Source organism: Netta rufina (assembly GCF_964035555.1).
Source record: "Netta rufina genome assembly, chromosome: 18".
Taxonomy (NCBI): Eukaryota; Metazoa; Chordata; class Aves; order Anseriformes; family Anatidae; genus Netta; species Netta rufina.
In genome coordinates, this window is record NC_140142.1 from 13,932,736 (window position 1) to 14,003,633 (window position 70,898).

General features: G+C 50.0%; 3 protein-coding genes and 1 pseudogene across 4 annotated transcripts in view; 3 read left to right on the top strand and 1 right to left on the bottom strand.

The window, feature by feature from the left end:
* Positions 1–4,846: 4,846 nt before the first annotated feature.
* LOC311216557 (olfactory receptor 14J1-like) lies at positions 4,847–5,800 on the bottom strand (annotated as a pseudogene). Its single transcript has one exon. The product of its transcript is annotated as an olfactory receptor 14J1-like (transcript).
* A 9,191-nt stretch (positions 5,801–14,991) lies between these two features.
* Positions 14,992–15,906, top strand: LOC311216558 (olfactory receptor 14J1-like; the record flags this gene model as incomplete). The annotated part of the gene is made up of 1 exon (XM_084298082.1): positions 14,992–15,906. The coding sequence occupies one exon, from the start codon at positions 14,992–14,994 to the stop codon at positions 15,904–15,906; it is 915 nt and encodes a 304-aa protein (XP_084154208.1).
* Positions 15,907–24,031: 8,125 nt separating this feature from the next.
* Positions 24,032–29,359, top strand: LOC311216559 (olfactory receptor 14C36-like; the record flags this gene model as incomplete). Its single annotated transcript, XM_084298083.1, has 2 exons — positions 24,032–24,069; positions 28,396–29,359. The coding sequence occupies 2 exons, from the start codon at positions 24,032–24,034 to the stop codon at positions 29,357–29,359; spliced, it is 1,002 nt and encodes a 333-aa protein (XP_084154209.1).
* A 40,694-nt stretch (positions 29,360–70,053) lies between these two features.
* Positions 70,054–70,898, top strand: part of LOC311216560 (olfactory receptor 14I1-like) — a gene marked incomplete at both ends in the record, with an annotated part of 936 nt that continues 91 nt past the window's right edge. The window contains one exon of the mRNA XM_084298084.1: positions 70,054–70,898. This exon is cut by the window's right edge and continues 91 nt beyond it. Within this exon, the coding sequence (XP_084154210.1) occupies positions 70,054–70,898 (845 nt within the window).

Consider the following 70,898-nt stretch of genomic DNA (forward strand, 5'->3'; position numbering starts at 1 on the left):
TTCTTTTTGCCTTCTGCATGTATAGCACAGGAAGCATGGCTTTGCCCCCCTACTCTATTGACTGATCAGGTCTTTTCACATTACTCAATTTAGCTTTCTGTGGCTAGAAGGGGACGATTTCCCCAAAGAGTCTAAGCTCATGGGTACAGCTACGGCCACTTGAAGATATATTTTCTTTACTCTTCTTCCTGAGTTTTCCACAGAAGACCCATGAGAGACCATGGATGTCAAGGTATCTACTAAGATTTAAGCTGAATTTCTCAGATTCCAACGGTTATTTCAATTATATTATTTTAAATTTTATTTTATTTTATTTTATTTTATTTTATTTTATTTTATTTTATTTTATTTTATTTTATTTTATTTTATTATTTATTTTGTTCCCAAAGAACACCTGACTTCTATTATAAAGGGTTTAATGTGCTGGGCTGGGCTGCAGTTACGGGGACAAAGACCACTGCTGGCAGTGGAGCTGTCAGACCTCCAAACTCTGCTTTTCCTCCTGATGGAGGTCTCCAAAGAAGTCACCCAGGATGAACAGCAATAGGAGAATGATGCTCAAAACTGAAATGCAGCAAAATTCATACTTTGAAACAAGAAGGTTTTGATTAGGTGCTTTTTGAAATCTTCTTCCTTAACTACATTATGCAAGCTCTGCAATTAGCTGAACAAGTCTTGAAGTCTTTAAGAAAACTGTGGTAGAGATGTTAGGAGTTTCTTCATTTTAATGAGGTCCATGGTGTATTTTGGTGCTGAGTCTATGAAGCTCAGGTACTGAGAGGAGAGTGATGTAACCGCTTGAGCAAGTCAAGTCAGGAGGCACAAAAGTTGAAGTTACTTGGAGTATTAATGGGCCCCACTGAGGGCTGTTACTAACAAAGCCTCCCCAGGGCCTTGCTAGGACAGATAATTGGAGGCCATGATTACAGACAGGCAAAGCGCTATGCTGAGAAAAGTCTTGGTTGGTTTTAGTGAAGCAGAAGATTCAAGGCCTGCCACCAGCTACTGGAGGGGAGATCTTGTACCCCATGTCTAGCTCAGGGCTCTTCCTGGCGATCTGTGGGATGTTCTGGGCAGTGTGATGCCATGAGAAGAACACTAGAAAGACACCTCCCAGCCTCTGCAAGGGTTGCAAGGAAGGAAGGAGGCCCCACTGCAATGACTACATCTCGTCACCTCATAAGCTCTAGACAAGGGGAGAAAAACTTCAGGGCTGTTGGGGCTTTCCATTCTCGCCAGCACCCTCTGCCTTCTCCTGTGCAAGCTTTCCTATGCTGTCCCACACTTTGCCCTATTTTCTTGAAGTCTGCAGAAACCCATGTCTGTTCATCACCTTGCTCTCATCCCAGCATTTCTTCGTCATCGAGGCCAACCTTCCACATTGCATTTTGTGGCAGCTTATTCTCTCCTCTTCTTTGCTAATATCAAAGGAAGCTCCATCAGGGTGGAAACCACTCCTGAAGTAGGCATCCCAACCCATCAGTCTCCTTGCGGCCTGGCACCCAACCAGACACAAGTCACCTCAGCAGCATCTCCCAAGCCATGGGCCTGCTGCTGGCCTTGCAGCTTCTTGGCTAGACACAGCCAAGCCTTGTGCCTCCTGCTGTGCAGTCGTGGACTCAAGCAGAAGGGACATGACAACCCATATGGGGGCCTTCTTTCTGTCTGGGTCCTCCTGGGTCTGGAGGCAGACGGGATCCCCCAGTCAGCATGCCAAGCAGGTGCCTTCTTCTGGCCTTTCAGGGCCACTGGCAGATGTCAGCCCAAAAGTCCAGATCCCAGGGAGAAGTCAAGGGTGACATGCCAACTACAGACAGAAGTGACCTCGCAGTCCCTTTCTGTGACACGTTCCTGCTGCTGCCCTATCCACTGCGGAGGCAGAAGTGACCTCACAGTCCCTGCCACAGTCACATTCCTCCTGCTGGGGCAGGAGATCCTGAGGTAGAGCTGACCTCCCTCTAGTCTCCTAGGGACTAGATTTGACCTTTCTGGGTTAGAGATCAAGCAAAGTTTTAGATGGAGCGTTTGGTGTTCTCCTTGTGGTGTCAGGTCTCTGGTTAAGGTATGGGCACACATGATGCTTAAGGGTTTTGTTTACATCTGTCAAGAAGTCTAGGATGAAATAGAGCAATTTAATGTTAGTGTTAGGAGCAATGATTTGGGTGAGCAAGAGAGTAAATGTAAGGGAAAGGGGCTATGGGCTGAGTTTTTCTTCGGGTGATACTTTGATTTCTGCATTACAATAGTGGAGTCCTGTCAGGGTGTTTGTGTAATGTTTAGGTTGAGGGATTATTGTTACTGTTGAAAATAGTTTATAGGCCCTACAAGACTGTTTGAAGTCAGTGTTACAGCAGCCTCAACATTACATGAACCCTCTTACCTCTGCAAAGGTAAGCTTCTGAGCTCCTCCTCCCTTCTCTTCCCTCCCCCAAATCTCACATCTGTCCTGGCCAGATTACTCGTGCCTCCCCATATCAGTCATCTAACTGGGATCAGCTTTCTGATGGCTTTCATTATATCAAAGTACCTGTCTCACCTCTGCTGGCTACTCTATTCCGTAGTATTAGACCGCTCTATACTCTACACTCTGTTGGCCATTCTAGTCTGTTACTATGAAAGCCTCGCATGGGAACTGTTACGGCAGATAACGGGAGGCCCTGATTACAGACAGGCAAAGGCACTGTGCTGAGAAAAGTCTCAGGAGATCCTGAGGCAGAGCTGAGCTCATCAGAGCATTCCCACCCATCTCCTCCTTGTCGCCCACAAGCTGATCAGATCCATGGCCCCTCACATCCATCTTTGAATGACATGTGACTTCAGAGAAGTGTCACAATTTCTTGCCCCAAGGGGCAAAGCGACCAAAGTTAAGGGTTAGAAGAGGGTCTGAAGGTGAGGAGGTTAATGCAGGCTTTGTCTGGTTTATGTTTACTTTTGGGATTAGGGACTAGGGCTCACCTTTCTGAGTTAGAGTTTAATCAGAGGTTTTGTGGGCAGGTTTGCGGTTCTGCTTGGGGTGTCAGGTCTGTGGTTAGGGGATGGGTAGTTTTTGTGTTTCAGGGTTTTGTTTAGGTCGGCCTAGATATCTAGGGTTAAATAAAGCAATTACAAGCTAGTATTAAGGGCAGGGATCAAGGTAAGCAACAGAGTAAAGGTAAGGGCAAGAGGCTATGGGCTGAGTTTTGGCTTCAGTGCATACTTTGCAGTCAGGCCTAAGAGTAGTAGATTCCTGTCAGGGTGTGGGGTAGCATTTATATTTATGAATTAAGGTTACTGGTTGAAAGAGGGGAAGGGCCTAATATGACTCTTTTAAGTCAGTATTACAGCTGCATCAGCATAACCTGAAGCCTCTTACCTCTACAAAATCCCAAATTTCTGCTGGTCAAGCCCCTATTCCCTCCCACATCTCTCCTGTCCATGCTTCTCCTGACCTCCTCATATCAGTCATCTCACTGGGATCAGCTTTCTGATGGCTTTCATGATCTCAGAGTTAAGGTTTAGGTGAGGGTTTAACACGAGGAGGTTAATGCACAAGAACAGGGGCTTTGGGTTAGAGATTAAACAAATGCTTAGTGGAAGGGTTTGGTGTTCTGCTTGGGGTGTCAGGTCTGTGGTTAGGCTATGGGCAAACTTTGCGCTTTAGGGTTTTCTTTACACTGTTAAGAAGTTATCTAGGATTAAATAGAGCATTTTAATACTATTGTAAAGGGAAGGGATCAGGTTGAGCAAGACAGCAAGTGTAAAGGTAAGGGGCTCAGTTTTGACTTCAAGGGATTCTCTGAGGTCAGGCACTAGAGTAGTGAATTCCGGTCAGGGTGTGGAGTAGCATTTAGGCTTGGGGATTAAGGTTACTAGTTAAACTAGGGGAAGGGCTTTACATGACTGTTTAAAGCAGTGTTACAGCAGAATGAACATTATGTGAACCCTCTTACCTCTTCAAAATTGTTAATTTCTTCTTGTAAAGCCCTTGTTCCTTCCCCAAATCTCACATCTCACATCCTGACCAGGCTTCTCATGAACTGCCCATATCAGTTGTCTTCTAAGGAGCAGCTATCTGATGATTCATGATCTCACAGTTCATGACCTCTGTCTCAGCTCTGTTGGCTCCTCCATTCCTGAGACAGAAGTGGTGTTGTAGTCATGAGGGCAAAGGGCACAAAGGTCCATAGGAGCACCCTGTGCAATGTGCCCAACAGCTCTTCACCACCACAAAAGTGAGCTTCCTGCTTACATGTATTGGTTCTGGAATGGCTTCTGCAGATCCAGGGTAATGTTTCTCAAGCCTCAGGTGCCCCGCCAGGCATCTTGGAGGCAGGGGCCACCTCCGTGTAGAAAACTGAAATCTGCCCTGAAGGATGACTTCAGGCAAAAGCTGAAATCTCTGACAGGACAACCAGAGGAGCTCCTCTGCAGAGCTAGGGGTCGGTGGTGCCCAGGGCTGTGCTGGGCAGGCTGGGAAGCAAACCCACCTTATGGTGCTTAGCAATATGGTTTTGTGTGTGACATGATTAGAAGGACAGTCATTGGATGGGATGAACTTGGAGGTCTTTTTCTATGATTCTATCAAGGCAGCAGATAGGTCAGAGCCCAGTGGGCAGTGAAGGGAATGCCTGAGGGCCACCGGGGCTGCTCCTCCCAGTGGCAGCTGGGTTCTTGGCCCTGAGCTGGGACTGCTCTCCCGGCTCCAGAGGTGATGGGAAGAAAGGAAAGTTGAGATCAGTAAAGTTCTCATGGCTTCTTCATTCCCTATTTGTACACTGGAAGCCTAGTTCTATAAGTAGTTTAGATGATACTGTAAGTAAGTAAATGAATTAACAGGAAGAAGGCCAAAAATAATATGAAATCAAAATCAAAGATACTGAAGACATTCTTGATACTTAAGAGGCACGTAGAGAAAGAGTTTACTCACTGCACCCCTGAGCTCCTTGTTTCTCATGCTGTAAATGAGAGGATTCAGTGCTAGAGGCACCACTGAGTACAGAAATGACACCACGAGGTCCAGGGATGGGGAAGAGACGGACGGAGGCTTTAGGTAGGCAACTGTTGCAGTGATGACAAACAGGGAGACCACGGCCAAGTGAGGAAGGCACGTGGAAAAGACTTTGTGCCGGCCCTGCTCAGAGGGCATCCTCAGCACAGCCCTGAAGACCTGCACGTAGGACACCACAATGTAAATAAAACAACCAAAGCCTAAAGAAACACTAAACACAAGTGCCCCAAGTTCCCTGAGGTACGCATCTGAGCAGGAGAGCTTGAGGATCTGGGGGATTTCACAGAACAACTGGTCCACAACATTGCCTTGGCAGAGGGGCAGGGAAAATGTGTTGGATGTGTGCAGGACACCATTGAGAAAGCCACTGCCCCAGGCAGCTGCTTCCATGGTGGCACAAGCTCTGCTGCCCAGGAGGCTCCCGTAGTGCAGGGGCTTGCAGATGGCAATGTAGCGGTCGTAGGCCATGACAGTGAGGATAGAAAACTCCACACCCGCCAGGAAGGCAAAGAGAAAGACCTGTGCAACACAGCCTTGATAGGAGATGGCCCTGGTGTCCCAGAGGGCATTGGCCATGCCTTTGGGCAGAGTGGTGGAGATGCAGCCTAGGCTGAGGAGGGCGAGGTTGAGGAGGAAGAAGTACATGGGAGTGTGCAGGCGGTGGTCTCAGGCTATGGAGGTGAGGATGAGGCCATTGCCCAGGAGGGCAGCCAGGTAGATGCCCAGGAAGAGCGCAAAGTGCAGGAGCTGCAGCTCCCGCTTGTCTGCAAATGCCAGCAGGAGGAACTCGCTCACAGAGCTGCTGTTCAGCATTTTCTGACATTGAACACAGTTGTCTGCTGAAGAGGAGAATGCAGAGCAAAGTTAGAACAGACTTCAATAAGGAAAACCTATTCCATGTCTTAGAACACTCCCCATACGGTCGTCTCTCATTGCAGGAGATCCTGTATGAATCTCATTGCTTCCATTCTGAGCTCTCTGTGCAATGCTCTGGAATTCTCAGTCTCCTGTACAATCCTGACAACACATTACCGTCAAACTTGCCTCCCCTGCAATGCAGGAATGGGAAAACACACAACCAAATAAAGTCTTCTCCTTCAGATAAACTAAGCCTCAATCTTCCTCTGGAAATGACACCTTATAAATGCCATTCCCTACAACATATTCAACTTCTCCCTGGAGAAACAGATTGAACCATCCTGACAGATGCTATCAGGCATCGGATGTGCCAGCTGTAGAAGACCCCTCTAGCAACCCCACCTGCATTGCCCTGCTGCCAGAGACTCACGGTGTCAAGAGCCTGCAGATGTGTCCTGCCACACGCTGCCCTCTGTTGTTGTGCTCCTCACTGCCTCCAGGCTCTCTCTCCTCCCTCTCCTCTCCCTGTGCCAGCTGTGGTCAGAGCCCCCAGCCCTGCTGCGCTGTGCAGAGGAGCTGCTCCTGGGCACAGCTGTCTCTCTGCAGTGCTGCCCTCTTGCCAGGAGCTCCCCTTGGGCCCAGGAGCCCAGCCCAGCTCAGCAGCACAGCACCTGACCATGGCATCGCTTGCTCTGTGCCCTTGGGCTCCCTCGAGGTGTCCCCAAAGCCTCAGGGCTCCCGAAGGCAGTAGGGTCTCTGCTGGGGTGTGGTGTCTGAAGCATACTAAATTCATCACTGTCTGCCCTTCTCTGAACACAGGGGAGATGACTTTTACAAGGGTGATTTGTGTTCTTGGACTGTGGTTGTCAAACATGTTGTCCTTTAACCTGTTGGGCACTGAAACACCTCTGAGCTGTTAGCTCACACCCATTGTTCAGAAGCTTATTTGTTGAAATATAGATGGTTTAAAAGGACAAAAAATGAAGATATAAGAATACCAGTAACGATATTAATAATAATGCATTTTATTATTATTATATATATTATATATATTAAAGTAAGTGATGCACAGAGCAATTGCTCATCACACACTGACCAATGCCCAATCAGTTTCCCCAAGCAATGTTCCCTGCTAAACCTGGATAGCCTGCAATTTCTCCTGTGTGCGGGTGCCATGACCTTTCTTTGTTTGAGGACAATACAAGCTTTCAGAAGGATTTGGAACATTTGCTTCCCTTTCTCAAATTCTTCTGCTGCTGTGTTGCCCCGTGGGATGATGACATCAGTATGTTGGAGGTGTTCAGGAGCTTCCCTGTGTTCCAGGGCAGTTTGGATCAGCCCATGGCAAAAGTAGGGCTGTGTTTTCAGCCCTGGGGCACGGGATTCCAGGTGGAAATCAAGCAATCACACAAGCAAAGTGTGGCCTTCGTACTGCCACCAAAGGGATGGAGAAAAATGCATTAGCAATATTAATTGTGGCATAGCACTTGGCTGCCTTTGACTCCAGTTCGTACTGAATGAAGTTCTAACATGGCCAGCACAGCAACACTCAGCGGTGGTGGGACTTCATTCAAGCCACAGAAGTGCACCGTTATCTTCCACTCACCATGAGAATTTTGCACTGCCAATATGGGACTATTAAAGGGTGAGCAAGTGTTGCTGATAACTCCGTGGCTCTCCAGTCAATGAACCAGCTCATGGATGGAAATCAGGGAGTCTCTGTTAGTGCAATATTGCCTCAGGTGCACTGTTGTGCACATTCTCCTCAAGAAACTGGCTGCTCTTGACTTGGACTGGCGCACGCTTCGTTGGGTTAGAAACTGGCTGGATAGCCAGGCCCAAAGAGTCGTGGTAAATGGAGTCAACTCCAGTTGGAGGCCAGTCACTAGTGGCATTCCCCAGGGCTCGGTGCTGGGGCCGGTCCTCTTTAATATCTTCATCGATGATCTGGATGAGGGCATTGAGTGCACCCTCAGTAAATTTGCAGATGATACCAAGCTATGCGCATGTGTCGATCTGCTCGAGGGTAGGAAAGCTCTGTAGGAGGATCTGGATAGGCTGCACCGATGGGCTGAGGTCAACTGCATGAAGTTCAACAAGGCCAAGTGCCGGGTCCTGCACTTGGGGCGCAATAACCCCAAGCAGAGCTACAGGCTGGGAGAGGAATGGTTGGAGAGCTGCCAGGCAGAGAAGGACCTGGGAGTGATGGTGGATAGTCGGCTGAATATGAGCCAGCAGTGTGCTCAGGTGGCCAAGAAGGCCAACGGCATCCTGGCTTGTATCAGAAACAGTGTGACCAGCAGGGCTAGGGAGGTGATCGTCCCCCTGTACTCGGCTCTGGTGAGGCCACACCTCGAGTACTGTGTTAAGTTTTGGGCCCCTCGCTACAAGAAGGACATTGAGGTGCTCCAGCAAGTTCAGAGAAAACATGAAGCTGGTGAGGGATCTGGAGTCCTACAAGGAGCGGCTGAGGGATCTGGGATTGTTCAGCCTGGAGAAGAGGAGGCTCAGGGGTGACCTTATTGCTCTCTACAGATACCTTAAAGGAGGTTGTAGCGAGGTGGGGGTTGGTCTGTTCTCCCACGTGCCTGGTGACAGGACGAAGGGGAATGGGCTAAAGTTGCACCAGGGGAGTTTTAGGTTAGATATTAGGAAGAACTTCTTTACCGAAAGGGTTGTTAGGCATTGGAACAGGCTGCCCAGGGAAGTGGTTGAGTCACCATCCCTGGAAGTCTTTAAAAGACGTTTAGATGTAGAGCTTAGGGATATGGTTTAGTGGGGACTGTTAGTGTTAGGTCAGAGGTTGGACTCGATGATCTTGAGGTCTCTTCCAACCTAGAAATTCTGTGATTCTGTTGTGGTAGCGATTGGCACCTGCTGCTCATTGGCCATCAGCACCTCCACAGCAGAAGGGTCCTGTGAAAGAGTGGGCAAGGTAGACAACTGCTTGATGTCCTCTGTCTCCAAGGCAGCTATGCCATAAGCCCACCAATACTCTTGTGGACCTTTGAAGTACCTGCTCCTGATTTAGTCTATACCAAGGTTACACAGAGCCTCCAGGCCAGTGCCAATGGGTTGCACTGGGACTGGCCTCCCGCTCTACTATGCGCTGGTGTAGCCTCACCTCGAGTACTGGGTGCAGTTCTGGGCACCACAGTACAAGAAGGACATTAAACTGTTGGAGAGTGTCCAGAGGAAGACGACGAAGATGGTGAAGGGCCTAGAGGGGAAGACGTGTGAGGAGTAGCTGAGGGCAGTTGGCCTGTTCAGCCTGGAGAAGAGGAGGCTGAGGGGGGACCTCATCGCTGTCTACAACTTCCTCGCGAGAGGAAGTGGAGAGGCAGGTGACCTATTCTTTGTAAACACCATTGATAGGACCCGTGGGAATGGTATTAAGCTGAGGCAGGGGAAATTTAGCCTAGACATCAGGAAGAGGTTCTTCACCGAGAGGATGGTTGCACACCAGAACAGGCTCCCCAGGGGTGTAGTCACTGCACCAAGCCTGTCTGAATTTAAAAAGCGATCAGACTGTGCACTTAGTCACATGGTCTAAACTTTTGGGCAGACCTGTGCAGTGCCAGGAGTTGGACTTGATTATCATTATGGGTCCTTCCAACTCGGGATATTCTATGATTCTATAATTTCCCACTGTTCCCAGTTAGACTCACTTCAGCCTCCAATGCAGTTAAGTCTTGGGTTTGATGTGCCAGGCCAATAATCCTCAAAGTCCAATACACCTGATTGTCCTCTCCCTCCCCCAGGGTGGAGGCTGGGCCCCTCTAGTATTCTCTAGTATTCTTTACTCTGTTTGGAGGATTGCCCACTAGAAATTGGAGCAGCAATTTTCTCAGAAGAACCACTTTTTGACAATGTTTTCCCTTATGCTTCATGTATCCTTGCCTCTATGATGGAGGTCAATTTTTGCATCCCATTTTCTCATGCTCTCTCCATGGTCACACAGTCAAAGCACACGATGGAACCTCGTATGTACCCACTATGTCACCTTTCTTGAGTAGAGGCATGCTTACATCTGATAGGTGAGCTATTGGTTTGTGCAGGTGGGGAGGAAGCTATATCCTCTTGGAGCTGTTGGACCTCTTGGGAAAGATTCTTTCTGGACGAGACACAGGCTCATAGGGAAGAAGAGAGACTTTCTTCATACTGCCATAGTTGGCTAGCCAATTCATCCACCATGGGTTCCTCTTGGTCTTTCCTGGTCATTACTGCCAATGGGTTGGCATATGCTGATGATGTGCTCTGTACAAACTCCTGCCCCATGGGTCATGTGCACTTGACTTCATCATCTTACACTGGGAAAGGGATCGCTTGGTTTCTGATGTTTATATAATCTCTTTCTCTTTGTCCTCCTGCTTCCAAGATGGCCCAACTTTGGAGAAACTTGCCTCATCTTCTTCTTCCTTCTTTCTTGTCTGGGTAAGAGTTTCTTTCCTCTCTAAAGAAAAACTGACTTTCACACCCACTGTTTTCTCTTGCATGTAGAGGCAACCACTACTGGCACAGGCTGGTTCTCCAGCCCAGCCATGGAACCCAGTGCAGGTGCTGGAGAGGCTGCAGGGCCCATCACAGGAGTTGTTCTGGCTGCAGGGACTTTTGAATGAGTTGGAGTGGCTGCAGGGCCTATAGTGGGTTTGGGTGGCTATAGGGCCTGTCACATGTGTCAGTTTAACTTTGGGCCCACCTCAGGAGCTGAAGTGCCTGCAGGGCCTTTTGCTGGGTTTGGAGTGGCTTTGGACAGGCTATATACCTGTCCTGGAGGAGAAGGGGGAGGTGCAGGAGAAAGGGAGAGGGAAGAAGTGGTGAAAAGCATCCCACACTGTCCATCCCAGCTCCACTCACCATCACCACCCACCCTGCATAGATTTACTCTCGAGGAGACAAGGCAAAGAGTATAAAAGAGTGTAATTCTAAATAATTTCTAAGAGCTGAAGAGATGGTTCCTGAGTTATGGAGGCGGCAATAATTATATTCCATCAGAATTCAGTGTTATCCAATACAGCAAGGCAGTAACCTTAAACCAGCCCCCAGAATTAATGAACTGTATGACATGGAAGACAGACAGTCAGTAATGTACTATGCAACACAATTCTGAAAAGAAGCACAAGAGACCCCAGATCAAAAAGATCAACATTGTGATCAGCGACTGTTAAACTGATCTAATGTTTATAACAAATTACTTTTAAAAAGCTGTGGTGAGATCTGGCATCTCAACCTGTGTGCTCCACGCTAGGCACCAAGAAGACTTGCTGTGGTTTGACCCTGCAGGCAGCTCAGCACTATGAAGCTATTCATCCAATGGGATGGAGAAGAGAACTGGGATGAAAAGAAATGTAAAAGTTCATGGGTTGAGGTAAAGACAGTTTCATAGGACACAAAACGAAGACATTATTATTGTTCTTCTAAATGTTAATGTTAATGTTATAGACACTAATAGATTAATAATAACATTATTGTGTGCATATCAAAAGACAGGAAAGGTGGTGGTGATTAACTGGAAAGAGTCAGGCCAGAGCACGGCAGACATGCTATGGAATGAGGGGTGGATATTGTCCTAGTTTTGGCTGCAATAGAGTATATTCTTCTTGCTAATAGCTGGTACAGTGCTGTGTTTCATATTTACAGAGTCACAAAATAGTTTGGGTATAAAAGGACCTTACGGATCACATAATTCCAACTCAGCTGCCATGGGCAGAGACACCTTCCACTAGATGAGCTTGCTCAAAGCCCCATCCAACCTGGCCTTGAATACTTCCAGAGATGGGGCACTTACAACTTCTTTGCGCAGCCTGTTCCTCACCACCCTCTGAGTAAAGAACTTCTTTCTAATACCTAACCTCAATCTACACTATTTCAGTTTAAAACATTACCCCTAGTCCTATCGCTACACTCTTTGATGATGAGTCCCTCCCCAGCTTTCCTGTAGTCCCCTTTAGGTACTGGAAGGCCACTGTAAGCTCTCCCCGGAGACTTCTCTTCTCCGGGCTGAACAATCCCAACTCCCTCAGCCCGTTTTCATAGGAGAGGTGCTCCAGCCCATCACTCATGCTCATGGCTCTCCTTTGGACTCGTTCTAATAGTTCCATGTCCTTCTTACACAAGGAGCCGCAGAGCTGGACTTGAGGTTTGACCTCACCAGGTCTGAGTTACCAGGGGACAATCATATCTCTTATCCTGCAGACCACAGTATCTCTGATACGAGCCAGGATGCTGTTGGCTTTCTTGGCCACCTGAGCACACTGCTGGTTCATATTCGGCCAACTATCTACCACTATCCCCAGGGCCCTTATCCCCAGGCAGCTGTCCAACTTCTCTTCTCCCTGCATGAGTGAGATTGTTGTTCCCCAAGTGCAGGACCCAGCGCATAGCCTTGTTGAACTTCATAGAGTTGGCCTCAGCCCATGGGTTCAGCCTATCCAGATCCCTCTGCAGAACCCTTGAGTAGATCAAGTCTCACTTCTAAGTTGGTCTTGTCTACAAACTCACTGAGGGTGCACTCGATCCCCTCATCCAGATCATTGATGAAGATATTGAAGAGAACTGGAGCCAGTACTGAGCTCTGGAGGACACCACTAGTGACTGGTCTCCAGCTGCATTTAGCTCCATTCACCACAATTCTTTGGACCCGGCCATTCAGCCAGTTTTTAACGCAATGAAGCGTGCATCCATCCCAGCGCTGTGCAGTTGGTTTCTGCCAAGGAGAATGCTGTGGGAAATGGCTTCAGAAACCTTATTGAAGTCTAGGTTGATGGCATCCACAGCCATTCTGTCATCCAGTGAGCAAATCACCTTCTCATAGACTGAGATCTGATTTGTCAAGCAGGGTCTGCTTTGGTAAACTCATGCTGACTGGGCCTCATCACCTGGTTGTCCTGCTGTGTGATGGTACTCAAGATAACCTGCTCCATGAACCTCCCTCGCTCAGAGGTCAGACAGACAGGCCTGTAGTTCGCCAAATCATCACAATCAGGGTGAGCCATCTGCCTGCAGACATTAACAGCTGACAGAATGGAGCATCTATCCAGGGGAACCTTGAGAAACTACAGGATTTTCCCTATACAAATATCTTGACATTTACAAGGAGAAGAGCCCAGTCCTGCACCGGAGGAAGAGGAACCCCACACATCAGGACTGGGACGCTGCTGAGTGAGAAGTTTCCAGGAGGAGGAGGGCCTGGGCACCCCGAGGGATGCCATACGAGCCGTGGTGCTTGCTCACCAGAAAGCAGGCCAGCTTCTTACAGAGCTGCCTTACGAGGAGCATGGCCACCAAGAAGATCTGAGTTATCAGACTCAGTTCCAATACGGTGTGACACCACCTGCACAGGGGTGTCCCAGTGAGTAGCTCCTTATTTAGGAGAGGTGCAGGACAGTACCCAGAGAGGTTCTGCCAAGGTGGGGTTCAGGGCCTAAAGCACCTGCTTTGTGCAGACGTTCTGAGAGATCTGGGTTTATCTGGCCCAGTGGCATAGAGCATCCAAGCAGAGCAAAAGGAGCTTGAGACTGCCTGAAGGGTGGTTTTGGAGCTGCTGTAGCTTTCCTGTCTAGGAGAAAATGGAAAGAGACAGAAATAATGCCACAATGTTGACTTCAGGATGTTGAGACTGGACATGAAGAGAAAGAAATCCCCAGCTCCTACTGCCCCAGGAAGAGCCCCGAGCACTGTGTGAAGGGAAAGGATCTCCTGTGCCAGGGGCTGGAGGTCAAGGCCTGGCCCTTGTGCTTGGTGAAACACATCCAGTTTTCCTACACATCAGTGTCACCTTCACATTGCCTTTGTCTCCTTGTCATCACTGCCTCCAGGGTTCTGCTCTAACAAGCTCCAAGGGAGTCTTTGTCAGTACTGGCCCTCAGGGGGACACTGCAGGAAACTTGCCTCTGACTTGGACTTCTGGAGAGATGTCTTCAATTGTCTCTGAGGCTTGTGGGCTCATCATGAAAGCCCCCAGAGGGATGACTGCAGTGCCCTGGGCTGGGCTTGTGCTGCTGGGCTGGTCCATGCTCCTGGGACAGAGAAAACACATTTCAAAAACTCCTATGATGCAGAGAGACAGCTGTGCCCAGGAGCAGCTCCTCTGCACAGCGCAGCAGGGCTGGGGGCTCTGACCACAGGTGGCACAGGGAGCGGAGAGGAGGAGAGAGGGCTTGGAGGCAGTTGGGAGTGGAAGGATGCTGAGAGCTGTCTGCTGGTCCTGGAATGGTCTCCTGCTGGGTCTTCTTTCTGGGAGGGCAGTGGGCAATGCAGTAGGCTTTGAGAGTCCTGCTGGATTGCACTGTGAGGTGAGGAAATGTGGCAGAAGCTCTTTAGAGTGTCATAACCTAGCTACCCCTGGTCAACCAAGAGTGTGGTGGCTGAGCGTCCTCCAGACACTGCAGGGGATGCAGACTGGATATTGGGATACCCCAGCTTGCAAATATCCAGCTCTGTCTGAGGGGTGTCCTCCCCAGCTGCAGGCTGCTCTCCAGCAGGATGCAGCTCTGTCGTGGCATCCTTGTGTTATCCAAGTGCCTGAAGGAAGAGACAGGTCCGTGCTAAGGCCATGTTGGTGCTGCTGGATGGCTGTCTGGGGGCAGCTAGAGTGAGGCCTCCGCACCCCTGGCTAGGAGGAAAAAGCTAAGATCCTGATCAGTCCCCTACAGACAAGGTGAGGATTCTGTCCAGCTGCACTTGGACTGGGGCTTCTCTGCTTTCAGCTGTCTCCAGTTTCTTCTCAGGGAAACACCTGAGTGGGATGGTCCTGCAGCTCACAAAAGGGTAGCACAGGACAGCTGAGAAGATGACTGATAGGCAGAGCTGCTCTGCTCAGTCTTTCCCAAGGGACAGTCCCTTTGCTTCCTCACATCCACAGGATTTCACCAGGAGTGTGGAAGTAATGTCAGGGAGTTCCACAAGCCAATACCTCAACTAGGATAGGGCAACAAGGATAAAATAAAGTGAGGAAAATACTTGCAGCTCTCCTCTGCAATCAGCTCAGTTGTTTGCAACGATACTGCAAATCTTACCGAGCTGACATTTATCTGACTTTCAGTTAGCCAGCCTTCAGTTTTATTGCCTCCTTTCCTCAGAGAACACTTTTCTAACATTTTTCTGCCTTCTCCTCTTCAACAGACAAGCAAGTACAAAAGCAGCAAATGCCCAACAGCAGCTCTGTGACTGAGTTCCTCCTGCAGGCATTCGCAGACACACGCGAGCTGCAGCTCCTGCACTTCGCGCTCTTCCTGGGCATCTACCTGGCTGCCCTCCTGGGCAACGGCCTCATCCTCACCACTGTAGCTTGCGACCACCGCCTGCACACCCCCATGTACTCCTTCCTCCTCAACCTCACCCTCCTCGACCTGGTCTGCATCACCACGACTCTGCCCAAAGCCATGGCCAACTCCACCTGGGACAACAAGACCATCTCCTGTCAAAGGTGTGCTGCACAAGTCCTCTTTTATATATTCTTCTTTGGTTCAGAGTTTTCAATTCTTACCATCATGGCCTATGACCGCTACGTTGCCATCTGCAAGCCCCTGCACTACGGGAGCCTCCTGGGCAGCAGAGCTTGTGCCACCATGGCAGCAGCTGTCTGGGGCAGTGGCTTTCTCAATGCTGTCCTGAACATGGCCAACACATTTTCCCTGCCCCTTTGCCATGGCAATGCTGTGGACCAATTCTTCTGTGAAGTCCCTCACATCCTCAAGCTCTCCTGCTCAGATGCGTACCTCAGAGAATTTAAGCTACTTGTTTTCAGTTTTTCTTTGGGCTTTGGTTGTTTTGTTTTCATTGTTATTTCCTATGTGCAGGTCTTCAGGGCTGTGCTGAGGATGCCCTCTGAGCAGGGCCGGCACAAAGCCTTTTCCATGTGCCTCCCTCACCTGGCCGTGGTCTCTGTGTTTGTCAGCACTGTCCTGTTTGCCTACCTGAAGCCCAACTCAATCTCTTCCCCATCCCTTGACCTGGTGGTGTCAGTTCTGTACTCAGTGGTGCCTCCAGCAGTGAACCCCGTCATCTACAGCATGAGGAACCAGGAGCTCAAGCATGCAGTGAGGAAACTGATGACCTGATATCTTTTTTTTTTAAAAAAAAAAAAAAAAAAAGCCAAAGCCCATTGTCTTCTACATATGACTCATAAAGCATTGCAGGAACAAGGTTTTCTTTTTAATAGTTTTTCATACTCTGGAGAGTGTCATCACAAGCTCAGAGCTGTGGGGTGTATGGGGAGGAGGCTCAGCAATGACTGACCAGGCCATTGCTCATTGCTCACTTGCTCTTCGGGGGATAGGATTTCCCAGAAGAGCAGGGCCTGCTGTATGTGCATGGGAGACATGGAAAGAGAAACCCAATGCTGGTGACAGCAGGCACATCATATGCATGTGGAGAGATGAACACGAAGGAGCACAAAGGCCATCAGCTATTCCTAGAAGTCTCATGAAGGCCAGCTGGACAGATAGCGTCACAAGGCCAAGTAACATCCCCTGTGAAGCCACCTGAAGGCAGCTCTGGGATGTGCTTCCTTGAACCGAGGTCCCTGTGCCCATTCCTCACGTCCTGGGGTATCTCAGGGGAGGGCAGAGCAGGGCGAGGCACCACGTGGCTGAGGTGCCTCCCAGCCTCTGGCAGTGGCTGCAGGAGCCACAGGGACACTGCAGGCACTGCAGTGCACTGCCTGTGGATGTGCAAGGCAGGGACCTGTGTCTCTCAACAGCCCCATGTGTATGAGGAGCATGGGTGGCCAGCTCAGACATAGGCACCTCACAGAGCCCTGACGCTGCCCTGTTTGACTCCAGAAACAACCCCTGTTGTCCCTGTGAGATTTCTGTCATTCCTCTTGCACAGATTCAATGCACATGCTTCTCTCCTCCATGTCACACTACCATGACTTTCTGGACTGGGCTGTCAGAGGTTTGGCTCAGAGATTTCTGGGGACTTGGAAAAGGCAGGCATCAAAAGTATCTTAAGGAATGACAATAAATAAACAAATATATAAATAAAACGGCGAGGAGAATTGTAGCTGTCACCTCTGCTCCTGGTGACATGACGGGGAAAGTCCTGCCATAGCCATCTTCAGGTATGTGGCAGAAAAAAAAAAAAAATTGCTGAAGCAGTAAGGAAGGGGAAAGAAGGCAGTGTGGTGAACCTGGACTTTATCAAGGCCTTTGCCATGGTCTTCTGCAGTCTTCCTTTAGCCAGACTGCTGATATTTGGACTAAAGAAAGGGATGATGATGTGAGGGGGAGGGTTGCTGGACATTAGTGGTACAAAGTCCTCCTGCCAGCCAGATACCAGCAGCATCCCTCAGTCATGGGCACTTGGGTCAACACCATTGACCTTCTTTGTTATCTCCCTTTATGATGACACGGAGCACATTTTCAGCTCAATTGTGGCTGATGCCAAGCTAGGAGGAGTCCTTGAGCAACTTCCCCTCGCGCAGAGCACAACACTATGTGGGCTGCTGCAGGGCAAGTTAACTCCATCCCTGTCAGACCCAGTACAAGCAGACACTCGGTTGCCATGCCAACTGTGAGATCCCCTCTGCCTACACAGCCAGTAGGACCCTTACAGGAAGAAGGCCTGGCTATAGGTCGTCATGTTCCTTCTTGGCGGTAAGGAACCGGACAGGCTTGAGAGGTTGCTTGCGGGAACCTCATGAGACTCCCACCTGCTCTCATGAGACACCACCTGCAGTACTGCGTTCAGCTCTGGGGCTCCCAATACAAGAATGACTTGAAGCTATTATAGTGACTCCAGACAAGGACCGCAAGGGTGATGAAGGGGCTGGAGTACCTCTCCTATTTAAACAGGCTGAGGGAGTTGGTGTTGTTCAGCCTGGAGAAGGCTCTGAGGAGACCTTAGAGCATCCATCCAGTACTTAAAGTGGGCCAACAGAAAATCTGGAGAGAGACTTTTTCTCAGTGTGTGCAGAAATCCACTATTGTAATGCAGAAATCCAAGTATCACCTGAAGAAAAACTCAGCCCATAGCCCCTTTCCTCTACATTTACTCTCTTGCTCACCCGAATCATTGCCCCTAACACTAACATTAAATTGCTCTATTTCATCCTAGACTTCTTGACAGATGTAAACAAAACCCTTAAGCATAATGCTTGCCCATACCCTAACCAGAGACCTGACACCACAAGGAGAACACCAAATGCTCCATCTAAAACTTTGCTTAATCTCTAACCCAGAAAGGTCAAATCTAGTCCCTAGGAGAGTAGAGGGAGGTCAGCTCTACCTCGAGATCTCCTGCCCCAGCAGGAGGAATTTGACTGTGGCAGGGACTGTGAGGTCACTTCTGCCTCTGCAGTAGATAGGGCAGCAGCAGGAACGTGTCACAGAAAGGGACTGCGATGTCACTTCTGTCTGTAGCTGACAGGTCACCCTTGACATAGACCTGGGATCTGCACTTTTGGGCTGACATCTGCCAGTGGCCCTGGAAGGCTAGAAGAAGGGACCTGCTTGGCATGCTGACTGTGGGATCCCGTCTGCCTCCAGACCCAGGAGAACCCAGACAGAAAGAGGGCCCCCATATGGGTTGTCATGTCCCTTCTGCTTAATACCTTGACTGGGCAGCAGGAGGCAGAAGGCTTGGTTGTGTGTAGCCAAGAAGCTGCAAGGCCAGCAGCAGGCCCATGGCTTGGAAGATGCTGGTGAGGTTACTTGTGTCTGGTTGGGTGCCAGGCCACAAGGAGCCTGCTGGGTTGGGATGCCTACTTCAGGAGTGGTTTCCACCCTGATGGAGCTTTCTTTGATAGTAGGAAGGAGCAGGAGAGAAAAAAACTTCCACAAACTGTGCCCTGGAAAGTTGGCACTGGCCTCAATGAAAAAGAAATGTCCCTCAAAGGGTAGTGCTGTTGTGCCAGAGGTCACCCAAAGAGTGTCTGTAATCAAATCCTGTCTTTGTGTTTCAAGGAATACCTGGTGAAGGTTGATGAGACATTGGTGAAATGATGGAAATGCCAGGATGAGAGCAAGGTGGTGAACAGACATGGGTTTCTGCAGACTTCAAGGAAATAGGGCAAAGTGTGGAATAGCATAGGAATGCCTTCAGAGGAGAAGGCAGAGGGTGCTGGTGAGAAGGGAAGGTCCCAACAGCCCTGAAGTTTTTGTCCCCTTGTCTAGAGCTTATGAAGTGATGAGATGTAGTCATTGCAGTGGGGCCTCCTTCCTTCCTTGCAACCCTTGCAGAGGCTGGGAGGTGTCATACCACTGTTCTTTTCATGGCATCACACTGCCCAGAACATCCCACAGATCACCAGGAAGAGCCCTGAGCTAGACATGGGGTACAAGATCTCCCCTCCAGTAGCTGGTGGTAGGTCTTCACTATTCTGCTTCACTAAAACCATCCAAGTCTTTTCTCAGCACAGCGCTTTGCCTGTCTGTAATCATGGCCTCCAATTATCTGCCCTAACAAGGCCCTGGGGAGGCTTTGTTAGTAACAGCCCTCAGTGGGGCCCATTAATACTCCAAGTAACTTCAACTTTTGTGCCTCCTGACTTGACTTGCTCAAGCAGTTACATCACTCTCCAAGAAGAGCCCTGAGTGAGACATGGAGGTGCTGGGGGTGCAGGATTTCCCCTCCTAGTGGCTGGGGTCAGGCCTTGGCATTCTGCTTCAGCAAAACAAACAAAGACTTTTCTCAGCACAGTGTCTTTGCCTGTCTGTAATCAGGGCCTCCCGTTATCTGCCATAACAGTTCCCATGCGAGGCTTTCATAGTTACAGACTAGAATGGCCAACAGAGTGTAGAGTATAGAGCAGTCTAATACTACGGAATAGAGTAGCAAGCAGAGGTGAGACAGGTACTTTGATATAATGAAAGCCATCAGAAAGCTGATCCCAGTTAGATGACTGATATGGGGAGGTCAGGAATAATCTGGCCAGGACAGATGTGAGATTTGGGGGAGGGAAGAGAAGGGAGGAGGAGCTCAGAAGCTTACCTTTGCGGAGGTAAGAGGGTTCATGTAATGTTGAGGCTGCTGTAACACTGACTTCAAACAGTCTTGTAGGGCCTATAAACTATTTTCAACAGTAACAATAATCCCTCAACCTAAACATTACACAAACACCCTGACAGGACTCCACTATTGTAATGCAGAAATCAAAGTATCACCTGAAGAAAAACTCAGCCTATAGCCCCTTTCCCTTACATTTACTCTCTTGCTCATCCAAATCATTGCCCCTAACACTAACATTAAATTGCTCTATTTCATCCTAGACTTCTTGACAGATGTAAACAAAACCCTTAAGCATCATGTGTGCCCATACCCTAACCAGAGACCTGACACCACAAGGAGAACACCAAATGCTCCATCTAAAACTTTGCTTAATCTCTAACCCAGAAAGGTCAAATCTAGTCCCTAGGAGAGTAGAGGGAGGTCAGCTCTACCTCAGGATCTCCTGCCCCAGCAGGAGGAATGTGACTGTGGCAGGGACTGTGAGGTCACTTCTGCCTCTGCAGTAGATAGGGCAGCAGCAGGAACATGTCACAGAAAGGGACTGTGAGGTCACTTGTGTCTCTAGTTGGCAGGTCACCCTTGACTTCTCCCTGGGATCTGTACTTTTGGGCTGACATCTGCCAGTGGCCCTGGAAGGCTAGAAGAAGGGACCTGCTTGGCATGCTGACTGTGGGATCCCGTCTGCCTCCAGACCCAGGAGGACCCAGACAGAAAGAAGGCCCCCATATGGGTTGTCCTGTCCCTTCTGCTTGAGTCCATGACTGCACAGCAGGAGGCAGAAGGCTTGGCTGTGTGTAGCCAAGAAGCTGCAAGGCCAGCAGCAGGCCCATGGCTTGGAAGATGCTGGTGAGTATCTATGATCAGACCCTCACTTCTTTTTTCAAGGAACAGCTGGTGAGGGTTGATGAGACATTTGTGAAATGATGGAAATGCTGGGATGAGAGCAAGGTGGTGAACAGAGATGGCTGTCTGCAGACTTCCAGGAAGTAGGAAAAGGTGTGGGACAGCATTTTAAATCATGCAGAGGAGAAGGCAGAGAGTGCTGGCAAGAATGGAAGGACCCAACAGCCCTGTCCCTTTGGCTTCTCTTTATGAGAAGACGACATATAGTCACTGCAGTGCAGCCTCTTTGGTTCCTTGCAACCCTGTGCAGAGGCAGGGCGGTATCATACCAGTGTTGTTCTCATGGCATCACATTGCTCACCACATTCCTCAGACCCCCAAGAAACATCCTGAGGCAGACATGGGGATGCAGGATCTCTCCTCGCAGTGGCTGGGGTCAGGCCTTGGCCCTTTTGCTTCACCAAAACCAACCAAGACTTTTCTCAGCACAGTGCTTTGCCTGTCTGTAATTATGGCCTCCAATTATCTGTCCTAACATGTCCCTGGGGAAGCTTTGTTAGGAACAGCCCTCAGTGGGGCCCATTAATATTCCAAGTCACTTCAGCTTTTCCTTTTGCATTTGCTTTTCGCACAGTTGCATCATTCTCCGCTCAGTACCCAAGTTTCATTGACTCAGCACCAAAATACTCCATGGAACTCATTAAAACACAGAAACTCCTAAGCAGCCATATCTCTCCCACCATTTTCTTCAAGTCTTCAAGACTGTTCAGCTAATTGTAGAGCTTTCATTATTCTAGTTAAAGGGGAAGATTTCAAAGAGCATCTAATAAAAATCTTTCTTCATTTTAAAGGCTGAATTTTGTTGTGTTTCAGTTGAGAGCATCATTCTCCAGTAAGTATTGGTCTAGGGTTTCTCCTTTGAAGCCCTGCTTAGGTGGGAAGAACAGTTTTCCTATTTCAAAACAAACAACAGGAAATCATGCTGCAATTTGCAAAAAACAAAAAACAAAGAAACAAAAAAAGTTTAAGTTCCTTATTTTGTTGCCTCCAGTGATGTTTACCTTCCCAAAAGGATGACTATACATGATGTATTTTTCAGTGATTAATAGGAAATTTCAAATAATTGTGTTAATATTAATCCATATCATAGTAATTCAACGATAAATGATGAGGGTCTTACTAAGGAAACCATTAAAAGACTGCTGAGAGATGGGTGAGCTTGAACTCACTGAAACTCAAAGCAGCAACTGGGTTGGTGAGAGTGGTCTGAATGATTAAAAAGTACCAGGAGAACCATGGGAAGTGCATGGGTCCAGACAGGCAGGTGGAAAAGTGGACATTCACCTGTCTGACCATAAACCACCAGGGAAAACCTCCAGTGGCCCCGTTGCATTTCAGGCACTTCCCTGCACTGGCAGGTGTCAGAAAAGACCTGCAGGAGGCCGGAGCCCTTTGGGAAAATCAGGTGGAGCCAGGTGGAGTTCCCAGGGCACCTCCACTGCCAGCAGTGGTCTTTGTCCCTGCAACTGCAACCCAGTGCAGCACAGGAAACCCCTTCCAAGACAAACCTCTTCTTCAGTGGGTTGCTGGGACTGACCTAGATTTGAAATGGCCCTTGGAAACCTGAGATACTCTCCCTTATTCCTACTAGACGCGTGAACATCCATTTACCTTCCTGGGTCATCTTTAGCAAACTCAGGCTGATAAACTCAAGTACAGCATGCTTAAAATGGCTGAGCCAGAACCCATCAGCTTGCCCCGCTTTGGAAATGGCCCCCATCCAACTAAGGTTTTGAAAGTGAAAAATGCGAAATGACCCATGAGGTCAATGCGCGGAGTAAGGGAAGGTCACACATATTGTGCTGGAGTAGTGTGGTGGTTTTCTGTGCTAGGCAGCTAAACACCAGAAACACTCTCTCACTCCCCCTCCTTAGATGAGGAGGGGAAGAAGTAAAGTAAAGAACAACTTATGGGTTGAGATATGGATAATATAATTAAAGGGAAATAATAATAATAATAATTATAATTAATGGAAAGATTATTATGAACTAAACAATTTACCTAAAGGGAAAAAAAAAAAAAAAAAAAAACAATGAAAGGGGAAAAGGGGAAAAGGGAAAAGGGATGGGAAAGGGAAAGAAGGAAAACAAACAAGCAAGACAAATAAAGCCCATGTGGAAGTGCAGAGGAAAGAAATTACTCTCTGCTTCCTACAAACATGCAATGCTTGACCACGTCCTTGAAGCAGGTCCTCAATGCACATAGGTGGTATTCAGGAAGAGGACCGACGTTTTCCCAACAAGAGCCCTTGCCTCCTCTCTGCTTCCTGTTTCCACCTTTTATTGCTGAACCCAGTACAAGTAGCAGAAGGCAAAAGCATTGCATTGGGCCTCAGCATAATCAAGGAGACCTAACCCAGTTCATCCATGAGAAAAAGCAGAGTGAAGGACGTTGAGTTGTGTCCTAACATGAAGAAGGATTACATCACTGGTGAAGGAACTCTCTTTTTGTGCCACCATCAAAGCAAATTACACAAGAACTCTATCAAATAAAGGTAACCTGTTCCACAGTGGCGCTGTCACACCACAGGACAGAGGAGGGACATTTTTCAGTTTCAGCCTCTTTTTCAGAGAGGCTTTGTCCTCTCCCTGTTCACCACGGTGCAGATCCTGGCCCTGGATGCTCCACGAACACCTTGCAGGTCCTGTCAGGTTGCAGGGAGGCAACAAATGCCCTGGACCCCCTTCCTGCTCTGCCCAGACCAGCAAAGGACTTGGTGGCTCCCTATACCTCCTTGATGCCACCACTCCTGTCACAATTCAAACCCAGGAAGCTGCTTCTCGACCGGTCAGGGTCTCCAGGGGCACTGAGCATCCACTAGTGATGCCTCAGTGAAGCCCTGACACCCTCACCCAGGACTCTGTGCCCCCATGCCCCTGTGTCCGGGTGGAACCCCAGTACAACACCAAGACCTTGAGCCTGATATTCCCTGAGCATCTTCTGCATTCCAGTTTGGGAAGAAGAACCCTGAGCACTGTGCAAGTTCCTTTTACTAACAAGATGCCAAAACAGAGACCAGGTGTCATTTAGGAATAAACACATTTCCAAGAAAGCCTCTGGGTCACACAGAGGACTGGTCATCTGGAAAAGAGGAATGAAAGCAAACATCTAACTGGAAACAGAATTTTAAAGAACTCTATACCTAATTGTCACAAATTGCTTGAGATTAACTTGAGTAAAACTAGAAAAGTGAGATAGCTAATTTATTGCTAAATAATTATTACCACTAGAATCAGTTTCTTCAGTGTGGCTTTCAGGTCCTGGTTCCTCAAGCTGTAGATGAGGGGATTCAGTGCTGGAGGCACCACCAAGTACAGAAATGACACCACCATGTCCAAGGATGTGGAGGAAATGGAGGAAGGCTTCAGGTACGCAAACATTCTGCACTTGCTCGGGGGTGACCTTCCAAAGCTTTGGAGGTGCCCACTGCTCTAGGTGCCTACCCATATCCTCACACACTCCTTGTCACTCTAAATTCTCCTGCCACCAGAGAGATATCTGAATGGTATTCTTAAGTTGTTCTGAAACACATTCAGGAGACATAACAATAGGAACATGATGGTTTGACCATCCCAAGAATATTCACAACTTTGAAGAGTTAGTGTAGCTAGCAGAGAGGGAGAGTGAACCAGTGGGGAAAAGTGTCTTCCTCTTGTCTCCCCCACAGCTTGGTTTCCTGAGGAGAAAAGGTCCTGAGTGTAATTCTTAATAGTTTCTGAGAGATGTCTCCCAAGATATGGAGGTAATGGCAATGCTGAGTGCAAGTACCAGATTAGTTTAATGACCAGGAATTTTACCATATCATAAGCCAGTGTTACACAGTACATCAAAAGAATAAAGTTAAACCAGCCATCAGAAAAGATAAACAGCATGACAGGGGAGACATACAATAAATAATGTGCTATACAACACAATTCTGAAATCAAGCAAAACAGACCTGAGATTAAAAGAAAAGAAAAAAAAAAAAGGAAAAAACAAACAAACAAACAAACAAACAAAAACACGTTGTGATCAGCAAATATTAAAATCAACTAATGCTTATAACAGCTTTCTTTTAATATGCTGTGGTCAGATCTGTCATTGGCTACATCCCCAGCGGATGCAGGAAACAATGAGGAGGGGAAAAAAATAAAATATATTAAAATAGATATCATGGGTTGAGATAAAGACAGTTTAATAGGACATAAAGGGAAGACAAATAATACGAACAATGATGATGATCATCATGATGGTGATCGCCTGTCCCACAGTAGTGATACCCCCTACCCTGGGCAGCCAGCCCATATTGATTTTTCAGCATGACATCGTGTGGTCTAGAACATCCCTTTGGCCACTTGGGGTCAGCTGTCTTGCTTCTGTCCCCCCCAGCTTCTCAGGCACCCCCAGCCCTCCACTGCTGGGCAACAACTAAGCCATCAGGGTGTAATCAGCATTCTTCTCATGCTAAATCCAAAACACAGCATCATACCAGCTACTAGGAGGAAAATTAACTCAATCCTAGCCAACTCCAGGACACCCATAGACTAAAGGCATGATATCTCTGTGTGAATATCAAAAGAGTGGTGGTGAATAATTGGAAAGTACTATAGCTGAGCATGATGCAGATGGTATAGAATATGGGGTGGATATTGTCCATGTGTTGGCTGGGATAGACTTAATTTTCTTCCTATTAGATGGTGTTAGATTATTAGGTGCTGCGTTTTGTATATTGGAGGCAGTTCCAGACAAAATAACAGCATGCATGAGAAGGAAGAACAGAAAAAGTGGAATCCGGCAGCCTTCCATCCCCTACCCTTCAGTGATTTTGTGCTGTAATTCCATTCAGCTAGTTACTCCTGTGTTACCCAAACTGTGCTACAAACACCTGCTACTGTTATCTTGTGAGAGATAGCACAATCAAGGTGACCTGTCTGCCTGCAGATATTAACACCTGATAGAATGGACCATCAGTGTGGAGAAAATATTGAGAAACTGCAGGATTTTGCATACAGGAACCTCTTGGCATTTACAAGGATCAGAGCCTAGTCCTGCACTGGAGGAAGGGCAACCCCACACATCAGGGCAGACTGGGACCCTGCTGAGTGAGCAGTGCCCAGGAGGAGAAGGGCCAGGGCACCACGAGGGCTGCCATAGAGCAGAGGTGCCTGCTCACCAGGAAGCAGGCCAGCTTCCTAGAGAGCTGCCTTATGAGGAGCATGGCCAGCAAGCAATCTAAGTTATCAGACTCATCTCAGATCCCCTGAGACACTACACAGATAAGGGTGTAGAGACAGCAGGAAAAGAGGTGCAGGTGTGAGAGTCCCTTGGACAGCCTGGTGTGGAGAGGAGCAAGGGCTGTGGCAAGGCTGAAAGTGCCAACAGGACATAGGTCTCTGTGCCTGAGGCTACGGCTGTTGTGTGTGCCACTGAGGCCCATCAGGAGACAGCTTATCCTTAAAGCAGCAGAGCCTCATTGCCTCCTTACCTCCACCCATCAACTAGGCAGGGGTCGTACCATTCTCCTGCACTTGGCCATGCATATCCCCATCTCCTACTGCCCCAGGAAGAGCCCTGAGCACTGTGTGAAGGGAAAGGATCTCCCTTCCCAGGGGCTGGAGGTCAAGGCCTGGCCCTTGTGTTTGGTGAAACACATCCAGTTTGTCTATGCATCAGTGTCACCTTCACATTGCTTTTGTCTCCTTGTCCTCACTGCCTCCAATGTTCTGCTCTAACGAGCTCCAAGGGAGTCTGTGTCAGTGCTGGCCCTCAGGGGGACACTGCAGGAAACTTGCCTCTGACTTGGACTTCTGGAGAGGTTCCTTCAACTTGCTCTCAGTGCCTGAAGATTGTGGGCTCATCAGGAAAGCCCCCAGAGGGGTGATTGCAATGCCTTGGGCTGGGCCTGTGCTGCTGAGCTGGGCCGGGCTCCTGGGACAGAGAGAGCTCCTGGCAAGAGTGCCCTGGTGCAGAGAGACAGCTGTGCCCAGGAGCAGCTCCTCTGCACAGCGCAGCAGGGCTGGGGCCTCTGACTGCAGGCACCCAGGCAGAAAGGGATTCCAGGCAGCCTGGAGGGTGCACGCAGAGGAGAGCTCAGTGCAGGAGAAACCTTCACAGCTCTGCCCACGGTAAGTCTCTGGCTGCAGGACAGTGCAGGGGAGGTTCCTGGAAGGGGCTCCCGGATGCAGGATGTCTCTGCCTGGCCAGGAGCTGCCAGGATGTCTCTCGTGGCTTGTGCGGTGTGGAGGAGAAGGTGCTGCAGGGCAGCTGCAGGGGTGCCCAGGGCTGTGGTGCAGAGCAGGATCCCTGCTGTGCCCCAGGGGCTGTGTGCTGGGGCAGGGCCTCTGCTGCCAGCCAGACACAGCACTCAGCCTGCCCGAGGAGCTGCCCAGGGGCTTGAGCAGAGGAAGGGCAGGGCAGGGGCTGCCTGCAAAGAGAAGGCTCTTTCTGCACTCTCTGCCTGCCTCTTCCTGCCCTGATTGGGGGGTAGGTTCTATGTTAACAGAGTATTTGGATTTGCACAGGTAACAGAGCTTCCTATTTCACTGAACTGAGACATAAAGATGTGAGTGACAAACCTCAAAATATCCCTTTTCTTCTCTCTGCTCACAGAGTGCACCAGGGCTTTTCTATGCTGTTCTTTAGGACCTGCAGACAGGGAGATGTCCCCAGAGCTGTCCCCATCCCTGGGAGGTGTCTGCAGGGCAGAGCTAGGCACACAGCGGATGGAATGTTGTCCGTGATCATGGATGGGAGGAGACATGGGGACACAGAAAGAGCTGCTGGCAGGGACAGCTGCAGGCAACAGGGACATGGGCAGGCAGTGAGAGGGAGTCGCTCCCTCCCTGCCATCCCCTGCAGTTCAGGCACCTTCCTTCCAGCAGCCCCATGTCTCCTCCCTTCCCCTCAGAGCTTCTGTCATGGCATGTATAACCTGGGAGCTGAGAATATGGGGTTTCTGAACCCTAAATCTCTGTGTAAGTAGTCACATTTGCTGCAGGCCCCCTCCACCTTCCTCCATGGAAGAAGTCACAGAATCGCAGAATCATAGAAGAATATCCCGAGTTGGAAGGGACCCACAAGGACCATCGAGTCCAGCTCCTGCTCCACAGAAGTCTTACCTCCAAATTCCTACCATATGACAAGGAGCATATTCCAAACGCATCTTCCACTCCAGAGCTCTTGTCCCTCTCCTGGCTGTGCCAGCCAGATGGCACAGGGCTGTGAGGACAGGCTCTACCTCACTGACACCGCAGCCTCTGCACTGGGTTGGGTCTGCCCTACCTGCCCATGCCTGCTTCTTTCCCTTGCGCAGCATGGCAGCTGGTGGTGTCTAATTCTGACGGGGAGTGCTGTGCATGGCGGGTGAAGCAGGAGGAGATGCTCCGGCCAGATATACATGATCCACCTGCTGATTTTGTCTCCTGGATATTGAGCAGGCAAGACGCACCCAGAGTCACACAGCCAAACACCTCTCACTCAACAGAGAGAGCCACTTCCCAGGAACCTCAAATGGAGCAGAGCAGGCTCACTGGGAGCTGATGGGCAGAGGAGGCTGCAGTGTACAGGACACTCAGGAAACGAAGAGCAGGGCTCCAGTCAGGGAGAGAGAAAAAGATCCTCTAGAAACAGGAAATGTAAGGCTTTAATTGGGAATTAACTGAATTTTGCTCACAGACTTTACTCGTGACACCCTCTATTTTTTTCTCATTTGGCAGTGTGTTCTCATTTGACAAATGTGTCCAGCAAATGCCCAACATCAGCTCTGTGAGTGAGTTCCTCCTGCTGGCATTCGCAGACACACGGGAGTTGCAGCTCCTGCACTTCGCCCTCTTCCTGAGCATCTACCTGGCTGCCCTCCTGGGCAACGGCCTCATCCTCACTGCCATAGCCTGCGACCAGCACCTCCACACCCCCATGTATTTCTTCCTCCTCAACCTCGCCCTCCTCGACCTGGGATGCATCTCCACCACTGTCCCCAAAGCCATGGTCAATGTCCTCTTGGACACCAGGGCCATCTCCTATCAAGGGTGCGCTGCACAGGTTTTTCTGTTTATTTTCTTGTCCGGAGCAGAGGTTTTTCTTCTCACCGCCATGGCCTACGACCGCTACGTTGCCATCTGCAAGCCCCTGCACTATGGGAACCTCCTGGGCAGCAGAGCTTGTGCCCAGATGGCAGCAGCTGCCTGGGCCAGTGGCTTTCTCAATGCTGTCCTGCACACGGCCAACACATTTTCCCTTCCCCTCTGCCACGGCAATGCTGTGGACCAGTTCTTCTGTGAAATCCCCCAGATTCTCAAGCTCTCCTGTTCAGATGCCTACCTCAGGGAAATTGGGTTTATTGTATTTAGCTTTTGTTTAGGTCTTGGCTGTTTTGTTTTCATTGTGGTGTCCTATGTGCAGGTCTTCAGGGCCGTGCTGAGGATGCCCACTGAGCAGGGCCGGCACAAAGCCTTTTCCACATGCCTCCCTCACCTGGCCGTGGTCTCCCTGTATCTCAGCACTATTATGTTTGCTGGCTTGAAACCCCCTTCCATCTCCTCCCTATACCTGGACTTTGCGGTGGCATTTCTGTACTCAATGTTACCTCCAGCAGTGAACCCCCTCATCTACAGCATGAGGAACCAGGAGCTCAAGCATTCACTGAAGAAGCTGTTTCAGTTGTCTTCTAGAATCAATTAGCTGTTGCTCTGCTTCTCCAATGGGAAGAACTCACCAAAGAAACATGGTGGGAGACACAGCCTTTCAGTGCCAGGTACCAGGTCCACCAACGCAAACTGTGAGAAACGAAGTAAAAATGTTCTTTACAGAAGGAGAGAAGATGAATCTCAGAATGCAGGGCTGCAGGTACTTGTGGGCAGTGCAGACACTGACCTGTGGTCTCAAGTCTCCCTGGGTGGGGAGTAGGAGAAAGAGGCCAGTGCCTGTCCTGTGCCACCTCCCCTGCAGCCCTGTCCTTCACAGGTGGAGTATTTCTCCCTTACTCAGGCACCAGCAGAGCTTTGCCTCTTCATCCTCCACAGGGAGATGAGCCACAAGCCTGGCTGTGTGTGAGGGGGCAGCAGACCTGAGCAGAAAAAAGCCATTTTCATGGCACTGAGGCATCTGAATGGCCCAGCCCTTGTCATTGGGTCTGTTCTCTGCAGCAAAAGGCTGTCACAAAAACCCCAGGTCTATGGTTGCTCCTGCAGCTCTGAAGACCTCTCCAAGGCCATCATGGTATCAACGATCAGGACCTATGAGGGTCAGCCCGCCCATGGATCGCAGCAGTAGGTTGGTAGGATTCCATAGTTCACAAGGACACCTCCTTCCTCTTTTCATGGATGTCTGTATTACAAATTGCTACAAATCCCTACCTGTAAAGCAACTACGTATTGCAAGAAACTATTAAGTTACGACTAGGAAAGCAAATATGGGCTTGTGATTCTTTCCCTAAATCTGCACCAATAAATACTATTTGAGGTGCTACTGCTACGACACTCATGAATCCACTTGGTGGAGGGAACAAGGCATGGCACCTTCCCCTTCTTTCTTTCGGGGCAGTCATGATAGCTCTTGAGGAATGTAAACATTGGGTAACCCTAATGACATGCCTCCAAACAGTGTTTCTGTGTTTCTGTGTTTCTGTGTTTTTTTTTTTGTTTGTTTGTTTGTTTGTTTGTTTGTTTTTTCCCAAGGGTAAACAACTAAACAAAAGGGTACCAGAGGACTGTTGGCATAACTGCCTTGAATGCAGCGAACATCAAATAGTTGTCTTCCTTGCCTTGTCTCGCACAGGACCCTTCTGTTGTGGGGTTGCTGAGAGCCGAAGAGCAGGTGCTGATGTCTGCCACAATGGTGCACCGGCAGCAATAGTGCACTGACCTCCAAGTCCTCCAAGCTCAAGAGCTATGTATTCCTGTGAGCAAAATGTCAGACAAAGGGAGCAGGAGACCTGCTTGGATGATCAAGGAGATCCTGGAATGACTGAAATGGAAGAAGGAAGTACACATAAAGTGGAAAAGGGGACAAGCCACTTGGGAAGAATATAGGGACATTGTCCGAGAAAAGGTCTTTTTCAAATACATCAAGAGCAGAAGGAAGAGGAAGGAAAACGTGGGCCCACTGCTTAATGAGGTGGGTGCCCTCATGACAAAGGATACAGAGAAGGCAGAATTACTGAATGCCTTCTTCACTTCAGTCTTCACTGCTAAGAGCAGCCCTCCGGAATCTCTGGCATTAGGAACAAGGGACGAAATCTGGAGAAACGAGGACTCTCCATTAGTTGAAGAGGATCAGGTCAGAGATCTCTTAGGCAAACTTGACAGCCACAAATCCATGAGCCCTAATGGGTACATCCATGAGTTCTGAGGGAGCTGGCAGATGTTACTGCTGGCCAATCATTTTTGAAAGGTCATGGAGAACAGGAGAGCTGCCTGAAGACTGGAAGAAAGCTCATGTCATATCGCTCTTCAACAAGGGCAAGAAGGAGGACCCAGGCAACTACAGGCTGGTCAGCCTCACCACTGTCCCTGGAAAGGCAATGGAACAGCTCATCCTGGAGGTCATCTCCAGCATGTGGAAGAGAAGAAGGTGATCAGGAGTAGTCAGCATGGGTTCACCAAGGGCAACCATGCTTCACCAACTTGATAGGCTTCTATGATGGAATGACTAGCTGAGTGGGTGAGGGGAGAGCAGCAGATGTTGTCTACTTTGACTTCAGCAAGGCTTTCAGCACTGTCTCCCATAACATCCTCATAGGCAAGCTCAGGAAGTATGAGATGGAGGAGTGGTCGGTGAGGTGGGTTGTGAGCTGGCTGGCTGGCAGAGTTCAGAGGGTCGTGCTTAGTGGAACAGAGTCTAGTTGGAGGCCTGTAGCCAGCAGTGTCTCCCAGGGACCTACACTGAGTCCAGTCCTGTTCAACTTATTTGTCAATGACCTGGATGATGGAATAGAGTGCACCCTTGTCCTGGTTTCAGTTAGGACAGAGTTCATTTTCCTCCTAGTAGGTGGAAGGGTGCTATGTTTTGGATTAGGATGAGAAGAGTGCTGAGAAGAGTGCTCAGCAATTGTAAAGATGTGCTGTTTTGTGTCAAAGTGCTCTGTTTTGAGTCAAAGCTCTCCTCAGGTTCTCTTCAAAGCTCAACTCAAGCTCTTCAGCTCAGATCCCTACCTCAGGGAAGTTGGCGTACTTGCATTCAGTGTCTGTTTAGCATTTGGATGTTTTGTTTCCATTGCTCTGTCCTATGTGCAGGTCGTCAGGGCTGTGCTGAGGATGCCCTCTGAGCAGGGCCAGCACAAAGCCTTTTGCACATGCCTCCCTCACCTGGCCGTGGTCTCCCTGCATAGCATCACTGCCATGGTTGCCTACCTGAAGCCTCCCTCCACCACCTCCCTATCCCTGGGCCTGGTGGTTTCAGTTCTATACTCGGTGTTGCCTCCAGCATTGAAACCCTCATCTACAGCATGAGGAACAAGGAGCTAAAGGAGGCACTGAGGATGTTATTCTAATCTACAGTATTTCCCCATCAATGAGGTACCTGCACATCTTCCTCACATATACCTGGGCAAGGGAGAAACAGCTTTGTTCATGTATTTCAAAATTGCTTTTCATTCTTTGCAATACTAGTCCAATAAAAATATTTTTCTCCATCTCACTTCTTCGACCTTTTGTTGTTGTTGTCTTTGTTTAATGACCAGGAATTTTACCATATCATAAGCCAGTGTTACACAGTACATCAAAAGAATAAAGTTAAACCAGCCATCAGAAAGAGAAAAAGGATGAGAAGAGCATGTACCAAAAGGAACACCATGAAAAGCCACGAAGAGAAGCTGGGCAGGAGGCAGCCGTGTGCCCTGGGAGAACAGGAGGGAAGGCTGAGGGGCACCTCACTGCAGCCTGCCAGGAGCTGCAAGGCGCTCATAGAGTGTCTAGGGCCAGGATCTGCCCCTTGTCCACGAGCTCTGTCTGCCCTCCTCCTGCCATACTTTGTTCAGTGTCTGCAGCAGAGGGGACCCCCAGCCAGTCCCTGCATGAGGCTCTGCCACCCGCCTGGCCCCAGCCCTTTCCAGCACCCTACTTGCTGCTCTCTGATGCACGCCAGGATCTGCCAGTGTGTGCCGGCCAGCACATCTGCTGAGGGCCAGTGCGGCTGCTGCAGGGGCAGGGAGCTCAGCATGGCCCTTGCAGCCCCCTACCCTGGACCTGCCTCTCCCATTGGCCTCAGCCCTGGCCTTGTCTCTGCTGGCAGGAGTGCTCTTGGCATGTGCTTCCTGGCTTCCCCTCACCTGCGCACAGCTGCTGCCCACTCAGGCTGCTGGCACAAATGTGTCCTCACCAGCAGCACCACCCCTTGCGATGCTTCTCCTGCTGTTTCTGAACAATCGAGTTTACTGGACTGTCTTTATTTAATGGCCTGGCACATCACACCCACAAATGTGTCAGGCTTTACTGGATACTGGTGCAGTGTACCCTAATGCCATCAAGACTTAAAGAGGTAGAACCCACCTGTATTTCTGGAGTGACAGGAGGATCCTAGCAGTTAACTGTCTGGAGGCTGAAGGGAGTCTAACTGGGAAAGAATGGCAAAAGCACCCCATTGGGATGGCCTGTGCATTCTCAGCATAGACTGTTTCAGGAGAGGGAACTTCAAAGTTCCAAGAGGGCACTATTGGTGGGGCTTTGGCATAGGTTCCTTTGAGATGGAGGATCTTAAACAGTTGTCTACCTTGCTTGGCCTTCCATAGAACACTTCTGTTGTGGGTTTGCTGAGGGGTGAAGGACAGCAGGTGCCAATGGCTACCATGGTAGCGCACCTGAGGCAGCATCATGCTAACCGGGACTCCCTGATTGCCATCCATGAGCTGATTCATTGACTGGAGAGCCAAGGTGTAGCTGTAGAACTTGGTAGCATGGTTTACAGAATCACAGAATCACAGAATTTCTAGGTTGGAAGAGATCTCAAGATCATCGAGTCCAACCTCTGACCTAATGCTAGCAGTCCCCACTAAACCATATGCCTAAGCTCTACATCTAAACATCTTTTGAAGACTTCCGGGGATGGTGACTCCACCACTTCCCTGGGCAGCCTGTTCCAATGCCTAACAACTTTTTCAGTAAAGAAGTTCTTCCTAACATCTAACCTAAAACTCCCCTGGTGCAACTTTAGCCCATTCCCCCTCGTCCTGTCACCAGGCACGTGGGAGAACAGACCAACTCCCACCTCTCTACAGCCTCCCTTGAGGTACCTATAGAGAGCGATAAGGTCGCCCCTGAGCCTCCTCTTCTCCAGGCTGAACAAGCCCAGCTCCCTCAGCCGCTCCTCGTAGGACTTGTTCTCCAGGCCCCTCACCAGCTTCGTCGCCCTTCTCTGCACCCGCTCAATCACCTTGATGTCCTTCTTGTAGCGAGGGGCCCAAAACTGAACACGGTACTCGAGGTGCGGCCTCACCAGAGCTGAGTACAGGGGGACGATCACCTCCCTAGCCCTGCTGGTCACACTGTTTCTGATACAAGCCAGGATGCTGTTGGCCTTCTTGGCCACCTGAGCACACTGCTGGCTCATATTCAGCTGACTATCCACCATCACTCCCAGGTCCTTCTCTGCCTGGCAGCTCTCCAACCACTCATCTCCCAGCCTGTAGCTCTGCTTGGGGTTATTGCGCCCCAGGTGGAGGACCCGGCACTTGGCCTTGTTGAACTTCATGCAGTTGACCTCAGCCCATCGGTGCAGCTTATCCAGATCCTCCTGCAGAGCTTTTCTACCCTCAAGCAGATCGACACACGCACCTAACTTGGTGTCATCTGCGAACTTACTGAGGGTGCACTCGATGCCCTCGTCCAGATCATCGATGAAGATATTAAAGAGGACCGGCCCCAGCACCGAGCCCTGGGGAATGCCACTAGTGACTGGCCTCCAACTGGACTCCATTCACCACGACTCTTTGGGCCCGGCTATTCAGCCAGTTTCTAAACCAATGAAGTGTGCGCCAGTCCAAGCCAAGAGCAGCCCGTTTCTTGAGGAGAATGCTGTGGGAGACGGTGTCAAAAGCCTTACTGAAATCAAGGTAGACCACATCCACAGCCTTTCCCTCATCCACCCAGCGCGTCACTTTGTCATAGAAGGAGATGAGGTTCGTCAAGCAGGATCTGCCTTTCATAAACCCATGCTGACTGGGCCTGAGCACCTGCTTGCCCTGCAAGTGCTGCGTGATGATTCTCAGGAGGATCTGCTCCATGAGCTTTCCTGGCACTGAGGTCAAACTTACAGGCCTGTAGTTTCCCGGGTCTGCCCTCCGGCCCTTCTTGTAGATGGGCGTCACATTTGCTAGCCGCCGTTTAGTGATGGACTTGTCATTACTAAGGTAAAGATGCATGACCTGGGTTAAATGTCCTTGAGCACTGTAAGGCACACAAATTCCTTTTGCCTTCTGCATCTATAGCACAGGAAGCATGAATTTGCCCTACTCTATTGACTGATCAGGTCTTTTCACATTACTCAATTTAGCTTTCTGTGGCTCGAAGGAGATGATTTCCCAAAAGAGGCCAAGCTCATGGGTACAGCTACAGCCACTTGAAGATATATTTTCTTTACATTTCTTCCTGAGTTTTCCACAGAAGACCCAAGAGACATCATGGATGTCCAGGTGTCTACTAAGATTTAAGCTGAGTTTCTCAGATTCCAATGGTTATTTCAATTTTATTATTTAATTTAATTTAATTTAATTTAATTTAATTTAATTTTATTTTATTTTATTTTATTTTATTTTATTTTATTTTATTTTATTTTATTTTATTTTATTTTAATTAATTTTGTTCCCAAAGTACAACTGACTTGTCTTAGAAAGGGTTTCATGTGTTGGGCTGGGCTGCAGTTACGGGGACAAAGACCACTGCTGGCAGTGGAGCTGTCAGACCTCCAGATTTTGCTTTTCCTCCTGATGGAGGTCTCCAAAGAAGTCACCCTGGATGAATAGCATTAGGAGAATGATGCTCAAAATTGAACTGCAGCAAAATTCAGACTTTGAAACAAGAAAATATTTTTATTACGTGCTTTTTGAAATCTTCTTCCTTAACTACATCATGCAAGCTCTGCCATTAGCTGCACGAGCTGTGGAGACATGAAGAAAACTGTGGTAGAGATGTTAGGAGTTTCTTCATTTTAATGAGGTCCATGGTGTATTTTGGTGCTGAAGCTCAGGTACTGAGAGGAGAGTGATGTAACCGCTTGAGCAAGTCAAGTCAGGAGGCACAAAAGTTGAAGTGACTTAGAGTATTAATGGTCCCCACTGAGGGCTGTTACTAACACAGCCTCCCCAGGGCCTTGTTAGGGCAGATAATTGGAGGCAATGATTACAGACAGGCAAAGCGCTGTGCTGAGAAAAGTCTTGGTTGGTTTTAGTGAAGCAGAAGATTCAAGGCCTGCCACCAGCTACTGGAGGGGAGATCTTGTACCCCATGTCTAGCTCAGGGCTCTTCCTGGCGATCTGTTCTGGGCAATGTGATACCATGAGAAAAACACTGGAATGACACCTCCCAGCCTCTGCAAGGGTTGCAAGGAAGGAAGGAGGCCCCACTGCAATGACTACATCTCGTCACCTCATAAGCTCTAGACAAGGGGAGAAAAACTTCAGGGCTGTTGGGGCTTTCCATTCTCGCCAGCACCCTCTGCCTTCTCCTCTACAAGCTTTCCAATGCTGTCCCACACTTTGCCCTATTTCCTTGAAGTCTGCAGAAACCCATGTCTGTTCACCACCTTGCTCTCATCCCAGCATTTCTTCTTCATCGAGGCTAGTGCCAACTTTCCACATTGCATTTTGTGGCAGCTTATTCTCTCCTGCCTTTTCCTATTATCAAGCAAAGCTCCATCAGGGTGGAAACCACTCCTGAAGTAGGCATCCCAACCCATCAGTCTCCTTGCGGCCTGGCAGCCAACCAGACACAAGTCACCTCAGCAGCATCTCCGAAGCCATGGGCCTGCTGCTGGCCTTGCAGCTTCTTGGCTACACACAGCCAAGCCTTGTGCCTCCTGCTGGCCAGTCATGGACTCAAGCAGAAGGGACAGGACAACCCATATGGGGACCTTCTTTCTGTCTGGGTCCTCCTGGGTCTGGAGGCAGACAGGATCCCACAGTCAGCATGCCAAGCAGGTGCCTTCTTCTGGCCTAGCAGGGCCACTGCCAGATATCAGCCCAAAAGTGCAGATCCCAGGGAGAAGTCAAGGGTGACATGCCAGCTGCAGAGGCAGAAGAGACCTCACAGTCCCTGCCACAGTCACATTCCTCCTGCTGGGGCAGGAGATCCTTAGGCAGAGCTGACCTCCCTCTACTCTCCTAGGGACTAGATTTGACCTTTCTGGGTTAGATATTAAGCAAAGTTTTAGATGGAGCGTTTGGTGTTCTGCTTGCGGTGTCAGGTCTCTGGTTAGGGTATGGGCACACATGATGCTTAAGGGTTTTGTTTACATCTGTCAAGAAGTCTAGGATGAAATAGAGCAATTTAATGTTAGTGTTAGGGGCACTGATTCGGGTGAGCAAAAGTGTAAATATAAGGGAAAGGGGCTATGGGCTGAGTTTTTCTTCGGGTGATACTTTGAGTTCTGCATTACAATAGTGGAGTCCTGTCAGGGTGTTTGTGTAATGTTTAGATTGAAGGATTATTGTTACTGTTGAAAATAGTTTATAGGCCCTACAAGACTGTTTGAAGTCAGTGTTACAGCAGCCTCAAGATTGCATGAACCCTCTTACCTCTGCAAAGGTAAGCTTCTGAGCTCCTCCTCCCTTCTCTTCCCTCCCCCAAACCTCACATCCGTCCTGGCCAGGTTACTCCTGACCTCCCCATATCAGTCATCTAACTGGGATCAGCTTTCTGATGGCTTTCATTATATTAAAGTACCTGTCTCACCTCTGCTGGCTACTCTATTCCGTAGTATTAGACTGCTCTATACTCTACACTCTGTTGGCCATTCTAGTCTGTAACTATGAAAGCCTCGCATGGGAACTGTTACGGCAGATAACGGGAGGCCCTGATTACAGACAGGCAAAGACACTGTGCTGAGAAAAGTCTTTGTTTGTTTTGCTGAAGCAGAATGCCAAGGCCTGACCCCAGCCACTGGGAGGGGAGATCCTGCACCCCCAGCACCTCCATGTCTCACTCAGGGCTCTTCCTGGAGTCTGTGGGGTAGGGGACGATGCCCATAATATCATGTGAAGGACAGCATTATGACACCATCCAGTGTTTTCACATGGTTGAAAGGAGAATACATTGTCCCAATGCCACGAGTATGTGAAATATATTCATCTGATTTGTGTTGATATGGAACAATGCTAGGGCTGCATGGTATGATGAATGTGACCTTCTGTCTTACATACCCTTGGATAACTACACTTTTATGTGAAACAGACTGTTAATGTATATAGTTGTTGTATCTTGCAAAAGAATTGTCTAGCAGTTCATGTCAATAGAGGGTTTGAAGGGTAAACCTTGAGACTCGGGTCTAGGGGATAAGAGAACAAAGGAGTTTCCAAAAACTGCTGACTTTTGAAAGGGACAAGTGTGGGTAGTTAGGGTCTGGCGGCCAGAAGATGTCATGCTGTAGGGAAAGGTGGAGCCCCTCCCTTGATGGGCAGTAGCGTGTGGTCTGTGATATAAGCAAGCAGAAGTGACGTTGTGGGCCTCAGCTATATAACACCATGTGACTCGACAATAAACACCATTTGCCATCCACCACATTGGTGTCTGTGAGCCGATGGACCGAGCAGCCTGGGGTTGGTCGCCGTGCCGTTCCTGAAACAGGTCGCCACTGCCCCCTGAAGGCAAGAAGTGGTGCCGAAACCTGGGAAAACTGGATTCGGATGAAAGGCAGCTGGAGCCAGATGAACGGCGGCCGGATTCGGATGAACGGCGGAACCAGCCCGGAGGGGTGGACGCTCCCAGACCAACAAGGAAGATGGAAACCCTTGTGAAGGTTGTATCAAAATTATGGAAGCTATGGGGTGGCTCAGCTGAGGAAGCCAGGGGTGCCAGTGGGGAACCAGAGCCTGAGGAAATCTGGGAGAGACCACTGCCATGTGCACCCCAATACGGCGCCAAACTAGAGGACGAAGGGTGGGACGAAGAAGCCTCTGGCGGGAACGGGGATGAAGTGCTAGGTTTTACTAACACGTGGAAATGGTTGAAAGAGGACGGCTGTGAGGGCAGAGGTAGAAGCATGAGAGAGGGGCAGAGAGCCGATCGGAACGGCCATCTGAAAAAATGCTCTTGTGGGGCAAACACCTTGCCGAGAAGGTGGCGGGGCGAGCCACGAGGGAGAGAGTGGCCCGCCCGCAGGGGTGGTGGGCGGGGCCCGAACTTGACGGGAGGGTACCGGAACTCAGAGGTGACCAGTCAGTCGAGCTCCGACTGTGGATCAGATACCGATTAAAATTCGGAGGGGGAAATGGGGACAGATAGCAAAAATATCCCCATCCGAGATAAAGCTGCACCACAAGGGGGAGAAATTCCTCTCACGGATTGGAGGAAAATTAAGATTGCATGTGCCGACTGGGCCCCATCGGCCACGCTACCGTTCCTGGTCTGGGTGACAGACAGGGGGCAGAGGTTTCACTCACCAATAAGCCCTAAGGATGTACAAGCGATTGTTAAAGCCGTTGCGGATAAAGGGCTTCATTCTGCAGTGGTCTCCACCCTCATAGATGGTGTTTTCGGGGGAGACGATATGCTCCTGTTTGATATAAAACAAACTTGTACACTGATCTTTGACGGGGGGGATGATCGTTTTTAAACAAGAATGGGAGGATAACTGTATGAGACAACTGGCCCAAGTAACTGGGGCGGATCACCCACTATATGGCTCTAGCCTGCAGCGGCTAATGGGTATGGACCCAACAGTGATCACCCCCCAGGCGCAAGCCCAGGGCCTGCAGGCCCATGAAGTTATGGCAACTCGTGTGGCCAGAGAAGCTCCAAACAGCCAACACACCAACTTCCAGTGGAAAATGCTGCCTCAAGGAATGATCAACTCGCCTACTATCTGCCAGATCATGGTGGATCGGGCGCTGGCGTAAGTTCGGCGCAGTGACCCACCCGCGACTCAGAATAAAACTAATGAAAACTGGGTTTCCGTTCACAGGAACGGATCATCGGACACCCCCGTAATCTGTATACCCCAGTGACAAGAGAAGACAATAAGTCAGCAAGCGTCCTGTCTAAGCCTGAGAGTTCCACACTGACAGAATCCAGACAACAGCAAAGCGGCCTTCGTGGGTGGGGGGCTGCGATGCCTTTGTGTGATCTTATCTTTGGACCTTATATACTAAATAAGCTTGTGTTGTTTGTTAAAAGTTGGTTAGAGAAAGTTAACATTATGTTGGTAGAACACCAACAACTACTTTAAGAGTGTATTTACTCAGGGTTACCAGTTACCTCCTAGTTTTCTCCTGGTTATTGTGCCTTATGTTTTTTATTTAAGTTACGATGTCTAAGTCTTAAGATTGTTATATTTTAGCTAATTTGGTTGTGCATAGGGAGGGGGGAAATGTGGGTAGTTAGGGTCTGGCGGCCGGAAGATGTCACCCTGTACGGAAAGGAGGAGCCCATCCCTTGATGGACAGTAGCTTGTGGTCTGTGATGTAAGCAAGCGGAAGTGACGCTATGGGCCTCGGGTATATAAAACCATGTGACTTGACAATAAATGCCATTTGCCATCCACCACATAGGTGTATGTGAGCCGATGGACCGAGCGGCCTGGGGTTCGTTTCCGTGCCGTTCCTGAACCAGGTCGCCACTGCCCCCTGAAGGCAACACCACTCTCATCCAACACCAGCCAGAGCCCAAGCAAGAGAGCTGCAGAGAGGTTCTCCTGCAAAGAGAGAGGCACAGGTGGACTGGTGCTTTAAGGCTTAGAGTAGGTTTTCCTCAGAGAAGTTTGTTGTAAATTTGTTCTACCTTCACCTCTTCAGCAGACAACTGTGTCCAGAACCAGCAAATGCCCAACAGCAGCTCTGTGAGTGAGTTCCTCCTGCTGCCATTCACAGACACGCGGGAGCTGCAGCTCCTGCACTTCGCACTCTTCCTGGGCATCTACCTGGCTGCCCTTCTGGGCAACGGCCTCATCCTCAGCGCCATAGCCTGCGACCACCGCCTGCACACCCCCATGTATTTCTTCCTCCTCAACCTCGCCCTCCTCGACCTGGGCTGCATCTCCACCACTCTGCCCAAAGCCATGGCCAATTCCCTCTGGGACACCAGGGATATCTACTATCAAGGATGTGCTGCACAGGTCTTCTTTTTATTCTTCTTGATTGGAGCAGAGTATTCCCTTCTCACTGTCATGTCCTACGACCGCTACATTGCCATCTGCAAGCCCCTGCACTATGGGAGCCTCGTGGGCAGCAGAGCTTGTGCCCAGATGGCAGCAGCTGCCTGGGGCAATGGCTTTCTCCAAGCTGTACTGCACATTGCCAGTACATTTTCAATGCCTCTCTGCTGTGGCAATTCCCTCAACCAGTTCTTCTGTGAAATGCCCCAGATCCTTAAGCTCTCCTGCTCAGACTCGTACCTAAGGGCAGTTCAACTTAGTACGGTTGCTGCTTTTCTATTTGGGGGTTGTTTTATTTTCATTGTGCTGTCCTATGTGCAGATCTTCAGAGCTGTGCTGAGGATGCCCTCTGAGCAGGGCCGGCACAAAGCCTTTTCCACATGCCTCCCTCACCTGGCTGTGGTCTCCCTTTTTCTCAGCACAGTTATCTTTGCCCACCTGAAGCCCCCATCAATTTTCTCCCCTTCCTTGGATGTTGTTCTGGCATTTCTGTACTTGGTGGTGCCTTCAGTAGTGAACCCCTTCATCTACAGCATGAGGAACAAGGAGATCAAGCATGCCATGTGGAAAGTGATGACTGGGTGTTTTTCTTCAGCAATATATTGCCTGCCTTCTTCTGTAAATCACTCGTAATGTAAATCATGATAGGTGAAGCCAGGGGTTATTATGTTCTTGTGTTGTTATTGGTGTTCTGCTTTTTCTCAGTTTTATTTTATCAAATATTTTCCACAAAGAAATATAATTATTTATTTTGCTGAGTATTTAAACCAATTAAAGTGACTTTTTGTCTTATATCCTTCCTCTGAGACGTTTTCTGTGGCTTAAGGGACAGTGTGCAGAGGTGGAGGGGAAAAGAGTCATGGCAGTCCAGCCTGGGAACACCAGTGCTGAGTCCATGCAGAGCTGCACTCCTGCCACTGCCACCCTCTCCTGCTGAGCCCTGTTGGCAGTTTAAGGCCTGGCTGCTTCCGTAGCTTGGTGCCAGTGCTGCTGTGAGGCTGTGCTGGGACTGCAGGCAGAGACAGGCAGTGGGCACATGAGTGACACAGCTGGCTTCCAGAACAGAATTTCCCTCCTAAAAGGGCCATGCCTGAAGGCTCACGTCGTCTTTCAGAGTTGCAGTCACATCAGAACATGCTCAACGAGAGTCCCAAAGGCTACCTGGGACATAGGATGTGCTGGGAGAAGAGCAGGGCCTGTCCAGGTGCAGGACAGATTCAGGAACAGAAACCCTTTGCAGCTGCTGCTACCTGCAGGCACATCGTGCACACATGGAGAGAGGAAAAAGAGCAAGCACAAAGGCCATCAGCTATCCCTAGGGGTGTCATGAAGGCCAGTGGGACTGAGTGTCTTCAGGTCCCTTCTTCCTGAGAGTAACAACCATGGGGCATCTGCCTGAATAGCACAGAATAGTCCAGGTGGAAGGCACCTTCAGAGACCGTCTAGTCCAAAGTGCGAGACCTGAATGCAGCTCTGCAATGTGTTTCCTTGAACCCTCAAGGTCCCTGTGCCCATTCCTCATGCTGTGGGGCATATCAGAGGAGGACAGAGCAGGGTGATGCACCCACCACAGGGCTGAGGTGCCTCCCAGCCTCTGGCAGTGGCTGCAGGAGCCAGAGGGACCCTGCAAGTGCTGCAGTGCACTGTGTGTGTGTAAGTCAGGAACTCGTGTTTCTGACCAGCCCAGTGTGGATAAGCAGTGCACGAGGCCAGCTCAGATGTGGGCACCCCACAGAGCCCTGACACTTCTCTGTGCAGAACTCCAGTAATTACACCCAGTGTTCCCATGAGATTTTTGTCACCCTCCTTGCACAGGTTCATTGCAAATGCCTCTCTCTGACTTATCATGCTACTCTACCTTTTGGACTGGTGGTGACAGCCAAATGGTGGCTGTTGGTGACAGCCAACATGGCTTCACACAGGGCAGATTGTGCCTGACAAACCTGGTGGCCTTCTACGATGGGCTTACAGCATTGGTGGAGAGGGGAAGAGCAACTCACGTCGTGAACTTTGACTTGTGCAAATCATTTGACACTGTCTCACACCATAGCCTTGTCTCTCAATTGGAGACACATGGATGTGATGGATGGATCACCTGGTGAGTGAGGAATTGTCTGCATGGTCACCCTCAAGGAGCTGGAGTCTACAGCTCAATGTCCAAGTGGAGGTCAGTAAAGAGTGGTGTTCCTCAGGGGTCAGTATTGGGGCCAGCACCGTTTAACACTTTGTCAGTGACATGGACAGTGTGACTGAGTGCAGTCTCAGCAAGTATGCTGATGACACCAAGCTGGATGGTGCAGTCAATACACTGGAGGGAAGGGATGATATGCAGATGGACCTGGACAGGCTTGAGAGATTTTCCTGTGGGAACCTCATGAGGCTCACAGAGGCCGAGTGCAAGGTCCTGCAGCTGGCTTGGGGCAATCCCAAGCACAAATACCGGCTGGGTGGAGAATGGGTAGAGAGCAGCTCTGAGGAGAAGGACCTGGTGTGCTGGTGGATGAGAAGCTCAACCTGTGCCGGCAATGTGAGTTTGCAGCCCAGAAAGCCAACTGTATTCTGGGCAGCATCAAAGAAGTTTGGCCGAAAGATTAAGAGAGGTGATTCTCTCCCTCACCTCTGCTCTTGGGAGACACCTCCTGGATTACTGCATTCAGCCCTGGGGCTCCAAACTCAAGAAGGACATGGAATTATTAGAAGTAGTCTAGAAGAGGCCAAAAACAGGATAGACAGGCTGGGGCATCTTTTCAATGAAGACTGGCTGAGAAAGCTGGTTCTCTTCAGCCTGGAGAGACCCTATAGCAGCCTTCCAGTACCTAAAGGGGGCCTAAAAGAGGGTGCTTTAAAATTAGGTATAAGGAAGACATTCTTTCCTTTGGGACGTGCTGGTCAATGGAACAGGTTGCCCAGAGAAGTTGTGTCAACCCATCCCTTGGCCCTTTGTGGCCAGAAGCCTCCCATGCCAAACCACGATGGACACCAGCCCCCCCACCCCCACTGCAAAGCTGCTGTTTAACTTCATCTTTCCTGCATGGGGCCTCCTCTGCACCACAGAACCCAATCTCAGCTCCCACTTTGCCACAAGTGCTCTGCATGGGTGCTACACAGCCTAACTCTACCATGGCCTGCCCTGGCTCTGCCATCCCGCTGGGCAGAGGAGAGGGTGACAGCAAAGGGATATGTTTGGGTGTGGAATGTGGGGCCCGGCAGAGACAAGGAGTCGATCGAGAGGACAGGGCGAGGCAGGAAAGGCAGCACGAGCAGTGGTGTTGGTGCGGGGCCACATTTGTACCAGTGTAATAAATGGCTCAGTCTTCAAAATAGGACTATAATCAAAGTTTACAATTTATTAAATGAATACAGGTAAGCAAACAGCACTGGGTGCGCTGAGAGTCTCCGCTCCACCTAGACGCAAACCAGTTATATCAAGCAGATGATTTTTATGCTCCTAGGCTGATACATATTCATTACTACTTCAAAAAAAAAAAAAAAAAAAAAAAAAACAACCAACAGGGTTATTATAATTAGTTTCCAGAATCCAAACCCTCCTACTGGAGCATGCGTATCAGTCTCTGGTGTTCACTCTGGGGGTGTCAGGGGGTCTCTCATGCTGAAGGCTCATAGTCTTCGTCCCTCTTGTCCTTCTCCTTTGTCCAACTTGGCTGTAAGTCAAAGACTTATGCAGTGTCCCCTGCAAGCTTTGTCTTTCAGTTGTTCTTCAGCTCTCCCAGTCTCCTTAACCTCCTGGCCAGATATCAGAAACTTGCATGTCCCATGTAATAGTTACAGAATCACAGAATCACAGAATTTCTAGGTTGGAAGAGACCTCAAGATCATCGAGTCCAACCTCTGACCTAACGCTAACAGTCCCCACTAAACCATATCCCTAAGCTCTACGTCTAAACATCTTTTGAAGACTTCCAGGGATGGTGACTCCACCACTTCCCTGGGCAGCCTGTTCCAATGTCTAACAACCCTTTCGGTAAAGAAGATCTTCCTAAGATCCAACCTAAAACTCCCCTGGCGCAACTTAAGCCCATTCCCCCTCGTCCTGTCACCAGGCACGTGGGAGAACAGACCAACTCCCACCTCACTAAAGTCTCCTTTAAGGTATCTGTAGAGAGCGATAAGGTTGCCCCTGAGCCTCCTCTTCTCCAGGCTGAACAAGCCCAGCTCCCTCAGCCGCTCCTCGTAGGACTTGTTCTCCAGGCCCCTCACCAGCCTCGTCGCCCTTCTCTGCACCCGCTCAAGCACCTCGATGTGCTTCTTGTAGCGAGGGGCCCAAAACTGAACACAGTACTCGAGGTATGGCCTCACCAGAGCCGAGTACAGGGGGACGATCACCTCCCTAGCCCTACTGGTCACACTGTTTCTTATGCAAGCCAGGATGCTGTTGGCCCTCTTGGCCACCTGAGCACACTGCTGGCTCATATTCAGCTGACTGAGACTAAGATACTCTGGTCATCAGAGGAGCAAGGACATAGGCAAGGCTGAAAGTCCCAACAAACTGAGATTTTTGTGTCCATGCCTGCAGTTGTTGTCTCTGTCACTGAGGTCTATAAGGAGACAGCTCATTGCTAAAGTACCAGGGCCTCCTCATTCCCCTGATGAACCAGGCAGGGGTCGTACCATTCTCCTGCACATCCCCATCTCCTACTGCTCCAGGAAGAGCCCGGAGCAAGGTGGGAAGGGAAAGGACCAGGTCAAGGCCTGGCCCTCGTGCTTGATGACACGCATCCAGTTTGTCCACACCTCAGTGTCACCTTCACATTGCCTTTGTCTCCTTGTACTCACTGCCTCCAGTGTTCTGCTCTAACGAGCTCCAGGGAGGCTATGTCAGTGCTGGCCCTCAGGGGGAAACTCCAGGAAACTTGCATCTGACTTGGACTTCTGGAGAGATGTCTTCAATTATCTCTCAGTGCCTGAGGTTTGTGGGCTCATCATCAAAGCCCCCAGAGGGGTGATTGCAATGCCTTGGGCTGGGCCTGTGCTGCTGAGCTGGGCCGGGCTCCTGAGACAGAGAAAACACATTTCAAAAACTCCTATGATGCAGAGAGACAGCTGTGCCCAGGAGCAGCTCCTCTGCACAGTGCATCAGAGCTGGGGCTCTGACCACAGGTGGCACAGAGAGAGGAGAAAAGGAGAGAGGGCTTGGAGGCAGTTGGGAGTGAGAGGATGCTGAGAGCTGCCTGCAGGAGAAATCTGCACAGCCCTTGACAAGGTAAGTGTCTGGCTTCTGGGCCATGCAGCTGCAGGTCCTGGAAGGGTCTCCTGCTGGGTCTTGCTTATGGGAGGGCAGTGGGCAATGCAGTAGGCTTTGAGAGTCCTGCTGGGTTGCAGTGCGAGGTGAGGAAGTCTGGCAGAAGCCCCTTGGAGTGCCATAACGCAGCTGCCCCTGGTCAACCAAGAGCCAAGTGCTAAGCCTCCTCCAGACACTGCAGGGGTGCAGCTGGGATGCTGGGACAGCCCAGCTTGTGGCTATTCAGGTTTGTCCATGGGGTTTTCTCCTGGGCTGCAGGCTGCTCTCCAGAAGGTTACAGGTCTGTCATGGCATCCTTGTGTTCTCCAGGTGCCCCAAGGAGAAGACACCTCTGTGCTAAGGCCGTGTCTGTACTGCTGGATGGCTGTCTGTGAGCATCTGGAGTGATGCCTCTGCAGCCCTGGCTAGGAAGGAAGAGCTGAGATCCTGCTCATGCACCTGCAGACAAGGTGAGGATTCTGTCCAGTTGCACTGGGACTGGGGCTTCTCTCTCTCAGCTGTCTGTACTTTCTTCTCAGGGAAAACACCGGGTTGGTTGTTCCTCCTAAATATTACAAGTGTAGCTACCAGAAAACAAAGCAAATAAATGCCCCCTACTGTACAGTGTGGTTGGATGCTTCCTTTCAAGCAACATTTCAAAGCTTGTGGTCTGTCCAGTGCACTGAACTTGAGTTACCCTTTCTCCTGCTTCCCAGCAGGAAGGACTCCTCTGGAGCCCACAGCAGCCCCTGCTCCCAATGTCACTTCCAGCCAGCACAAGCAGCAGCTCAAGCAAGAGAGATGCAGAAAGGTTATCCTGCAAAGACAGACTCAGGCTGGGGGTGTTCTAAGACTTGCAATGGATTTTCCTGAGAGAAGTCTGTACTAACGTTTCTCTGCCTTCTCCTCTTCAACAGGCAACTGTGTCCAATGTCATTAAATGACAAACGTAAGTTCTCTGAGCGAGTTCCTCCTGCTGGCATTTGCAGACACACGGGAGCTGCAGCTCCTGCACTTCGGGATCTTCCTGGGCATCTACCTGGCTGCCCTCCTGGGCAATGGCTTCATCTTCACTGCTATAGCCTGCGACCACCACCTGCACACCCCCACGTATTTCTTCCTCCTAAATCTCGCCCTCCTTGACCTGGGCTGCATCTCCACCACTCTGTCCAAAGCCATGGACAATTCCCTCTGGGACAACAGGGCCATCTCCTATCAAGGGTGTGTTGCACAAGTTCTCTTTTTTGTATTTTTCATTGGAGCAGAGTATTCCCTTCTCACCGTCATGGCCTATGACCGCTACGTTGCCATCTGCAAGCCCCTGCACTATGGGAGCCTCCTGGGCAGCAGAGCTTGTGCCACCATGGCAGCAGCTGCCTGGGACAGTGGCTTTCTCTATGCTGTCCTGCACACGGCCACTACATTTTCCCTACCCCTCTGCCAAGGCAATGCTGTGGACCAGTTCTTCTGTGAAATCCCCCAGATCCTCAAGCTCTCCTGCTCAGATGCCTAGCTCAGGGAAGCTGGGGTTCTTCTGGTTAGTGCCTGTTTGGGTCTTGACTGCTTTATTTTCATTGTGGTGTCCTATGTGCAGATCTTCAGGGTGGTGCTGAGGATGTCCTCTGAGCAGGGCCAACACAAGGCTTTTTCCACATGCCTCCCTCACCTGGCTGTGGTCTCCCTGTTTATCAGCATGGTCATGTTTGCGTACCTGAAACCCCCCTCCATTTCTTCCCCATCCTTGGACCTGGTGGTTGCAGTTTTATATGTGGTAGTGCCTCCAGCAATGAACCTCCTCATCTACAGCATAAGGAGCAAGGAGATCAAGCATGTACTCTGGAAATTTATGTGTAGATATGGTCCAGATGCAATACATTTACAATCTGCTTCTGCAGATAACTCGTAATGTCACTTATTACAGGAACAGCCAATGTTCTCTCTCTCTTTCTTTTTCTTTCTTTCTTTCTTTCTTTCTTTCTTTCTTTCTTTCTTTCTTTCTTTCTTTCTTTCTTTCTTTCTTTCTTTCTTTCTTTCTTTCTTTCTTTCTTTCTTTCTTTTTTCTTTCTTCTCATGAATGTGTGTGCTTGCATTTTTAGTACAGGTTTGCTTGTGTTTTTCTTTTAGTTTTACTAATGTTACCAAATAAATGGTATTATTCATTCTTATTTAAGTCTGTACGAGTCAAGTATAGCTCAGAGACTGTAAATGAGAAGCCCATCTTTTTGTGAATTTAAACTTAAGGAAGGAGCCTGCAGTGCCTTCTTTGTCTGACGTCCTTCCTCTGAGACCTGGTCTGGCTCTGCAGGGGCAGTGCCTGTGTGCCGACGTGCAGAGGAAAAGAGTCCCACCCCAGCAGCACGGCCAGGGAGCACCAGCGCTTGGTGCATGCAGAGCTGCTCTCTTGCCACTGTCACCTTCTCCTGCTGAGCCCTGCTGGTGGTGAAGTAAGAAACAGATACTAAAGTTTTGACTGCAGAACTGTAGCATATCTAGAGAAGTCACCTAATGCTGATTTTGCAAGTTTCAGTTAACACAGATGCATATTGTAAGTCAACCACAAGGACAGGGAGTATGAGTATGGGACATTGCTAAAAGATAAGGGAAGAAAAGTATTTGTACACATAGACAATAGAACCAACAAGAACTGGCTTGCACTGCTGAAGTCTGCAAATGAGAGGAAGTGTCAAAAGTTTAGCAGTGGAGAAGACTTCTGGCCCTCATCAAAAGACCACCAGAGTACAATGGACAACCACCCGAGGACTCTAAAGCACACATGAATAGGGGCGGGAACCTCAGTTAATGGTTCTTTGGATACCTAAGGTATATGCAAGAGACTTACAGGGGAAGTGAAATGAATATGTATCTATCCCATCATTATAAGCACCCTGATAGTAACCCTTGGTGTGCAAGTTAAGAGGAGCAATACCCTTTGTACCCAGAGCTGCAATAAACATACCTCCTTTAAAACACTCCTTGAGTTGTAAAATTTGTTTCCATGTACCAGGCTTATGGCCGATGCCTGCCTGGAGAGGAATCCAGGAGATGTTGGGGGATCTCCATGAAGAATACACAACGCTGAGTTGGCAGCGATTAGAACCATGAGTGACCATCCAAAGAAGAGTCTGGTAAAGGAAAAGAGGAATCTGAGGAGTCCGTGAGCTAAGGAGGGCTCTGCAATGCCAGGACAGCTGCTGAAGAGTCATCAGGCAAAGGACCATGAGACTACAGAGCAATTGAGGAGACTGTCTTTGGAGTGTCATGGGTCAGGCCTACTGCAGCACTCATTGTCTCTGTGTTCTTTGAGACACCCCGTGGTCTTGCCAAGCAGTGCCCTGTGCTGCTGAGCCATCAGGGCAGATGGAAAGGGGCTCAGCAGCAGAGATCCCCATGGACTTGAGTCTGCTGCTCACCCTGAGCAGCACGGGCAGGGAGAGTAATGGGGGAGTCCCAAGGCACCATAGCCCCTGGCTCTGCAGAGCTGCACCGCCAGTTCAGGACCCTCCATTTCCTGAGCCGTCGCTGGCCCCAGGCTGGGGGTTGCTGGGGAGGCCCAGAGCTGCCTTTGTCCCAGCAGCTGTGGTGCCTTTTAGGGGCTGAGGCTGTGGTGGCCGTGCCCAGAGCCCTGAAGCAGCCTGCAGTGGGCACTGCCCTTAGGCCAGCCCAGCCTGGGCTGCTGGGCTGGGCTGGGCTGGGCTGGGCTGGGCATTGCCCGGCAGAGGGCAGCACCAGCGTCAGGGAGTGGTGGGAGCATGCAGGGGAGGGCTCCCAGCAGGGCTTGGTGCTGCAGAGCCAGGGCTGCATGAAGGGAGCCAAGAGCTGAAGGGGCAGGGGACAGGAGGCCACTCTGGGCTCTTGCTGGCCTGGGCAGAGCAGAAAGGGGGCCCAGAGCATTCATCCCCTCACTGCAGCCTGCCAGGAGGTGCATGGAGCGTCCAGGACCAGGCTCTGCCCCCTGTCCACAAGCCCTGCCTGCCCTCCTCCTGCCACACTGCATGAGCTGGCTGCATCAGAGGGGACCCCCAGATAGCCCTTGCATGGGGATCTGCTGCCTGCCTGGCCCCGGCCCTCTCCAGCGCCCTCCTTGCTGCTCTCTGATGCACACCAGAACTTCCCAGTGCGTGCAGGCCAGCACATCTGCTGAGGTCCAGTGTGGCTGCTACCGGGGCAGGGAGCTCAGCATGGCCCTTGCAGCCCCCTGCCCTGGACCTGCCTCTCCCCTTGGCCTGGGCCCTGGCCTTGTCTCTGCTGGCAGGAGCGCTCTTGGCATGCGCTTCCTGGCCTCCCCTCGCCTGCACACAGTTGCTGCCCACTCAGGCTGCTGGCACAAACATGTCCTCACCAGCAGCACCACCCCATGTGATGCTTCTCGTGGTGTTTCTGAACAATTGAGTTTACTGGACTGTGTATGTTTAATGGCCTGGCACATCAGACCCACAAATGTGTCAGGCTCTATTGGATACCGGTGCACAGTGTACCCTAATGCCATCAAGACTTAGAGAGGTAGAAGCCATCTGTATTTCTGGAGTGACAGGGGGATTCCAGCAGTTAACTGTCTGGAGGATGAAGGGAGTCTAACTGAAAAGGAATGGCAAAAGCACCCCACTGGAACTAACCCGGAGGCTATGTGCATCCTCGGCATAGACTGCTTCAGGAGAGGGTACTTCAAAGCTCCAAGAGGCCACTACTGGTAGGGCTTTGGCATACCTGCCTTGGGGATTGGGGACATTAAACAGTTGTATACCTTACATGGTCTTCCATAGAATCCTTCTGTTGTGGGTTCGCTGAGGGTTGAAGAACAGCAGGTGCCAATGGCTACCATGGTGGTGCACCTGAGGCAGCATCATGCTAACTGGGACTCCCTGATTGCCATCCATGAGCTGGTTCATTGACTGGAGAGCCAAGGTGTAGTTGTAGAACTTGGTAGCATGGTTTAGTGATGGACTTGTCAGTACTGAGGTAAAGTTGCATGACCTTGAGTAGTTACACGTCTTTCAGTAGTGTAAGGCACAATGCAATTCTTTTTGCCTTCTGCATCTATAGCACAGGAAGCATGACTTTGCCCTACTCTATTGACTGGGCAGGTCTTTTCACATTACTCAATTTAGGTTTCTGTGGCTCAAAGGAGATGATTTCCCAAAAGAGACCAAGCTCATGGGTACAGCTACAGCCGCTTGAAGATATATTTTCTTTACTTTTCTCCCTGAGTTTTCCACAGAAGACCCAAGAGACAGCATGGATGTCCTGGTGTCTACTAAGATTTAAGCTGAATTTCTCAGATTCCAACAGTTATTTCAATTATACTATTTTATTTTATTTTATTTTATTTTATTTTATTTTATTTTATTTTATTTTATTTTATTTATTTTCATTTTTTTATTATTTATTTTGTTCCCAAAGTACAACTGACTTGTCTTAGAAAGGGTTTCACGTGCTGGGCTGGGCTGCAGTTACAGGGACAAAGACCACTGCTGGCAGTGGAGCTGTCAGACCTCCAGACTCTGCTTTTCCTCCTGATAGAGGTCTCCAAAGAAGTCACCCAGGATGAACAGCAATAGGAGAATGATGCTCAAAACTGAACTGCAGCAAAATTCAGACTTTGAAACAAGAAGTTTTTGATTTGGTGCTTTTTGAAATCTTCTTCCTTAACTACATCATGCAAGCTCTGCTATTAGCTGAACAAGCCGTGAAGACTTGAAGAAATCTATGCAGGAGATGTTAGGAGTTTCTTCATTTTAATGAGGTCCATGGTGTATTTTGGTGCTGAGTCTATGAAGCTCAGGTACTGAGAGGAGAATGATGTAACCGCTTGAGCAAGTCAAGTCAGGAGGCACAAAAGTTGAAGTGACTTGGAGTATTAAAGGGACCCACTGAGGGCTGTTACTAACAAAGCCTCCCCAGGGCCTTGTTAGGGCAGATAATTGGAGGCAATGATTACAGACAGGCAAAGCGCTGTGCTGAGAAAAGTCTTGGTTGGTTTTAGTGAAGCAGAAGATTCAAGGCCTGCCACCAGCTACTGGAGGGGAGATCTTGTACCCCATGTCTGGCTCAGGGCTCTTCCTGGCGATCCGTGGGATGTTCTGGGCAGTGTGATGCCATGAGAAGAACAGTGGTGTGACACCTCCCAGCCTCTGCAAGGGTTGCAAGGAAGGAAGGAGGCCCCACTGCAATGACTACATCTCATCACCTCATAAGCTCTAGACAAGGGACAAAAACTTCAGGGCTGTTGGGGCTTTCCATTCTCACCAGCACCCTCTGCCTTCTCCTGTGCAAGCTTTCCTATGCTGTCCCACACTTTGCCTTATTTTCCTGAAGTCTGCAGACACCCATGTCTGTTCACCACCTTGCTCTCATCCCAGCATTTCTTCCTCATCGAGGCCAACATTCCACATTGCATTTTGTGGCAGCTTGTTCTCTCCTGCTCTTTCCTACTATCAAAGGAAGCTCCATCAGTGTGGAAACCACTCCTGAAGTAGGCATCCCAACCCAGCAGGCTCCTTGTGGCCTGGCAGCCCAACAGACAGAAGTCACCTCACTAGCACCTTCCAAGCCATGGGCCTGCTGCTGGCCTTGCAGCTTCTTGGCTAGACACAGCCCAGCCTTGTGCCTCCTGCTGTGCAGTCATGGACTCAAGCAAAAGGGACAGGACAACCCATATGGGGGCCTTCTTTCTGTCTGGGTCCTCCTGGGTATGGAGGCAGAGGGGATCCCACAGTCAGCATGCCAACCAAGTGCCAGGGCCACTGGCAGATAGGCAGATGTCAGCCCAAAAGTCCAGATCCCAGGGAGAAGGCAAGGGTGACCTGCCAACTACAGACACAAGTGACCTCACAGTCCCTTTCTGTGACACGTTCCTGCTGCTGCCCTATCCACTGCAGAGGCAGAAGTGACCTCACAGTCCCTGCCACAGTCACATTCCTCCTGCTGGGGCAGGAGATCCTGAGGCAGAGCTGACCTCCCTCTACTCTCCTAGGGACTAGATTTTACCTTTCTGGGTTAGAGATTAAGCAAAGTTTTAGATGGAGCGTTTGGCATTCTGCTTGTGGTGTCAGGTCTCTGGTTAGGGTATGGACACACATTATGCTTAAGGGTTTTGTATACATCTGTCAAGAAGTCTAGTATGAAATAGAGTAATTTAATGGTAGTGTTAGGGGCAATGATTAGGGTGAGCAAGAGAGTAAATGTAAGGGAAAGAGGCTATGGGCTGAGTTTTTCTTTAGGTGTTACTTTGATTTCTGCATTACAATAGTGGATTCCTGTCAGGGTGTTTGTGTAATGTTTCGGTTGAGGGATTATTGTTACTGTTGAAAATAGTTTATAGGCCCTACAAGACTGTTTGAAGTCAGTGTTACAGCAGCCTCAACATTACATGAACCCTCTTACCTCTGCAAAGGTAAGCTTCTGAGCTCCTCCTCCCTTCTCTTCCCTCCCCCAAATCTCACATCTGTCCTGGCCAGATTACTCGTGCCTCCCCATATCAGTCATCTAACTGGGATCAGCTTTCTGATGGCTTTCATTATATCAAAGTACCTGTCTCACCTCTGCTGGCTACTCTATTCCGTAGTATTAGACTGCTCTATACTCTACACTCTGTTGGCCATTCTAGTCTGTAACTATAAAAGCTTTGCGTGGGTACTGTTACGGCAGATAACTAGAGGCCATGATTATAAACAGGCAAAGGCACTGTGCTGAGAAAAGTCTTGGTTTGTTTTGCTGAAGCAGAAGGCCAAGGCCTGACCCCAGCCACTGGGAGGGGAGATCCTGCACCCCCAGCACCTCCATGTCTCACGCAGGTCTCTTCCTGGAGTCTGTGGGGTAGGGGACGATGCCCATAATATCATGTGAAGGACAGCATTATGACACCATCCAGCGTTTTCACATGCTTGAAAGGAGAATACATTGTCCCAATGCCACGAGTATGTGAAATAGGTTCATCTGATTCGTGTCGATATGGAACAATGCTAGGGCTGCATGGTATGATGAATGTGACCTTCTGTCTTACATACCCTTGGATAACCACGCGTCTAAGTGAAACAGAGTGGTTAATGTATACAGTTCTTGTATCTTGCAAAAGAATTGTCTAGCAGTTCATGTCAATAGAGGGTTTGAAGGGTAAACCTTGAGACTTGGGCCTAGGGGATAAGAGAACAAAGGAGTTTCCAGAACTGCTGACTTTTGCATGGGACAAGTTGCTGATATCTGGGATAAGGGAACAAAGGGGTTTCAAAATAACTGCTAGCTATTGCATGTGGCGCTACACGGGTCTCTGATATCCAGCTAAGATATGACCAAATAAGAAGAAGGGGGGAAGATGAAGAACAATCGAAGGACAAAGCCTGGAAGGAAGACTATGAGCCTTCAGTACGAGCGACCCCTCAGATGAACCACTGGAGATCGATATGCATGCGCATGTGGGGTGGTTTGGATCCCGGGAAACTAATTATAATAACCCTGCCTTTTCCAAAAAGTGGTGTAGAACATGTATTAGCCTAGGAGCATAAAAACCAGTCACCTGATGTAATAGGTGTGCTTCTTGGAGGAGCAGAGACTCCTGGCACACCCAGTGCTGTTTCCTTGCCTCTATTTCTTTAAGAAATTTTAAATTTTAATTGCAGTCCTATTTGGGACTCAGTCATTTATTGCAAGTATAACACGTCTCCTCATAAGCCATGGCCAAGGGGACAAAGGTGTCAGTGCTGCTGCAGCCTTCCATTCTTGTCAAAGCCCTCTGCCTTCTCCTCTGCACACTTTCCTATGCTGTCCCACACCTCTCTGAAGGCTGCAGACAGGCACTTCTCTTCCCCACCTTTCACTCACTCTGGTATTGCCACAATTTCACTAATGCCTATCCACTCCCGCCAGCTGTTCCTTCAAACACAAGGGCATGGGCTGATCCAAACTCCCTCTGGGTGACCTCTGGACCCACAGCACCAGTGCCAGTGTCTCACCTCCAAATCAAGAATTTCATCTGACTATCCACTCTAAATCTACACTCTTTAAGTTTAAAACCATTCCCCTTGTCCTAACACTGCACACACTGAGAAAAAGTCTCTCCTCAGCTTTTCTGTTGGCCCACTTTAAGTACTGGATGGATGCTCTAAGGTCTCCTCAGAGCCCTCTCCAGGCTGAACAACCCCAACTCCCTCAGCCTGTTTTAATAGGAGAGGTACTCCAGCCCCTTCATCATCCTTGTAGTCCTTGTCTGGACTTACGCTAATAGCTTCAAGTCATTCTTTTATTGGGAGCCCCAGAGCTGAACGCAGTACTCCAGGTGGTGTCTCATGAGAGCAGGTGGGAGTCTCATGAGGTTCCCGCAAGCAACCTCTCAAGCCTGTCCAGTTTCTTACCACCAAGAAGGAACATGACGACCTATAGCCAGGCCTTCTTCCTGTAAGGGTCCTACTGGCTGTGTAGGCAGAGGGGATCTCACAGTTGGCATGGCAACCGAGTGTCTGCTTGTACTGGGTCTGACAGGGATGGAGTTAACTTGCCCTGCAGCAGCCCACATAGTGTTGTGCTCTGCGCGAGGGGAAGTTGCTCAAGGACTCCTCCTAGCTTGGCATCAGCCACAATTGAGCTGAAAATGTGCTCCATGTCATCATAAAGGGAGATAACAAAGAGGGTCAGTGGTGTTGACCCAAGTGTGCATCACTGAGGGATGCTGCTGGTATCTGGCTGGCAGGAGGACTTTGTACCACTAATGTCCAGCCACCCTCCCCCTCACATCATCATCCCTTTCTTCAGTCCAAATATCACCAGTCTGGCTAAAGGGAGACTGCAGAAGAGCATGGCAAAGGCCTTGATAAAGTCCAGGTTCACCACATTGCCTTCTTTCCCCTTCCCTACTGCTTCAGCAATTTCTTTTTCTGCCACATACCTGAAGATGGCTATGGCAGGACTTTCCCCATCATGTCAGCAGGAGCAGAGGTGACAGTTGCAATTCTCCTCGCCCTTTTATTTATTTGTTTATTTATTGTCATTCCTTAAGATGCTTTTGATGCCTGCCTTTTCCAAGTTCCCAGAAATCTCTGAGCCAAACCTCTGACAGCCCAGTCCAGAAAGTCATGGTAGTGTGACATGGAGGAGAGGAGCATGTGCATTGAATCTGTGCAAGAGGCATGACAGAAGTCTCACAGGATCAACAGGGGTTGTTTCTGGAGTCACACAGGGCAGCGTCAGGGCTCTGTGAGGTGCCTATATCTGAGCTGGCCTCCCATGCTCCTCATACACATGGGGCTGTTGAGAGACACAGGTCCCTGCCTTGCACATCCACAGGCAGTGTACTGCAGTGCCTTCAGTGTCCCTCTGGCTCCTGCAGGCCCTTTGCATGCCCTCTGTAAAGCCCTCTGCCTTCTCCTCTGCAGACTTTCCTATGCTGTCCTACACCTCTAGAGATAAGGTAGATGCTGAGGTACTTAGTTCCTTCTTTGCCTCTGACTCTAGCAGCAAGACCAGTTTGTTTCCCTGGTCATTACTTCCTCCTCATGGCCAGTGCCGACCTTCCAGGGCACAGTTTGTGGAAGTTTTTTCTCTTCTGCTGTTCCTACATGATCTTTAAGGTCTCATCCAATATGAGCCATTCTATGGTTCTGTGGTCTCACAAACTATGCCTCAAGCATGACTCCCATGCCATCAGTTTTCCTGTCGTCTATCACCTGACCAGTACAGGTGTCTCACCATCATCATCTTCAATGCCACGTGCATGCTTCTGGCCTTTACTTTCCCTATCTGTTCCACATTCCTGCTGCTGGCCACCACCGTGGCACTGCAGGACAGCTCCAGCAATGTGGCAGAATCACATGAGGTGTCCACGACACTGGAGCCACAGAACTGTAGCTGGCAAGAAGAAAAATAATTACTGTACATGAGAGAAATTCTCTTGGTTCAGGTGCAGCTGCCTTCTGGAGTCAGACCTTCCACTTCTCTAGCCTTGCAGAGAACAGGGATGGCATACAGCCCAGGGCCCCCAGCAGGAAGCACTCTGTTCATGCAGAAGGTGCAGCTGATAGTGCTCCCATCTCTGTGAGCAAAGGGGGTGCTGTCCTCAGTCAGGAAGCTGGCCAGCATTTGGTGCAGGGCGGTGGAGCTGTACAAAGGTACAAGGAGGACAAATTTGCCCCAGGAAGGAAGCCATGAACATCGGCAGGTGTTTGGAGGCAGACACCAGCACAATGATGAGGGTGTTCCACATCCCAGTCACCGTGCTTGTCATGAGAAAGAGGAAGAAGAGATTTGTGCATAGGTAGAGGATCTTCCAGATGGACAGCTGGGGAAACTCAGTGAAGGGTGTCTTAGTGTCTCATTCCCTACATGGAAATAATTCTAGAGCATTCTGGTCCCCACTCTCTTGGTTCGACACGAATAAACAAGATGTACTCGGCTCTGATGAGGCCGCACCTCGAGTACTGTGTTCAGTTTTGGGCCCCTCGCTACAAGAAGCACATCGAGGTGCTTGAGCGGGTGCAGAGAAGGGCGACGAAGCTGGTGAGGGGCCTGGAGAACAAGTCCTACGAGGAGCGGCTGAGGGAGCTGGGCTTGTTCAGCCTGGAGAAGAGGAGGCTCAGGGGCGACCTTATCGCTCTTTATAGGTACCTCAAGGGAGGCTGTAGCGAGGTGGGGGTTGGCCTGTTCTCCCACGTGCCTGGTGACAGGACGAGGGGGAATGGGCTTAAGTTGCGCCAGGGGAGTTTTAGGTTAGATGTTAGGAAGAACTTCTTTACTGAAAGGGTTGTGAGGCATTGGAACAGGCTGCCCAGGGAAGTGGTGGAGTCACCATCCCTGGAAGTCTTCAAAAGACGTTTAGATGTAGAGCTTAGGGATATGGTTTAGTGGGGACTGTTAGCGTTAGGTCAGAGGTTGGACTAGATGATCTTGAGGTCTCTTCCAACCTAGAAATTCTGTGATTCTGTGATTCTGTGATATGTTTCTTTCTCAGTTCCTAAAAGAAATGGTGAAAGGTGTTCAGAGGGGTGAAATAATCCCTTCCTGTCATGGCTGAATTGTCCTGCTATGCAGTGGGAAGGGAATAGGGGTTAAGAGAGGGAATCATTTTACTCATGTTTGACAATCAAACTTTAATAGCATAAATCACACTTCAAGAATCAGTCTCTCACAAAATCATAGAGGAGCGGTCAGTGATGCCTTCAGTCTGCTTCAGACACCACACCCCTGGAGAGAACCTGCTGCCTTCAGGAGCTGTCAGCCCTGACGCCTTGGGGACACCTTGAGGGAGCCCAAGGGCACAGAGCAAGCAATGCCATGGTCGGATGCTGTGCTGCTGAGCTGGACCAGGCTCCTGGGACCAAGGGGAGCTCCTAGCAAGTGGGCAGCACTGCAGAGACAGCTGTGCCCAGGAGCAGCTCCTCTGCACAGCGCAGCAGGGCTGGGGGCTCTGACCGCAGCTGGCACAGGGAGAGGAGAGAAGGAGAGAGGGCTTGGAGGCACTGAGGAGCACAACAACAGAGGGCAGTGTGTGGTAGGACACATCTGCAGGCTCTTGACACTGTGAGTCTCTGGCAGTAGGGCCATGCAGATGGGGTTGCCGAAGAGATCTTCTACAGTTAGACATCTACAGAGGGCTGATAGCATCTGTCAGGATAGTTGTCTTTGTTTCTCCAGCAAAGTGTAGAAGATGCTTTAGAGAATGGCATTTATAAAAGGGCATTTCCAGAGGAAGACTGAGGTGTGGTTTATCAGAAGGGAAAGACTTTTTTTTGGATCCTGTGCTTTGAGATTGATGCAGGTGGGGGGAATCTGAATGAATCTGAGCACAAAGCTTGTGAGATGGGGTGTGTGAGCATGGACAGGGAGGAGACATGGGGTAAGAGAACCAGCTCCCAGCAAGGACATGGGCTGGCAGCAGGGACATGGGCAGGTGGTGAGAGGGAGCTGCTGCCAGAAATGCCACGTGAGGGAGGGCTCAGGCACCTCCCTGCCATCCCCTGCAGGGCAGGTGCCCTCCCTGGTACACCCCCTGCTCTCCTCTCCCACCAGCACGGCCTCTGCCCTCAAGCCCCCGGTGTCCCCAGCAGGAGCTGCCTCCTCTGCAGGCAGAGCTGCAGCACAGGAGGGTCTGCTGAGTGTCTGTCTGTCCCTCCCTGGCCTTGCCTCCCCTAGCAGCAGCACGCTGCCATGCTGGGGATGGGGGTTTCACACGCCCACAGCGTGAGTCCTTGGTGTGCGTGGAAAAAGTGGAGTACGGGGAGTGGTTTAGGGGTCTAGAGATATGCACTTTGAGCCTGGATTCCTATGCTCTGAGCAGTGTTCAGGTTCTTTTCAGATGAGCAACTGAGTACAACTTTCCTGCAGCTCTTGCAGGGCAGCTGAGACCAGCACTGATAGACAGATTGTCTGTCCTCACTGCAGGACACTGAACTATAAGTACAGTCCCTTTTTCTCTGAGGATCCACAAAGTTTCCCTTCAAGTGCAGGAGAAATGCCCAGGATTTCTGTTTTAGAAGAACTCAGCAGCTGTGGTGGGGTAGCAATAACAAAAAATCTGACCCCATAAAATAAAATAAAATAAAATAAAATAAAATAAAATAAAATAAAATAAAATAAAATAAAATAAAATAAAATAAAAATCCATATATATATATATCTTTTGCAGTTGTGTGATCTGGGAGCAACGCTGGGGTAAAGTTCTTTGATAGCAGGAGTGAGCTGAGTCTGAGATTACCCCATCTTCCTCTTTACCTCTGACTGTAGGGCATAACTGACTCTTCCATTGCCCACAGAGGAGTCCCCTGCTCCCAAGGATGCCCTCAGGCAGCATTAGGAAGAACTTGTGAAACAGACCTGCCAAATGTCTTCCTAGAAGTGGACAGTGATTTTGGCAATGTAAAATAAGAAATAGGATGAGTTTTCTTCTGATAAGCTTGTTGTACATTATTAGTATTCTTTCCCTTCTATGTGCAGGACCACATGGCCCAAAAAAGCAGATGTTCAACAGAAGCGCCATCACTGAGTTTCTCCTGCTCGCATTCGCAGACACACGGGAGCTGCAGCTCCTGTACTTCGGGATCTTCCTGGGCATCTACCTGGCTGCCCTCCTGGGCAATGGCCTCATCCTCACCGCCATAGCCTGCGACCACCACCTCCACACTCCCATGTACTTCTTCCTCCTCAACCTCACCCTCCTCGACCTGGGATGCATTTCCACCATTCTTCCCAAAGCCATAGCCAATTCCCTCTGGGACAACAGGGCCATCTCCTTCCAGGAATGTGTTACAGAAGTTTTTTTCTCTTTTTCACTGCAACAGCAGAGTATTCTCTTCTCACCGTCATGGCCTCTGACCGCTATGTTGCCATCTGCAAGCCCCTGCACTATAGGAGCCTCCTGGGCAGCAGAGCTTGTGCCCAGATGGCAGCAGCTGCCTGGGGCAGTGGCTTTCTCAATGCTGTCCTGCACACGGCCAACACATTTTCCCTACCCCTCTGCCACAGCAATGCTGTGGACCAGTTCTTCTGTGAAATCCCCCAGATCCTCAAGCTCTCCTGCTCAGATACCTACCTCAGGGAAGCCAGGGCACTTGTTTTTAGTGTTTCTTCAGTTTTTGGTTGTTTTATTTTCATTGTGATGTCCTATGTACAGATTTTAAGGTCAGTTCTGAAGATGCCCTCTCAGCCAGGATGACACAAATCCTTTTTCATGCTCCTCCCTCACCTGGCTGTGGTCTCCCTGTTTATCAGCATGGTCATGTTTGCCTATCTGAAGCCTCCCTCCATTTCTTCCCCATCCCTAGATCTGGTGGTGGCTGTTCTATAGTCAGTGTCGCCTCCAGCAGTGAACCCCCTCATTTACAGCATGAGGAACCAGGAGTTCAAGCGTGCAATGAAGAATCTATTTAATACATGTTTCTTCAGCGTTAATAATGTGCATATAACAGGACACACAGTATTTCTGAAAAAAAAAAAATAATAATAATAAAATAAAAAAAGACTCTTAATGCAAGTTATTGAAAGTAATTTTCTTTATTATTATTTCCTCTAACTTGTGGCTTTGATTTAATGTCATTCTAAGCCTCTTAATTATATTATTATTATTATTATTATTATTATTATTATTATTACTAAGTCAAAATTTCAAATATCTTTACAATAAATATTCTTATTTAAATAAAGACAATAAAGAAACTGGGAGACATTCATTGGTCTCAACTGCAATTTCTTCCCATCACCAGTGCCTCCAGCAGTGAACACCCTCATCTACAGCATGAGGAACCTGTAACTAAGGGATGCAGCAACGACACTGCTTGAATACTTATTCTTCATCTTCTTTGCTTATAACAGTAAGCCTATAATCAGAAACACCTTCTTTTCTCAGAAAATTTTAAGATTTTTTGGTTTGTTTACATTGGCTGTATTATTATTTTCACTAACTATTGTTTCTGATATAAATAATATTATTCTTAGCCTCCTACTTGTTAAAGATTTACCTATAGAACCAGGCTTCCTGTGTAGGTAAAGACAATAAAGAATCCAGCAGAAATTCCTTGACTTCAGCTGCCGTCTCTTCCTATCTCCTCTGGTGCTGGGGGAGCAGCCCCGGTACGCAGGAGGGGCTCAGGACCAAGAGTGCAGCTGCCACATGGAGGAGCAGCACCGGTGGCCCTCCGGGCTGCCCCGCACTTCCTGCTGGGCTCTGCTTCTCTGCCAACTTCAGGTCAGGGCTGCTGCTTCCCTGGAGCCATGACCATAGCCAGCAGCAGGATGTGGCCTTTTCACTGCTGTTCTCTTTTGGCTTCCACATTGTCCTTCTTGTATTTCAGTTAGATTTTATATCTCGTGTACCTTGGTGATAGTCCTGTTGTCTCTATGGTGGCATCCCTGTCCCAGCAGGCAGCAGCAGGCACTGTGCAGTCCTCTGTCACAGCTGGCCTCCCTGCCAGCACCAAACAAAAACCAAACAGTAACAAAAGGGGCTGTTCAGGGCAAACCAAGAAGCCTGGGTGCCTATTCCAATGCTACTATCTGGAATACAGCAAAGGGGTTGCTCCCTGCTCTTCTGTTTTCTGGGCTACTTCATGGAGTAAAGAACACAGGCTGAAAATCCCAGGGTGGTCTGTGAAGAATCAAGGACTGCACCAAGTGCTCTCTTTATGGTGGCACTTGCCAAAGTAGACAACTGGATTCATCTGCGTGGGACTGAGCCCCCTGCAGTGGGACTGATGGCCGATGCAGGCCTGGAGAGGAATCTAGAGCTGCCAGGAGACATCAGGGCATCTGCAGGGACAAGGTGCTCAGTGGGCAGTGATTAGAACCTCATAAAATGAGTGATCATCCAAAAAAACATCTGGTAAAGGAAAAGGTGAGGAGTCCATAGTCTCTGCAATGCCAGAAGAGGTGGTGAAGAGTCATCAGGCAAAGGCCCATAAGACTGCAGAGTAATTGAGAATAAGCATTTTGAAGTGCCGTGGGCAAGGTCTGGTGCAGCACTTGTCTGCCCTTTGTGCCCTTAGAAATACTCTATGGACACCCCATGGCCAGGATGCTGTTGGCCTTCTTGGCCACCTGAGCACACTGCTGGCTCATATTCAGCCGACTATCCACTATCACTGCCAGGTCCTTCTCTGCCTGGCAGCTCTCCAACCACTCCTCTCCTAGTCTGTAGCTCTGCTTGGGGTTATTGTGCCCCAGGTGCAGGACACGGCACTTGTCCTTGTTGAACTTCATGCAGTTGACCTCAGCCCATCGGTGCAGCCTATCCAGATCCTCCTGCAGAGCTTTCCTACCCTCAAGCAGATCGACACACGCACCTAGCTTGGTGTCATCTGCAAACTTACTGAGGGTGCACTCAATGCCCTCATCCAGATCATCGATGAAGATATTAAAGAGGACCAGCCCCAGTACCGAGCCCTGGGGAACGTCACTAGTGACTGGCCTCCAACTGGACTTGACTCCATTCACCACGACTCTTTGGGCCCGGCTATCCAGCCAGTTTCTAACCCAACAAAGCATGCGCCAGTCCAAGCCAAGAGCAGCCAGTTTCTTGAGGAGAATGCTGTGGGAAACGGTGTCAAAAGCCTTGTTGAAGTCAAGGTAGACCACATCCACAGCCTTTCCCTCATCCAGCCAGTGCGTCACTTTGTCATAGAAGGAGATCAGTTTTGTCAAGCAGGACCTGCCTTTATAAACCCATGCTGCCTGGGCCTGCTTGCCTGCTTGCCCTGCAAGTGCTGCGTGATGACTCTCAAGAGGATCTGCTCCATGAGCTTCCCTGGTACTGAGGTCAAACTGATAGGCCTGTAGTTTCCCGGGTCTGCCCTCCGGCCCTTCTTGTAGATGGGCGTCACATTTGCTAGCCGCCAGTCAACTGGGACCTCCCCCGATAGCCAGGACTGCTGATAAATGATGGTAAGCGGCTTGGCCAGCTCCTCTGCCAGTTCTCTCAGTACCCTCGGGTGGATCCCATCCGGCCCCATCGACTTGTGCACATGCAAGTGCCGTACCAGGTCACCAACCAGTTCTTCGTGGATAGTGAGGGCCACATCCTGCTCCCCATCCCCTTCCACCAGCTCAGGGTACTGGGTATCCAGAGAACAACCGGTATTGCCTCTAAAGACTGAGGCAAAGAAGGCATTAAGCACCTCCGCCTTTTCCTCATCTCTTTTAACAAGGTTTCCCCCTGCATCCAGTAAAGGATGGAGATTCTCCTTAGTCCTCCTTTTTGTGTTGATGTATTTATAAAAACATTTTTTTGTTATCTTTAACGGCAGTAGCCAGATTGAGCTCCAGATGAGCTTTGGCCTTCCTAATTTTGTCCCTGCACAGCCTCGCAACATCCTTATCGTCCTCCCTAGTGGCCTGCCCACTTTTCCAAAGATTATAAACCCTCTTTTTTCTCCTAAGCTCAAGCCACAATTCTCTGTTCAGCCAGGCTGGTCTTCTTCCCCGCCAGCTCATCTTTGGGCACGTGGGGACAGACCGTTCCTGCACCATTAAGATTTCCCTCTTGAAGAACACCCAGCCTTCCTGGACCCCTCTGCCCTTCAGAACCGCCTCCCAAGGGACTCTACCAACCAGTGTCCTCAGCAGCACAAAGTCAGCCCTCCAGAAGTCCAATACAGCAGTTTTACTGGTCCCCTTCCTGGCCTCACCAAGAATAGTGAACTCCACCATTTTGTGGTCACTCTGCCCAAGACAACTTCCGACAATCACATCCTCCACCAGTCCTTCTCTGTTTGTGAAGAGAAGGTCTAGTGGGGCGCCACCCCTGGTAGGCTCGCTAACCAGCTGCGTCAGGAAGCCATCTTCCACGCTCTCCAGAAACGTCCTAGACCGCTTTCTCTGGGCTGTGTTGTGCTTCCAGGATATGTCAGGGAAGTTGAAGTCCCCCACGAGAACAAGCGCTGACGATTTCGCAACTTCTGTCAGCTGCCTGTAGAACTCCTCATCCGTCTCCTCATCCTGGTTCGGCAGTCTATAACAGACCCCAACCAGGACACTAGCCTTGTTGTCCCTGCCGATCCTAACCCAAAGGGACTCGACCTTATCATTCCCAGCCTCGAGTTCTACAACATCGAAAGACTCTCTAATATAGAGAGCCACACCACCACCCCTTCCGTGCTGCCTGTCCCTTCTGAAGAGCTTATAGCCAGGCATTGCAGCACTGCAGTCATGAGACTGGTCCCACCACGTCTCCATGATGGCAACCAAGTCGTAGCCTGCCTGCCGCACGATGGCTTCCAGCTCCTCCTGTTTGTTACCCATGCTGCGTGCATTGGTGTAGATGCACTTCAGCTGGGCCATTGCCTTATCCCCCGGCCTTGCTATTGTTCCCCCTGGCACAGCTCCAACAATCCTTGCTTCAGCCCCATCCCCCTTCTTACCTAGTTTAAAGCCCTCTCAATGAGCCCTGCCAGCTCCTGGCCCAGGATCCTTTTTCCCCTAAAAGATAGGGACCCATCTGCGGCCATCAGGCCGGGTGCCGAGTAAAGTGCCCCATGGTCGAAAAACCCAAGATTTCTGCATTGGCACCAGCCCCTGAGCCACGTGTTTAACAGGTGGGCTTTCCGTGTCCTCTCTGTACCCCTCCCTGCCATTGTAGGGATGGACGAAAACACCACCTGCACTCCCGCTCCATCCACTAAATCCACTAACCGTCCCAGCCCCCTAAAGTCTTGTTTGATAGCTTTCAGGCTTCTCTCTTCAATGTCGTCACTACCTGCCTGGACTATCAAAAGAGGATAATAGTCAGAGGGGCATACCAGGTTGGGAAGCTTCCTGGCAATGTCCCTGACCCTGGCCCCAGGGAGGCAGCAGACTTCCCTACGGGTAGGGTCAGGCCGACAAATAGGGCCCTCTGTTCCCCTAAGAAGAGAGTCTCCCACAACAATAACCCTTCTGTCTTTCTTGGTGGAGGCAGTCCTGAGGCGTGGAGTCGACCTCCTCGCTCTAGGCATCCTCCTGGGAACACTTGCTACCTCTTCCTCATGCACCGGTCTCTCGAGCTCCAGGGCCTCAAACCTGTTGCGTAAGGGCACCTGGGAAGGTGGGGCCGGAAGGGGAGGGCATCGCTTGCGATGTTGAGCAGGGACCTGTTTCCATTCCTCCTCAACTCCCAGATCCCCTCCCTCTGCCCGAGGGTGACAGGGCAGGGGGTCCACCCCCATTTGGGGTGTCTCACCTCGATACCTCTCCTTGAGGCCCTGCAGGGAGTTACTCCACAAGTCTATCTCTCGCTCACACTCCCTGATATCCCTCAACCTCTCCACCTCCTCCTTGAGCTCCGCCACCATGCAGACCAGGTCATCCACCTGCTCGCACCTCACACACGCAGTTTCTCTGCCTCCCGCCGATGGCAGCAACAGGCTCAGACACTCCTTGCATCCGGTGACCTGAACTGCTGCATTTTTTAACGGGTAGTTGGTCTGGGTGTGTACCGACTTCCTGGAGAGCACACCATGCCTGGTGGAGACCATTATCGCCTAGCTAACGGCTGTCGTTAAGGAGGTGTTCGTATGGGCGGGGGGAGTGCTCTGCCCTTCCTGGTCGCTCTGCCTGCGCGAACTGCCGCGCTAACTGCCGCGCCACGCCCTCCTGACGCGCCACGCCCTGTTTGCCCGCTCTGTTTGCCGTGCTCCTGATCACTCGCGCTCCCTAGGGGCAGCTTTTGAATGGCTGGGGAGGGGGCGCTGCTGGCTACCTATACGCCTCGTCAGCCTCCCTCACGAGGGCTGCCAGGTCCTGGCGGCTCCCTCAAGTAGGCTCGATGCCGGAAAAATTAGCCCTGCCTGGCCCGATCCCCCGCTCCGCTGCAGAACACGTCTGCCCCGGAGCCAATCGCCTCGGCAAAATCAAAACGACCGATTGATAAAAGACATTCCTCAGAATTTTAAAAAGGCAGATATTAAACCAATTTTCTACTAGAAGGGCAAGCAGAAGGGTGATTAAGCCTAACCAGTGATCGAAATGACAGCCTTAACCCTAGGCATTAACACAGATCTGAACTATAAGCCTCAAGTCTTCCCCTCATCCTAAACCTGGAGCAGGATCCTTGAGCAGAACACCAAACACTTCCTTGAAGCCCTTACCATTCCCTTAAACCTGGAGGGTGACCTGTAATTCTTAAACATTTACCTGAACACCTAACTCCCAAAGCCCTCCAACAGGCACACAGCACATCTCAGCTTCAACCCCACTCCTACCCTAACTTCAGCTGTTTCTCCTCTTGGGGAAGGTCACGGACTGCGAGGTCCTGCAGCAGTCGTATGGCATTGGAAGAGGCATGTGAGGTGGCAGGTATGTGATCAGATCAGAGGCCACAAGGAGGAGCTGCCTGGGAATGCTGTGATGGGATCAGCTGTGCCTCGGGATCTGCTGGGCCTGCAGGAGGTACGTGGCTGTGAAGGAGGCTGGGAGGTCACTTCTGTCTCTGGAGCTGACAGACCAGCAGGAGGAATGTGGAACAGATAGGGACCGTAAAGGGCAGAAGCATGCACATGGCATTGAAAATGGCAAGGCACCTTCTGTTCTGGTCAGGTGATAGACCACAGGAAAGCTGATGGCATGGGAGTCATGCTTGAGGTATAGTTTGTGAGATCATAGAACCATAGAATGGCTCATATTGGATGAGATCTTAAAGATCATCTAGTTCCAAACCCCCGGACAGGGATGCTCCCGTGAGGTTAGGTTGCCCAGGGCCTCATCTAACCTGCTCTTGAACAGATCCAGGGATGGCGCATCTATAAGGCCTCTCAGCAACCTGTTCCAGTGCCTCACCTGACACAAACCACTCTAGAAGGCTGGCAGCACAGGCCATGAGGAGGAAGAAATGTCTGGGGGAACAACTGGTTGTGCTGCTAGAGCCTGAGGCAAAGAAAGCATTGAGTACCTCTGCCTTTACCTCATCTCTTGTCACCAGGTTTCCCACCACATCCAATAAAGGATGATGATTCTCCTTAATCCTCCTTTATTTAAAGTGTTTATATCAACAGTTTTTTATTGTCTTTGACATTAATAGACAGATTGAACTCCAGCTGGGCTCTGGTCCTTTTAATTTTGACCTGCACAGACCCATAACATTCAGGACACAGCTCCAGACAAACTGACAGCATGCATGAGAAGGGAACACAGAAGTGGAACTTGGCAGCCTTCCATCCCCTGCCCATCTGTGAATCTGTGCTGCAATTCCATTCAACTGGTTACTCCTCTATTATCCAAATGTTCCTGTAACTCCTGGTGCTGCTGTCTTGTCAGGGATAGCACAACCACACGAAGGTTGAACCAACTGCCTGAAGACATGAACAGCTGACAGGATGGAGCATCTCTCCAGGGGAATCTTGAGAAACTGCAGGATTTTGCCTAAGAAACCTCTTGACATTTAAAGAAGAAGAAGAGCCCAGTCCTGCACCAGAGGAAGAGGAACCCCACACATCAGGGCAGACTGGGACCTTACTGAGTGAGAAGTGCCCAGAAGGAGGAGGGCCTGGGCACCACGAGGGATGCCATATGAGCAGTGGTGCCTGCTCACTAGGAACCAGGCCAGATTCCTATAGAGTTGCCTTACAAGGAGCATGGCCACCAAGATGATCTGAGTTATCAGACTCAGTTCACATCTGGTGTGACACCACGTGGACAAGTGTCTACAGGCATCCAGTAAAGAGGTACATGTCTGGGAGTCCCTAGGATATAATCATTTGGAGAGGAGTAAGGGCTATGGCAAGGCTGAAAGTCCCAACAGGACCCAGGTCTTTGTGCCCATGGCTATGACTGTTGTCTCTGCCACTGAGGCCTATGAGGAGACAGCTTACTGTTAAAACACCAGGGCCTCATTGCCTCCTCGCCTCCACCCATGAACCAGGCAGGGGTCGTACCATTCTCCTGCACTTGGCCATTCACCTCAATATCTCCTGCTGCCCCTTGAAGAGCCCTGAGCAAGGTGGGAAGGGAAAGGATCTCCCTTCACAGGAGCTGGGGGTCAAGGCCTGGCCCTTGTGCTTGCTGAAACACATCCAGTTTGTCTACACATCAGTGTCACCTTCACATTGCCTTTGTCTCCTTGTCCTCGCTGCCTCCAATGTTCTGCTCTAACGAGCTCCAGGGAGGCTATGTCAGTGCTGGCCCTCAGGGGGAAACTGCAGGAAACTTGCCTCTGACTTGGACTTCTGGAGAGATGTTTTCAATTGTGTCTGAGTGCCTGAGGTTTGTGGGCTCATCAGGAAAGCCCCCAGCGGGGTGATTCCAGTGCATTGAGCTGGGCCTGTGCTGCTGAGTTGGGCCGGGCTCCTGGGACAGAGAGAGCTCCTGGCAAGAGGCCCTGGTGCAGAGAGACAGCTGTGCCCAGGAGCAGCTCCTCTGCACAGCGCAGCAGGGCTGGGGGCTCTGACTGCAGGCACCCAGGCAGAAAGGGATTCCAGGCAGCCTGGAGGGTGCACGCAGAGGAGTGCTCAGTGCAGGAGAAACCTTCACAGCTCTGCCCACGGTAAGTCTCTGGCTGTAGGACAGTGCAGGGGAAGTTCCTGGAAGGGGCTCCTAGGTGTGAGACATCTCTGCCTGGCCAGGAGCTGCCAGGATGTCACTCATGGCTTGTGCGGTGTGGAGGAGAAGGTGCTGCAGGGCAGCTGCAGGGGTGCCCAGGGCTGTGGTGCAGAGCAGGGTCCCTGCTGTGCACCAGGGGCTGTGTGCTGGGGCAGGGCCTCTGCCGCCTGCCAGGCACAGCACTCAGCCTGCCAGGGGAGCTGCCCAATGGCTTGGACAGAGGAAGAGTAGGGTAGGGGCTGCCCACAAAGAGAAGGCACTTTCTGCAGTCTCTACCTGCTTTTCCTGCTCTGATTCTGGGGCAGGGACTGTGTTAATAGAGTGGTTGGATTTGCACAGGTGACTGAGATTCCTTCAGCATTAAACTGAGGCACAAACAGGTTAGTGAAGAACCTGAGCGTATCCCTTTTCTTCTCTCTGCTTACAGACTGTGCCAGGGTTTTTCTGTGCTTTTGTTTAGGTCCTGCAGACATGGAGATATCATTTTTTAGCACAACCTCTGAGTGGAGCCATGCCCCACCTGAATGCTGCAAGCAGCCAGCAGCTGGGCACCAGGGGACTGACAGAGCAGCTCTCCTGGATGTGACTTCTGGCTGAAGTTTGCCCCCACAACATTGACATTTACCACTGCAGTGGAGCAGAGGTGGCCCATCAAGAGTCTGATGGGCAGAGGTGGGTGCTGTGTACAGGACACTCAGCAAGCACAAAACAGGGCTACAACCAGGGACAGACACAAAGGTCCCCTGGAAAGAAAAACAATGTGAATGCTTCAATGAGAAAAGCAATGAGTATTGCTCAGGGAAACTTCCCCTAACAGTCTGTATTTTTTCTTCTCTGCAGTGCCCTTGATGAAGGGCAGGAAATGTCCAACAGCAGCTCTATGAGTGAGTTCCTCCTGCTGGCATTCACAGACATGTGGGAGCTGCAGCTCCTGTACTTCGCGCTCTTTCTGGGCATCTACCTGGCTGCCCTCCTGGGCAATGGCCTCATCCTCACCGCCGTAGCCTACGACCACCGCCTCCACACCCCCATGTACTTCTTCCTCCTCAACCTCGCCCTCCTCGACCTGGGCTGCATCTCCACCACAGTCCCCAAAGCCATGGCCAATTCCCTCTGGGATACCAGGGCCATCTCCTATCAAGGGTGTGCTGCACAGGTCTTCTTTTTTGTCTTCTTGGCTGGAGCAGAGTACTGCCTTCTCACCGTCATGGCCTACGACCGCTATGTTGCCATCTGCAAGCCCCTGCACTACGGGAACCTCCTGGGCAGCAGAGCTTGTGCCCAGATGGCTGCAGCTGCTTGGGGCACTGGATTTCTCTATTCTGTCCTGCACACAGCCAGTACATTTTCCCTGCCCCTCTGCCACAGCAATGCTGTGGACCAGTTCTTCTGTGAAATCCCCCACATCCTCAAGCTCTCCTGCTCAGATGCCTACCTCAGGGAGGTTGTCCTTCTTGCAGTTAGTCTCTGTTTAGCATTTGCATGTTTTATTTTCATTTCATTTTCTTATGTGCAGGTCTTCAGGGCAGTGCTGAGGATGCCCTCTGAGCAGGGCCGGCACAAAGCCTTCTCGACATGCTTCCCTCACCTAGCCGTTTTCTCTCTGACTCTCAGTACTGCCATGTTTGCCTACCTGAAGCCCGCCTCCATTTATTCCCCATCCCTGGATCTGGTGGTGTCATTTCTGTACTCAGTGGTGCCTCCAGC